The following is a 71,307-nucleotide window of genomic DNA, read 5'->3' as shown; positions in this document are numbered from 1 at the left end:
TGGGCTATATGGGCTATGGCAACTACTACTACACAGCTGTTAACCTCGCGTAGATTCATAATTCATACTCCTTATACGTTCCGTAACAATAGTTGTCGGGTTCATAGAACCCGGTTGCTTCGGGGACCGACTTCCACGCTAAGGCTCGGTCCAAGAGTTTAAAACGATAGACCCGAAGGACGGTCCAGTCACCGACCGGAAGGTCTGGCCGAAGGGGAACAACGTCCGCTCGTCGGCTACTTCGGTTCACCTCTTCGACCGGAGCGTTCGCTTCGACTCCAGCCGCCTCCGGACGGCATCTCCGATCAGAAGGCCGGGTCCAAAACACTACTTCCGACTCCAATCCCGCGTCTCTGATCCGGGTTCACAGGAACCCTGCTCACCGCTCTTCTCCGACCGACACACTCAGAGCCAACGGGAGCCATCCGACCGGGGACGCCCGCTCCGTGGGAACCAGAAGACGTGGAGAAAAGCAAGGTAAGGCTCACAAGTCAAAACCACTGTACCAGGGACCATACCCTGCACGGAACAGAACTCTGCAACCATCCTGACACCAACAGTATTGTAGCCCCTGACATCTCCCTCTACAGTATTGTAGGGGCCTCTAAAACTCTCATACGGTAAGGCCCCCCACGTGCCTCTGGACACCGATAGCGGTATGAGCGTCAGGATTTATCGTACCGGGTGAATATAGCGAGACTTCTCACATGCCTCTAGGCATCAAACAGTATTTGCAGGTACCGACATCTACCATCCCTGAAAAAGGCAGCACGACCTCCCGCGTGCATTTGACATTTTACAGTGACATCAACAGTGTTGTAGGCGCCTACTATTATCTTATACCCGTCGGCGTGGGCAACAAGGCTCGGTAGGTATGGGCAACAAGGCTCGGTAGCATACGTACCCTCACCCTCTCACTTGTAAAGCCATCCCCCTTTATCTATAAAAGGGGACGCGCCCCCTCCAACAAAGGGAGAGCCCTTCTTAAAGATAGCAAGCACCGATCAAGTTCACTAGCTCACGACCACAGAACCGCCGGGTTCGGACTCTAAGCACACACTTGAACACTTACTCATAGCGCAGCTCCCGTCGCTCCCGGCCCTTCCGACTGGAGCCGACCGGACCTCCTGTACACCCCTTCTTCCTCCTCGTTAACCCCACAGCAAACTTCGAGCACCTGGGCTCAGGAATAAAGTCACTAACCGACCCAAACTAGACGTAGGGCACGTTGCCTGAACTAGTATAAATCCTATGTCATTGAGTGCTAGACCACCTCCGATCACAACGTACGGCAAAACTACAAATATTCACTAGTTGGTCACTTTCTGCACTGATAGTTGGCGCCGTCCGTGGGGAAGACGTTGTACGTTCAACACTTTTTGGTCATCGGATGGCCCACTTTTCTGCCACCCTCGCCGTGGCGGGCTCGGGCGATACGATTCGCTTCGGCTCGCTGGAGTTTCCCGCACTCTCACCCACTGGGATGCGGGTTCCACCCGTCTTTGAGCCATCCCAGGCCTTCCTCTTCGGAAGCCTGGACTTCGTCGCCGACCGGCTCGACGTGCTACACCTCCGCGAGGAGGCTCACGTCCCGGCACCCGTCGGAGGAGCGCCCTCCATCAACTTCGGGACGCATGGCTTCGACGACACAGCATCTGTGCTTCTTTCCGAGCAAACTCTTTGCTCAAAACCCGCTGTAAGTAATGTACACGCTGTTATTTACTTACTATTCTCTATCTTCTGCCGATTATCTAGAGAACCCCGTTGTCCCTGACGCAACCGCCGTACGACCAGTACCCCTACGGCCTCGCGTCTTCCACGGACACATACGCCCGAGGGCTCCGAAGGATGCCAGCGCCGCCCCCTCTCGCATTCGAATTTGTGGGAATGGCGAGCTATGCTCCCACCTATTTCCTCGACCCCATGGATGACGATGGCGAGAGTGACGGCTCCAGCATCGGCGACATGGCGCCTAGCCACCGTCCATCCTGGGAGTGCGCCGTGGCGGACGCTCCGGGACACCCATCGGTGGAAGCAGAGTCCTCACAGACTCGCACCTCACCGTGCTCTCGTATGGAGATCCCCAAGCTCACACGAGAGCATGGCGAGGCACTACAACAACAGTGGCTGCACCTGGCACGCCCAGCGCACCACACTGCGCCCCGCGCACATAGACCGGCGAGCGGTGCCCGGGGGCGCACTCGTCGGGTCTGGCACAACACCATGGACAAGGGGGCCGATCCCTCACAGTTCGCTCGAGCCGGTCAGAACATCGCCACCGCGGCAATGCTTCTACGCGGCCTGTCCGAGCCAAATGACCCTCGTGAACAGGCGATCCACCGGAACCTTCGGGTACTAGTGGAGACCACCGCCATTCAACAAGTGGAGTGCTCCATATTGCGACACTGACTCGCGTCCTCACTCTCCGCCAGGGGAACGAGGACATGGCAGATGGGTCGCTCTACCCGATCACCGCTACAATCATCGAGTGCGGCACAGGAGGCCGCACTAGCACCTCGTCTTGACTCAGCGACTGCTCCGCACCAACCGCATGTATTCGCGTGGCTCGGACCGAACCGAGACACACGCAGCAGCGACCGGAGTCCCAGCCCTGATGGCTTGAGACCGTGGACCTTTGTCCAAAACTCCCAACAAACGCCGCTCCCACCGCGCTCCGACGGAGGCTGGGGCAAGGGTAAGGCCAAGCGCCGGGATTAGGACAAAGGCCCCTCCACGCAGAGGGGGAAAAAGAACAGAAAGAATCGCCGCCGACCGGCCAACTCCGTGTTGGTCGCCACGGCTGATCATGCGAGCACGCAGCCCTAGCAGGGCCCTTCCCGCCACTTCCATGAGCTCATGGAGAGCCCATGCACCAACCATGACTACCCCGTAAAACACCTCTACAAGGACTGCCAGCTCCTCAAGCACCTTCTATGGTAGACCAGCAGGCCGAAGGAAGAAAAAGGTAAGGAAGCAGCAACCAAGAAAGGGGAGTAGCGGGCCAGGATCCGGACGACTAAAGGAAAAAGTGGTCCAACCGGACGCGTGCCGATCGAAGGACGACAATGACGCCCATCTCTCCGAATGACTGGAACAGCTATGTCATTTTTTTCCTAAAGCTTCAATCTTACCATTGTTTACTTAGTATATGCTCCTGTAAAAGCACCCCGACCCGAACACTTTTCGGCCTGAGGCGCTCGGGGGCTCCACTAGGGTACACTACTATCATTATGCTTAATGACTACCTCCCTGTTTTGTTTACATATGGTGAAATTCCTTCCTACCCAACCAACGGGATAGTTTGTTCCTTAGTTTTGCTTTACGTAGCTTTGCTTTAAAAACATTCCAATCAATCGCACCCCGCCTTTCCCTACGGTTACGAGCAGCCGAGCCTCGTGGGCCGCGCCCTGGGCTCCCAACATCACGGCCTACGGGACAAATGGGCAGGTACGAGAAAGAAAGAATAAAAAACAAAATTATGCTAAGGGAAAACTGAGGAACGAAAGGGAACAGGCTCCCCCGAACGGAGCAATTCCATCACAGAAAACAAAACCGACGGTAGTCATTAAGCACACAGTAATGTTTACATGGGGGCTCCTCCACAAACTTAAACTTCTACCTTCACTAAATTACTTATATTTTGCAAGCTATTGGACCGGCCCGATGACATCTGCTATCGGAGCGACCGACAAAGGCGCGGGCTGCTCACTCCTCGGCGGCACAACATTTGGCTCGGTCGGGGCCGGGGCGACATTCACCTCTGACCTAGGCTCCGCGCCGTCTGTAGACAGGGCAGCGTCCTCCCCATGCATGCTTCTGGCCATGTCTTCACGACAGAGGTCCATCACCCACTGGGCAGAGACTTGCTCTGCCACCGACCTTGCGCGCGGTAGCAAGCTCTCCCCGATCGATTGGATGTCCTCCATGCTCAAGCCTTCGGCATACCCACTGTAGATGGCAGCGAAGTCTAGGTTTGGATGGTGCGTTGCCACCGAAGTCAGCACCCCTAACGCTCCGTAGAACAGCCCGCTCCTGATAAGGTCCCGAACCGCATCTGGGACCTCCGCCAGCTAGACCGCAGGAGCGCTAGTGCTGGGCACCGACCCGAAGACGTCCGAGATGACAAGCTGGGCAACGTTGCGGATTCGGTCAAGATCCCCATCGAGAGCACATCGCTCTTCATGGGACCTGGCCAGTTCCTCCGTATTCCGGCTGAGGGTCGCCTTGATCGTCTCTAGGTTCCACTCCAGCATCTTCACCTTTCCACCCAGCTCTGAGAGAAGAGCGACAAGCTCAGAAACAGGCTGAAGGAAAAAAACCAACAACGAAGAACAGAAAAGGCATATACCGACGCGGAAGTTCTCAAGGATGGAGAGATCCTCTGCCTGTCGGGCCGCCTGCTCGCGCAGCCGGGCACTCGCGTCCTCTGTCCCCATCACCCAGCCTCGAAGCGCGAGCACCTCCTGGTCCACCTCCGACCAAGCCCTCCGCTCCGCCTCCAGGGCCTTCCGTGCCAACTCCAGGGCGTTCTACGCCGACACCAAAGTGGCCCGCTCCGGCTCAAGGGCCGCCAAGGACTCTCGCAACGCCATCTCGGTGTTCGCTAGGGATGTTGGCAACCCCGCCTCGGTCTCCACCTAACAGGCCTTCGTTGCCTTGAGCCCTCGCTCAACGGCAGTCGCCCACTCAGCTGCACGTTGCCCCTCTGATCAGGTCATGAAGGAGTCTTCCTTCAAAAGCCCCCTCATGGCAGCGTACTACCAAGAGGTGCGCAAGCTCGAGGATAAATTCTAGGAGATCAAACTGCATCACGTCCCTCGAAGGGACAACGATGCCGCCGATTACCTTGTAAAATTGGCCGCCAGGCGAGATCCATCCCCAAGTGGGGTCTTCATCAACGACGCCCACGAGCCATCCACCCATATCCTGGAAAGTCCAATTCAGACACACCCCGACGCCCAGCCAACGCTCGGGGGCTCCAACCCCGATGCCAAGCCAGCGCTCGATCAAACCGACTGGCGAGTACCGCTACTCGCCTACCTCCTCGAGGAGGTTCTCCCACCCGAAAGGACTGAAGCCCGACGGATCGCTCGATGTGCCAAGACCTTCATCGCACTCGGTGATGAACTCTACAAATGGAGTCCATCAGGGGTACTCATGAAGTGTATCCCCACCAAACCAGGGGGAAGCAGCTCTTCCTCGAGGTCCACGCCGGAATTTGTGGACATCACATGGCCCCAAGGTCGCTGGTCGAAAAAGCCTTTCGTCAAGGTTTTAACTGGCCCACCGCGCTACGAGATGCAGAGGAGGTCATCCATAGATGTGAAGGATGCTAGTTCTATGCTCGGCAAACACATCTACCGGCACAAGAACTCCAAACCATCCCCATCACCTGGCCATTCGCGGTCTGGGGCCTCGACATGGTGGGACCCCTCAAAAAGGGCCTAGGTGGTTTCACTCACCTACTCGTAGCAGTCGACAAATTCACCAAGTGGATAGAGGCCAAGCCCATCACAAACATCTACTCGGAAGAGGCGGACAAATTCTTCCTCGACATTATCTACCGATTTAGCGTTCCTAACTGTATCATCACTGACCACGGAACCAACTTCACTGGAAAGAAGTTCCTAGACTTCAGTGATGGATACGTGAAAGTGCATCTAGCCCTTTAGTGGGTTTTGGATGATTGAATGACAACGTGATTAAAGGACTAACCAGTTTGCTAAGTGTAGACAGGTAATAGATTATCTCACAGGTACTTAATGAAAGCCAAAATGATGTGTTGTTGTATAAACAATCTAGTTCAAGCATAAGACAACAATGCAAATGGAATTCATGTGAAGGCTTATTCATTGTGGGATTTCCATGTACTATGTGAAAGTAAGCTCGTGATTATTAGTTAATGAGACATGAGGGATTGCATATGGAATGGTCTCATATTTGAAGCTTGCTAAATTAAAATGAAAAAGATAACAATACATATGAATGGATGATTCAACACAAGATGTGACTTGATGCTTGAGATGGTGAAGATAGCAAGGAAAGGCTTCGAGGTACTAAGCAAGGGTGAAGGGCAAGCGATGGCTTGGCAACCGAAGAACCTAGCTAGGGTGAAGAAGAAAGTACTTGCATTTAGTTGAGGTACTAATCAAGCTAAGATGGTCATATTGATGTGAAGGATCAAATCTATAATGAAGTATTTGATGGAAGTGACTTGATACATTTGGGACTATTCAAATTTGATGAATGGAATCAAGTCATATGCTCAAGATGGCTATGCTCAAGTAAAAAGATCAACATCAACATGTTAGCACCCTTAGGTTCCTGCAGTTTGGATTGAAGATAGAAATCAAAAGGAGCAAGTTCAGGGCTGTTCCACTAAAGTTGTGAATACCGGACACGTCCGGTATTAGCCCCTGTGCCAAACTGAATTGTATTGTGTTCTAACTCTTTGGTTGCAGGTGTTTGGCTCCTAGATTCATTTAGTATCTTTTATATACTCTGTGGCTAACTTGTGAGGGGTGGTACTACTCTTTATTTGGAGTTTCCATTTTAGAAACTCCTTTTACTAATCATTTCCGCTATTAAAGGTGTTAATTTTCAGAAACGCCTATTCATCCCCCCTCTAGGCGGCATCCTAGGTCCTTTCAATTGGTATCAGAGACAAGTTCTCACCTAAAGCTTCACCGCCATGAGAAAAGGATGTCGACGCCTATCGAGTTGGAGCCGGTGCTTCTCCAAAATGATGGTTCAAACTTTCTAACTTGGTCAATACATGTACTCAATGCTTTTAGAGATATTAGTCCTCTTGTTGAGCATATTGTGGATGCAAGCATACCTCTTTCTATAGTTGATTGGGACAACTACAAAAATTTGTCAAAAGAGGAAGAGATATGCGTGCAACTCAATGCTCAAGCTATTAATATTATTTTGAGTACATTGAGTGTAGAGGTTCAAGATGAGGCAATCTTCAATGGACAACCACCTCCGAAGAGTGCTCATCTCATTTGGACTAGACATTTTGATTTATATGGAAAATCCAAATGTGATGATGCATTTGAGATCGAGTCAATGGAAAGTATGTCCATTGTGTCTTCATGCAGTGAAGAAGCCTCACAAGACCTCAAGAGTGCCAAGCTAGAGCAAGAAGTGCAAGCAGCGCATGACCTGCTGTCTGCCTGCATGTACCGGACGTGTCCGGTATGGCCGAAGCAGCAGACCAGCAAGCAGCTGTTTGCAATGATACTCAAGCCTGGTGGCAACCAAGTGATGAGTCAATCTCAGTATCTCATGATACTCATCACTTGTGTCTCATGGCCAAGAAAAGCAAGAAGAAGAGTAACAAGAAAGATCAAGAAAAGGAGAAGGCGCAAGTGGATGATCAAGATGAGAGTGTTGTTGAAGTTGAAGACAACTACAACCTTGATAATCTCAACCACAAAGACAAGTTCATCATCATGAAGATAGTTGAAAAGAATGATGAGCTTGAAGAAGAGATAGAGAAGCAAGAGCAATCGCTTCAAAATCAAGAAAAGTTTCTCATCTCCAAATTGCAAGAGCTAAAGGCAATAAATGAGAGGTATGAAAAATTGTCAATTGAGCATGCTTTAGTTACTAACTCCTCTTCTAGTGTTTCACAACTAGAGAAGGAAAACTTCGAGCTCAAGGCAAGGCTAGATGAACTATCAAGCAAGTATAATGTGCTACAAGCAAATTATGTTCATCTAAAGTGCTCTCATGAGGAAGTAGTAGAATCAAGCATTATGCTTGAGGTGGCTCATGAGGTTGTGATTACATCGGTAAAATTTTGTCAACCTCTCACACATCTGCTCACTAGTACACCATCTCAATTAAATATTTCTTATACTAATGAGTGTGCTCCTCAAGCAAGCCAATCTTCGATTGAGCTAAATCTTATATAAAACATAGAGCTCAAAGAAGAAGTGCATAGATTAAAGAAAGATGTGATTCGGTTGAAGGGTAAGGAGAAAGCACAACCTTCTCAAGATAACCGTGATAACATGGTGAAGAAGCTTGAGAAGGGTTCAAACCTTGCTTCCTCCAAAGCCCAACAAAAGAATCACATCTCAAGCAAGGCCAACACAACCAAGAGCAAGAAACATGGAAAAAGGATGTGCTATGGTTGTGGATTGTATGGACATGAGTGGGCTATGTGTCCACACAAGAGTTGGGGCGACAAGGTTGAAGCCGCCAATCAAAAGGCTTCTACCAAGGAGGCCAAGCAAATGAAGAGTCATGGACAAAGTGCTTGTCTCATGAGCAAGAAATTGGGGCATCCTACCAAGAAATGCCCAATATACAAAGAGGCAAGAAAGGAAGCCCAAGTCGCAACTAGAAGATGCTATGGGTGCAATGAGATGGGCCACAAAGTTGATAGATGTCCATACAAGCAAAGCAAGCATAGAGCACATAAAGACCGCATATGCTATGCTTGTAGAAGAAAGGGGCATCTAAGCTATGAATGTCCAAATGGTAAAACTCCTAAGCCAAACACATTTGTTTATAATGATATGCTTAGGAAGACCATAAATGGAGTTAGCGCTAGTAAGGTGATGTGCTCACCACAAACTAGTGCTAAAGCCATTTGGGTGCCTAAGCATTTGTTGACTAACTCAAAAGGACCCAACAAGAGTTGGGTACCAAAGTGTGCTTAGGTTAATGATGTAGGTACTTGGTGATGAGATGAAGGTCTCGAGGTGGTTGAGCAAGCAATTTGACAATATTCACTCAATCTATCAATCAATTCTTATCATAATCCCTTATATGGTTGACCCGAAGATAATTCAATAAACATATCATATATTTCATCCTCACCATTGGTAACAAGTACCTAAACCTTGTAGGATAGCCACTTTGTTCATTTCATGTTCTATAGTTCACAAATAGGTACATTTGTGAAATAATGAAAGTGGCTAATAAGATTCAATTAAAAAGAATTCTACTTTGCCATATGATGCTTTTAATGACTCTCTAGTAAAGCAATTCATTTGTTGAGATACAAGTATACAATAAATAATAGAGCCAAATGAAGAATAACAAGCAGTGAATTAATTGGTTCTGTCCTACACCTATCGGACGTGTCCGGTATTACTATCGGACATGTCCGGTATGGTCAGGGACAGAAAGTAAATGTTTCTGTTATGGGTATTCCGGACGTGTCTGGTTTTGTAGCAACCAGAACACATTTTGAATTACAACTGAGTCTTTGATCCATATACTTTCATATATCCTTAACTTACTCAGAAGCTTGTGATTCATCAATTCCTAAGTGGTTTGTGAGTATGTCTCATCGAAATCTAAATATGGCAAATTATTTGATTATCGTCAAAATGGAAAATTGGCTCCAAATTTCTTAATAGAATAAAAGTGCTTGTAGAAAGTCATTCAAATTACTTGAAGCACTTATTTAGGGGGAGCTAAATTTCTATTTTACACCATTGTGGACTAACAAATTTATCTAGCATTCTCTGTAGTTCTTTTGATGAAAATATATCTAGCATGATTATTTGGCAATTGAGGTCGACATAAAGATCATCATGCTATTTATCTTCTTAGTGGTATTCTTGTGGGCTCAAGGCAAAGGTATGTGTTTATATACATACATTGTAAGTGCATCTAAGGCCCTTTATATGTTAGAATGTGCATTTGTGTGACATAGGAGAGATATTTTTCAAAACCCATAACTAGCATGTGTAGGTGGTGTGAATTTGAAAAAAAACTATTTGAATCTTGGTCTTTGTGACCTAGCCTTGCCATATGTTGATTATAGCTCTCCTTGATTGTTTGATTGGCTAATCACACATGACATGGCTTTCTTAAGTCCACAATCTACTATCTCTCACTCTCTCTCCCTCAAGTAAGCGAAATCTTGTATATGACAAATATTTGGAAAAGAAAAAATCATTTTACGGCATTGGATAAGGAAAGTGATGATACTCGGCTTGGATCAAGATTATATACCTTTTGGACTAAGAAATAACAAAAAAGGGGATTGGAAGAGAGAAAACACATTTTGGAATAAATTGGGCCAGCCTGTGTATACCGAACGTGTCCGGTATGATACCGGACATGTCCGGTATGAGCGGGACTATAAAAACAGAGCGTACCCCTTCGGCCCAAACAGACTTGTCTCCTCTAAACCAACCAGCCGACGCCCTTCTTCCCACCTAGGGCGACCAAGGACTTCACCAAGAAGGAGAGAAGGAGATCGCATTGGAGAAGGCTTGCATCAAGATTGAAGGCCCGGAGACTTGGATTTCTCATCACCTTCTTGAAAGGACCTAGGATGTCGCCTAGAGGGGGTGAATAGGCGTTTCTGAAAAATCAACACCTTTAAAAGCGGAAACGATTAGTAATAGGAGTTTCCAAAATGGAAACTCCAAATCAGAGTAATACCACCCCTCACAAGTTAGCCACAAAGTATATAAAAGATACTAGATAAACCTAGGGAGCCAAACAGCGGCAACCAAAGAGTTGAATCAAAATGCACTCGTCAGTTAATGTCGGAAGTCCCGATAGTTTGGGTCAGAACTTCCGACGTGTCAGAAGTCCCGATGTTAGGGTCAGAACTTCCGACGTGTCAGAAGTTCCAACAGTTTGGGTCAGAACTTCCAACGCAAACTGTCAGCACTTCCGACCCCTACGGGAAATGAACTACAAGTGCTAAAATGAGCTTTGTGATGCCGATAACTTACAAACCCACTTCCTAGTGGTAAGGTAAGGTGTTGGGTCACTCTCTTGACATTGATAAGCCACCACTCCGTAGATCGAGGCCCAAACCCTAATGAATAGCTAGAGAGAGGAAGACAACCAAATACATGTAATTTCGAGCAAATCACAACAACAACAAGCACGCGGGAGACAAGAATTTATCCCGAGGTTCGGTAGCCCCACAAAGGAGCTCCTACGTCCTCGTTGTTGAGGTGACCACTTAGGTCGGAGTCTTTTCCACCTCCATTCCTCACTCAAGGATACCACAAAGGTCACTTGAGTTTCTTCACTAGAAAACAAGGGTAATACAAACTTCCCAAGGCTCTTCCACAAGATGGAAGCGCTTGGGCGACGCCTAGCCGGCTAGGGGAAAATCCCCAAGAGTAACAAATGCAAATCAAACCGGCTTGACGAAGAAATCAAGTGCTCAAGCTTGCTCAAAGTGTTTTTCTCACTCAATCCACTCTCCAATCACTCAAATCCTTTGGGAATCAAAGTTGGAAGCAAAGGAGTGAAGAGAGGGGAGCCTAGAATGCTTGGGGGCTGTTTTGGCCGAGTGTTCGTTGCAATGAAATGAGTGGGCAACGGTTAGAATGGAGAAGACGGGTATTTATACTCCAAGTGAAAATCTAACCGTTCAGATCTACGTCGGGAGTTCCGACGCAGATCTCGGGACTTCCGACGTATGAAGAAAACACTGTTCACGCGAGGTCAAAAGTCCATGGGTGCAAGTCAGTGTCGGAACTTCCGACAAACGTCGGGACTTCCGACGGTCGGGACTTCCGACGATCATCGGGACTTCCGACGTGCACAGTTGATCAAACAGTCAGCACCACTGATGCCGGGACTCCCGGCCTGGGTCAAGTCAGTGTCAGAACTCCCGACAAACGTTGGGACTTCCGACGGTCGGGACTTCCGACGATCGTCGGGACTTCCGACGGGCACAGACAGCAGGTCAGTAGAACCATCGATGCCGGGACTTCCGGCTTGGGTCGGGACTTCCGACTGTCGGGAGTTCCGACTCACGTCGGGACTTCCGACGTCCACAGTCACCGCGCAGGCTATGACTGGGAGTCAGCACTTCCAGCAAGAGTCATGACTTCCGACTGTCGGGAGTTCCGGCTTACGTCGGGACTTCCGACACCGACAGTCACAGAAAATTATTCTATGTGCTCGTGAAGTGCTAGAGTGTCTCTCTTTGAATTTAATTATTATGCTTGAGCACTCTATCTTCCTCAGACCACCTAAACTTGCATCCCTCTTAATAGTACGGCATACCTATTAACTCAAGATCAAAAGAAAAACGAGATTAAACCTTTTGAGTTGATCTTCTTTAAAATTTATGCCGTGTCTTTCAATCTTCATCAAGTGAGGGTGCCAACATGTCAATATTGATCTTGTCACTTGAGCATAGCCATCTTGAGCACGTGACTTGATTCCATTCATCAAATATGAATAACTCCAAATGCATCAAGCCACTTTAATCAACTTGTCCAATATAGATTTGATCCTCCACATCAATATGATCATCATAGCTTGATTAGTACCTCAACTAAATGCAAATACTTTCTTCTTCACCCTAGCTAGGTTCTTCGGCCGCCAAGCCGTCGCTTGCCCTTCACCCTTGCTTAGTACCTCGAAGCCTTTCCTTGCTATCTTCACCATCTCAAGCCATCAAGTCACATCTTGTGTTGAATCATCCATTCATTTGTATTGTTATCCTTTTTTTTATATTTCAATTTAGCAAGCTTCACTTAAGAGACCATTCCATATGCAATCCCTCATGTCTCATTAATTAATCCTAACGAGCTTGCTTTCACATAGTACATGGAATCCCACAATAGATAAGCCTTTGTATGAGTTTTATTTGCATTGTTGTCTTGTGCTTGAACTAGATTGTTTATACAACAACACATCATTTTGGCTTTTCATTAAGTATCTGTGAGATAACCTATTACCTGTTCACACTTAGCAAACGGGTTAGACCTTTAATCATGTTGTCATTCAATCATCCAAAACCCACTAAAGGGCTAGATGCACTTTCAATCTCCCCCTTTTTGGTGATTGATGACAACTTGATTAAAGCTTACAAAATGATATAAACATTTAAACTTTTGGGTTCAACGATTTATGAGAGGCTCCCCCTTAATATGTGTTTATGATTAGAATTCACAAAATGACCTCAAATGTCAATTGCACATATTAAAACATATAGGAGACTCCCCCTAAATCATTGCATCCGTGGGGTGCATGTGTGTGTGACAAAGTAAAACCGTGATGCATATGACAAGATATATCACACAAGAATAAATATAAAGGCATCACATCAAGTATTTTCATTCTAGCATGTAGAGTCCTTATGAAAATAAATATAACACATGTATGTCACACATAGCACTCATTACACAAATTTCTCAAGTCATATCTCTCCCCTTGTCATAGCTACTCTCCCCTTTCATAACTAGACACAAGGTTGCACTCCTGAAGCTTTAAACATATCCCCTTAAGCTTTAATCATATCTCTCCCCCTTTGTCATCTATCGCCAAAAAGGGTCACACAAAGCACAAAGGGTGCTTAAGGTTTAAACTTTGTACCAATCTCTCCCCCTTTGTATTAAACTCTCCCCCTTTGTCATGGCGTGGGTCATATTACTTGTCACTCCCCTTTTGTCATCTTAAAGAGGTTGTACTTGTCACTTGTTAGCAATTCAAAATAGATCAAGTACATGGGTTTACTAGCTCATGAACAAACTCATACACTAACCACTAGATCATATAATCATTCAGGCAATAGTGGTAGTCTATGAATCTAAAAATTTTCATTTGTAGTGCATGATCCTATAAGCATATACTATATGCACTAACCGCATACTAGTAAGGGATGAAAAATGATCATGCACAATACAATGATACCTTTGCTATGTTGGAGAGGAAGATAGTCATATAGATTTCAATTCATTTCTCCAGTAGCACCATGAAGTCCAATTATAAGCTTGGTGAAGACCAATAGATACCAATTCTTTGAATTCCTATTCTTCACCCATATGAATTGAGAATCACTAATAATCAAGTGCACTTTTCTTGTTGTGGTTGACTTGCTTCTTCTTTGATCATTGCTTGCTTGAGAGAACTAAAAGATGCACCACTTGTAATACCACTTGAAATTTCATGATACCACTTGAAATTTTATGACTTGTTCTCTTTTGGGTGTTGCTTGCTTTTTAGACCAATCTCTTGATTTTCTTCAACCAAGTACCTCAAATGTCCCTTTTAGATTACCACTTAGATTTTAGCCATCCAAGCCTAGAGCGAAGTGACCTCTCTCCAAAGAACCATCCTTGATACTCACTTGAAATAACTTGAAAGAAAATCATTTGATCCACTTGAAAGATTTTGTTTGATTGATCCATATTGTTGGACTTAATTTGATGAATAACTTTAAATCATTCTTTAAGTCCTTTTCTTTCTACTTGTTTAAGTCCTTTTCTTTCTATCAAAAGATCTCCAATTATCACTAGAATTTAAACTCCATCTTCATCTTGATCTTGGTCTTGATCTCTAGCTTGAGTACCAAATGTGTACTAGATACACTCTTCAAATAAATTGTCTTGTACTCATCATTTGTCATGCTTCTATCTCAAACCAAAACCAAAACGTAGGTACCTCAATCACTTATAGATATGATTCTAATTTGCGGACCTTTGAATCTAAGCGACTTTTGATCAATTCGATAATTGTCACTTTCCTGGCAGATTCTGTACTCTTCAAAGAATAAATCATATCTCCCAAAGTACATATCCAAAAACCACGAAATTTGGTGAAGATGTGACACACTAAGTCTTCTAGTAGCTGTAAAAATTTGAGCTTCTTTGGACTTCTATATTGCTACCAGATTTCATATCTTTCCACACAGATACATGCTGAAAACTGCTGCACTATAGCTGACAAGATCTACTCCAAATCCAAAGTATCACTTATCTAAATCTTATGAAATTTGCACAGCAACTAATACCATAAGTGTAGAGCATGCAGACCAAATTTCAAGCCAATACAAATAGATTTGATTACTCAAACATGTCTATGATCACTGCTAGCTCAGATTTTCAATATTGGACAGATTTCAATAATTGAGCCATTTTTCTCCAAATTGAACCAAACTTGAAATCAATTTGTTTGAATACTCTCACAAGACATATGTCCATTCAAACCACTTACTAGAAGAAATCTTATGAACATATCCAATCAAACCAACTTCAAACTTGATTACTTAAGCATTTAATCCATTCAAACATCTCATAGCAAGCAACATATGCATATATATCCAATTCAATTAACTCATATGCACCCAAATAAACTTTGATCAACAAGAGATATACCTTGATAGCTTATGATCATCTTTGCAAGCTTCAACTCCACTTATTTGCATGCCTTCAAATATATCAATAAATTCCCACAACTTGAATATGACACTTGTATGTTGATAGCATATGGACTTCACTCAATTTTGACTTGGCATTGGGATAGAATTGCACTAGGCTTCAATACTTGACTCAACATAAGATGAACAATAATAATTCCATTGAATCAAGTCTCCAATGCCATGGTACCTACAAATGATCATCCACTTTTCGATGGTACCCAAACTAGTTTGGGTCCTCTCATGTTATACGCAACATACTTAGGCATAGCCTTAGTATGAATAGCGGAATTTTTTGCAATACTAACCAATAAGGTACCATAACAAACCTTCCTAGGCATAATATTTGCATCAATTGAAATAGGCTTAGGATTCTCACTTAGGGGACATGAATTAGCCAAGAATTGATTTTATCTTTTTCGAATATTTGGCAAATTTATGATTTTCAAAACTTGAGAGAGATTTTAGAGGGACATAGAGATTTTTATGTACTTGAGAGAACCATGTCACATGTGATCAGGCAAATAATCAACCAAGGGTAGCAATAATCACAATATGACATGACTAGGTCACAAAGACCCAAAAACCATATGATTTTCAAAAATCACATTACCTACACATGCTAGTTAGGGATTTTGAAAACATCTATCCTATATCACACAAATGCACACACTAGCATATAAAGGGCCTTAGATGCACTTACAATGCATGTATGTAAATACATACCTTTGCCTTGAGCCCACAATATCACCACTGAGATAATAAATGGCATGACAACATCATGTTGACCTCACTTGTCAAATAACCATACCATATATGAAATCAACTTTCATCTAAAGGACTACAAATAATGCTAGATAAATTTATTAGTCCACAATGGTGCAAAATAGAAACCGAGCTCCCCCTAAATAAGTACCACAAGTAATTTGAATGACTTTGAACAAGCACTTTATTCTTTTAAGAATTTGGGAGTCAATTTTCTATTTTGACCAACACAAAGTAATTTGCCATATTTAAATTTCGTTGAGACATACTCACAACCCACTTAGGTTTGATAGATCACAAGCTTCTGAGCAAATTAAGGATATATGAAATCATATGGATCAAACCTCAATTGCATTCCAATTAGTGCTCTGGTTCCTGCCATACCAGACACGTCCGGTAGACATACCGGACACGTCCGGCATGTGAAGAACATAAACACTTTTCCTTTCTGCCCTAGCCATACCGGACACGTCCGGTAGGTGCAGGACAGAAACAATTGAAGCGCTGCTTGTAATTCTTCGTTTTAGCTCTAGTACTTCTTGTATGCCTGCATCTGAACAAATGCATTGCTCTACTAGAGAGTCATTAAAAGTATCACATGGCAAACATGATAATTATTAAATGAAACTAATTAGCCACTTCCAATTATTTCACAAATATGCTTATTTGTGAGCCATTGACCACTAAACACAAAGTGGCTATCCTATAAGATTTTTAGGTACTTGTTACCAATGGTAGAGATGAAGTAAACGATATGGTCATTGATTTATCTTTGGGTCAACCTTATATGAGATTATGATAAGAATTGATTGATAGATTGAGTGAATATTTTCAATTTGCTTGCTCAACCACCCCGAAGCTTTCATCTCACCACCAAGTACCTACATTATCAACCTAAGCACATTTTGGTACCCAACTCTTGTTGGGTCCTTTTGAGTTAGTCAACAAGTGCTTAGGCATCCAAATGGCCTTAGTACTAGTTTGTGGTGAACACATCACCTTGCTAGTGCTAACTCCATTTGTGGTCTTCCTAAGCATATCATTATAAACAAATGTGTTCGGCTTAGGAGCATTACCATTTGGGCATTCATAGCTTAGATGCCCCTTTCTTCCACAAGCATAGCATATGCGACCTTTGTTTGCTCTATGCTTGTTTTGCTTGTATGGACATCCATCAACCTTGTGGCCCATCTCATTGCATCCATAGCATCTTCTTGTTGCAACTTGGGCTTCCTTTCTTGCCTCCTTGTACATTGGGCATTTCTTGGTTGGATGCCCCAATTTCTTGCTCATGAGACAAGTGCTTTGTCCATCACTTTTCTTTTGGTTGGCCAACTTGTTTGAGGCCTTTTGTTCGGCCGCTTCACACTTGTTGGCCCAACTCTTGTGTGGACACATGACCCACTCATGTCCATTTAATCCACAACCATAGCATAACCTTTTTCCATGTTTCTTGCTCTTGGTTGTGTTGGCCTTGCTTGAGATGTGATTCTTTTGTTGGGTTTTGGAGGAAGCACGGTTTGAACCCTTCTCAAGCTTCTTCACCATGTTAACACGGTTATCTTGAGAAGGTTGTGCTCTCTCCTTACCCTTCAATCGAATCACATCATTTCTTAGCCTTTCCACTTCTTCCTTAAGCTCTATATTTTCTATAAATTTTTGCTCAATCGAAGATTGGCTTGCTTGAGAAGCACACTCATTAGCACAAGAAATATTCAATTGAGATTGTGTACAAGTGAGTGTGTGAGTGGGAGGTTGAGATGATTTTACCGTTGTAATCACAACCTCATGAGCCACCTCAAGCATGATGCTTGATTCTACTAATTCTTCATGTGAGCACTTGAGATGAACATAGTTTGCTTGTAGCACATTATATTTGCTTGAGAGTTCATCTAATTTTGCCTTGAGCTCAAAGTTTTCCTTCTCTAGTTGTGAAACACTAGAAGAGGATTTAGTAACTAAAGCATGCTCAATTGATAATTTCTCATACCTCTCATTTATGGCCTTTAGCTCTTGCAATTTGGAGATGAGAAACTTTTCTTGATTTTGAAGTGATTGCTCTTGTTTCTCATTCTCTTCCTCTAGCTCATCATTCTTCTCAACTAGCTTCATGAGAATGAGCTTGTCTTTGTTGCTTAGATGATCAAGAGTGTAGCTATCTTCAATTTCAATATCACTCTCTTCTTGATCATCTACTCGTGCTATCTCCTTGGCTTGATCTTTCTTGCTAGCCTTCTTCTTGCTTTTCTTGGCCATGAGACACAAGTGATGAGTATCATGAGATACTGAGGTTGACTCATCACTTGGCCACCACCGGGCTTGAGCCTCTTGCTCCGGCTCAGCGCTCTTGAGGTCTTGTGAGGCTTCTTCGCTGCATGAAGACATAATGGACATATTTTCCATTGACTCGACCTCAAGTGCATCATCGCATTTGGATTTTCCATATAACTCAACGAGTTTGATCCAAATGAGATGAGCACTCTCTGGAGGTGGTTGTCCATTGAATATTGCCTCATCTTGAACCTCTGCACTCAATGTACTCAAAATGATATTAATAGCTTGAGCATTGAGTTGCACGCATATCTCTTCCTCTTTTGATAAATTCTTATAGTTGCTCCAATCAACTATAGGAAGAGGTATGCTTGCAAACACAATATGCTCAACAAGAGGACTAATATCTCTAAAAGCATTGAGTACATGAATTGACCAAGGTAGAAAGTTTGAACCATTATTTTGGAGAAGCACCGGCTCCAACTCGATAGGCGTCGACATCCTTTTCTCATGGCGGTGAAGCTTTAGGTGAGAACCTCGCTCTGATACCAATTGAAAAGACCTAGGATGTCGCCTAGAGGGGGGTAAATAGGCGTTTCTGAAAAATCAACACCTTTAAAAGCGGAAACGATTAGTAATAGGAGTTTCCAAAATGGAAACTCCAAATCAGAGTAATACCACCCCTCATAAGTTAGCCACAAAGTATATAAAAGATACTAGATAAACCTAGGGAGCCAAACAGCGGCAACCAAAGAGTTGAATCAAAATGCACTCGTCAGTTAATGTCGGAAGTCCCGACAGTTTGGGTCAGAACTTCCGACGTGTCAGAAGTCCCGACGTTAGGGTCAGAACTTCCGACGTGTCAGAAGTTCCAACAGTTTGGGTTAGAACTTCCAACGCAAACTGTCAGCACTTCCGACCCCTACGGGAAATGAAATACAAGTGCTAAAATGAGCTTTGTGATGCCGATAACTTACAAACCCACTTCCTAGTGGTAAGGTAAGGTGTTGGGTCACTCTCTTGACGTTGATAAGCCACCACTCCGTAGATCGAGGCCCAAACCCTAATGAATAGCTAGAGAGAGGAAGACAACCAAATACATGTAATTTCGAGCAAATCACAACAACAACAAGCACGCGGGAGACAAGAATTTATCCCGAGGTTCGGTAGCCCCACAAAGGAGCTCCTACGTCCTCGTTGTTGAGGTGACCACTTAGGTCGGAGTCTTTTCCACCTCCTTTCCTCACTCAAGGATACCACAAAGGTCACTTGAGTTTCTTCACTAGAAAACAAGGGTAATACAAACTTCCCAAGGCTCTTCCACAAGATGGAAGCGCTTGGGCGACGCCTAGCCGGCTAGGGGAAAATCCCCAAGAGTAACAAATGCAAATCAAACCGGCTTGACGAAGAAATCAAGTGCTCAAGCTTGCTCAAAGTGTTTTTCTCACTCAATCCACTCTCCAATCACTCAAATCCTTTGGGAATCAAAGTTGGAAGCAAAGGAGTGAAGAGAGGGGAGCCTAGAATGCTTGGGGGCTGTTTTGGCCGAGTGTTCGTTGCAATGAAATGAGTGGGCAACGGTTAGAATGGAGGAGACGGGTATTTATACTCCAAGTGAAAATCTAACCGTTCAGATCTACGTCGGGAGTTCCGACGCAGATCTCGGGACTTCCGACGTATGAAGAAAACACTGTTCACGCGAGGTCAAAAGTCCATGGGTGCAAGTCAGTGTCGGAACTTCCGACAAACGTCGGGACTTCCGACGGTCGGGACTTCCGACGATCATCGGGACTTCCGACGTGCACAGTTGATCAAACAGTCAGCACCACTGATGCCGGGACTCCCGGCCTGGGTCAAGTCAGTGTCGGAACTCCCGACAAACGTTGGGACTTCCGACGGTCGGGACTTCCGACGATCGTCGGGACTTCCGACGGGCACAGACAGCAGGTCAGTAGAACCATCGATGCCGGGACTTCCGGCTTGGGTCGGGACTTCCGACTGTCGGGAGTTCCAACTCACGTCGGGACTTTCGACGTCCACAGTCACCGCGCAGGCTATGACTGGGAGTCAGCACTTCCGGCAAGAGTCATGACTTCCGACTGTCGGGAGTTCCGGCTTACGTTGGGACTTCCGACACCGACAGTCATAGAAAATTATTCTATGTGCTCGTGAAGTGCTATAGTGTCTCTCTTTGAATTTAATTATTATGCTTGAGCACTCTATCTTCCTCAGACCACCTAAACTTGCATCCCTCTTAATAGTACGGCATACCTATTAACTCAAGATCAAAAGAAAAACGAGATTAAACCTTTTGAGTTGATCTTCTTTAAAATTTATGCCGTGTCTTTCAATCTTCATCAAGTGAGGGTGCCAACATGTCAATATTGATCTTGTCACTTGAGCATAGCCATCTTGAGCACGTGACTTGATTCCATTCATCAAATATGAATAACTCCAAATGCATCAAGCCACTTTAATCAACTTGTCCAATATAGATTTGATCCTCCACATCAATATGATCATTATAGCTTGATTAGTACCTCAACTAAATGCAAATACTTTCTTCTTCACCCTAGCTAGGTTCTTCGGCCGCCAAGCCGTCGCTTGCCCTTCACCCTTGCTTAGTACCTCGAAGCCTTTCCTTGCTATCTTCACCATCTCAAGCCATCAAGTCACATCTTGTGTTGAATCATCCATTCATTTGTATTGTTATCCTTTTTTTATATTTCAATTTAGCAAGCTTCACTTAAGAGACCATTCCATATGCAATCCCTCATGTCTCATTAATTAATCCTAATAAGCTTGCTTTCACATAGTACATGGAATCCCACAATAGATAAGCCTTTGTATGAGTTTCATTTGCATTGTTGTCTTGTGCTTGAACTAGATTGTTTATACAACAACACATCATTTTGGCTTTTCATTAAGTATCTGTGAGATAACCTATTACCTGTTCACACTTAGCAAACGGGTTAGACCTTTAATCATGTTGTCATTCAATCATCCAAAACCCACTAAAGGGCTAGATGCACTTTCACTTCTTTTCTCTCCTCTCAAGGTACCCTAATCACGGACCTCGTCCGATCTACATGGTCAATGCATGATTTTGAAATTCCTTTGGTCAATATGCTGCATTGGTGATATAGAAGCAATGCCCAAAGTTTAGAATTGATCCGTGATGGTTTGAATCAAGGAACCCTAGTTAGGGTTGCTGGTCGCCCATACCGGATGTGTCCGGTATGCTACCGGACGTGTCCGGTATGGCCCAGCAGAGCAGACCCTCTACTTTCCTTTGATTCAATCCAGTCTTAGAATTGTATATTAGGCATAGTTTCTTCTGTATCTACGTTTTGCAAAGCTTGTGATAGTGGTGTGTCGAGGTGATTGTAAAACCATAGATAAAAGATTCTATGTCTAATCGCAATTTGTGAATAAACTATGGGCATGTATCTAAAATTCTATGGAAATCTTTGGATACAGGACAGCAGCCATGAGTGGACGACAGGAGCCGAGGTCCAAGCACAGGCATGATCCAGCACTTGAGAAGTACAAGAAGGCGAGACAGGATATGCATCCTGGATTCAAGCCAACCAGCAGGAGGTCTACCAGGGCTGCCTCTAGTGCAGCAGCTCAGTATGCAGAGGGGTCCAGGAGCTCTTCTTCTGACACAGACACTGATGAGTTTAGAGTGGAGTCTAGAGAAAAAAGAAAGAGGAAGAGCACTGACAGAGGATCAGATGGTGACAGCTCAGATGAGGAGCAAGAGATTGAGGAGGAGTTAGTTCCTCTAGCTCAGCACCAGCCTAGTCAGGGGATGCATTATGGTCTTCTTGAGACACGTCTGCCCAATGTGCCCTCCTATGTTCCTAGGGTTGACTACAGGGGAAAGGGTATGACTAGGAGAGCTAGAGATGAGCAAAGGGTTGATCTGAGAGGGTTACCTAAGGTTCAGTATGATCACCGCTTCCAGACAGCCTTTCACCTGGATTTCTACTCCAGTGTGATTCTCACCAGGAACCCAGTGATTGCCAAGTCTCAGTGGATTGACTGGCAATATATTAGAGAGTTGCAGAAGGCCTCAGTTGATCATGCCATTGTCGTCTGCCAGAGCATAGGAGTTTATGAGATCATGGAGTTCTAGCATGACTAGAACACAGAGGTAGTAGCTCAGTTCTATGCTACTCTGTTTGTTGAGGAGGATGAGAGGTGGATGCACTGGATGCTTGAGGGCCAGTGGTATAGTGTTGACTATGATGTTTTTGCCGCCCACCTTGGCTTCTCAGAGGATGATCTCCAGAGGGACAGGATCCACACCGAGCAGGTGTTACCTCCTGAGCAGCTCGCATATATGTATCCTCCTGGTGGTGAGAGAGGAGCAGTGGGGAAGGTTCTAGGTCTTCACCCTACTGGATAGGATGTTCAGGAAGAATATTGACTGCAAGGGTGGAGACAAGGGCAACATTGCTAATTACTCTAGGAACCTACTCCACAGGATGGCACCTGATGCTCGGCCCTTCAGCGTGTTTGATTTTATTTGGTCCGAGATCAGGAGTGTTGGAGAGAGGCCCCTCAAGGGCTATGGTTTTGCTCCTTATATTATGCATATGATTGAGCAGGTGACAGGGCACACATTCGAGTATGATAAGATTCACAAGGCCCTGAAGATTATTGCAGATCTGCCTAAGACAGGGTTACCTCCAGCAGGACCAGGAGGAGTAGCAGCAGCACCAGAGGCAGATGCACCTGGGAGTGGTGCACCAGCAGGAGCTTCACCTTCACCTCATGCTCCTTCACATTCTACTTCACGCCATGGTAGTCCTCCCTCGCCTATCCGCAGGCTTTTCAGCTCTATATTTGGGATGTGCCGAGACATCCAGACCAGGCAGCAGAAGGAGAGGGAGGCTAGGAGGAAGGATACTCGGACTTTGAAGCAAATTGCTTCTAGGCTTGAGCTTGATCCTCCTAGGTCTCCACTATCAGATGAGGCAGCTAGTGAGCAGGAGACTGAGGAGCAGTAGCAGGCCAAATATGACATAGAGTATGCTGAGTTCCTTCAGAGATAGTAGTAGCAGGCACCTGAGCACCCTGACACTCTACCACTTCAAGCTCATGTGCCTACTCACTCTCAGCCACATCCTAGTACTGCAGACGACTATGCTATAGATTGGTGGAGTGACCTGACAGGTGGTGGCGGCTACTACGGCTCTGGTGGCTATGACCCATCTGGTGCAGGTGGTTCTCGTCCAGCTGGTGTTACCCGCTCTGATGACGAAGATGCTGGGAGAGATGATGATGATGATGATGAGTGATCTTAGCTTTCCATAACAGCTTGTAGCCCCTTTGTCCTTAGTATGTCTTTGTTGGACCTTTGTGGTGATAGATGACAAAGGGGGAGAGATGATTAAAGCTTCAGGATAGTTTCATTTGCTTATCTTTGTACCTGAAGATATGTACTGCACGCTGTAGTTTGTTTTTGAGCTTCATTGATGTATCTTGGATATGAGATAGATTATATCTTGTGAGAGATGAGACTTATGCTTTATCTATGTATCTCTTGAGACATGATCTTTATCTATATATCAGTGGTTTCTGGACTTGAGAAAATTTGTAATGAGTGCTATGTGTGAATTACATGTGTCATATTTATTTTCATAAGGACTATGCATGCTAGAATGAAAATATTTGATGTGATGCCTTTATATTTATTCTTGTGTGATATATCTTGTCATATGCATCACGGTTTCTCTTTGTCACACACACATGCACCCCACAGATGCAATGATTTAGGGGGAGTCTCCTATATGTTTTAGTATGTGCAATTGACATTTGAGGTCATTTTGTGAATTTTAATCATAAGCACATATTAAGGGGGAGCCTCTCATAAATCATTGAACCCAAAAGTTTAAATGTTTATATCATTTTATAAGCTTTAATCAAGTTGTCATCAATCACCAAAAAGAGGGAGATTGAAAGTGCATCTAGCCCTTTAGTGGGTTTTGGATGATTGAATGACAATGTGATTAAAGGACTAACCCGTTTGCTAAGTGTGGACAGGTAATAGGTTATCTCACAGGTACTTAATGAAAGCCAAAATGATGTGTTGTTGTATAAACAATCTAGTTCAAGCACAAGATAACAATGCAAATGGAATTCATGTGAAGGCTTATTCATTGTGGGATTTCCATGTACTATGTGAAAGCAAGCTCATGATTATTAGTTAATGAGACATGAGGGATTGCATATGGAATGGTCTCATATTTGAAGCTTGCTAAATTAAAATGAAAAAGATAACAATACATATAAATGTATGATTCAACACAAGATGTGACTTGATGGCTTAAGATGGTGAAGATAGCAAGGAAAGGCTTCGAGGTACTAAGCAAGGGTGAAGGGCAAGCGACGGCTTGGCGGCCGAAGAACCTAGCTAGGGTGAAGAAGAAAGTACTTGTATTTAGTTGAGGTACTAATCAAGCTAAGATGGTCATATTGATGTGAAGGATCAAATCTATAATGAAGTATTTGATGGAAGTGACTTGATACATTTGGGATTATTCAAATTTGATGAATGGAATCAAGTCACATGCTCAAGATGGCTATGCTCAAGTGAAAAGATCAACATCAACATGTTAGCACCCTTACTTGATGAAGATTGGAAGGGACGGCATCAATTCAAAAGAAATCAACTCAAGTGGTATAAATTCATTTTTCCTTTGATCTTGAGTTTAATAGGTATGCCGTACTATTAAGAGGGATGCATCATGTTGATAGATAATGTTTCATAAGTGCTCAAGCCAACCCATGTGAGTTTTGAGTATTTGAGCGACAAAAGAGCTAACTGATTTCTTGCTGGTCTGGGACGTGTCCGGTATTCATACCGGACGTGTCCGGTATTTGTCCAGCAGCTGTAAAATTGTTGTTCTCGGGTTGGTTTGTTGGGAGTTCCGATGTAGGTCGGGAGTTCCGACGGTTAGGAGTCCTAGCATGGGTCGGGAGTTCCGACGTCTCGCACTTCAACTGACTTGGAGGGTTCACTGTCCTGGTCATACCGGACGTGTCCGGTATGAATGACCAGAGGCCAACGGCTAGTTTTCAAAAGTATTGAGGGTCGAGAGTTCCGACATAAGTCAGGAGTTCCGATGGTCGGGAGTTCCGGCCTACGTCGGGAGTTCCGACACCTCACTAAGTTCAACTCAGTTATATGGTTTTCAAAATTGCTGAGCGTCGGGAGTTCTGGCACCTCACAACTTCACTGTAACTTAGTTACCGTTGGGATAGTACAAGTCATACCGGACGTGTCTGGTATTGCAACGGCTATAAAACGGCTAGTTTTCCAAGGGGGCTATAAATACCCCCAAGCCTCCACCTTTGGAGGCTACGGATTCTATTGAGATAGACACATGTTTTTGAGCCTTGCCAACTCTCCTAAACCCTCTCTTAGTGAGTGTGTGATTCAAATTGCAAAATCAATTTGTGGGTTAAGAGAGAATTTGAAAAAAAGAGCAAGCCACCACTTGAGCACGTGTGCATATTATCAATCTCATGATTCACATTTGTTACTCTTGGACTCTTCGGTCCTAGACGGCTAGGCGTCGCCGGAGAGCAACCGAGAGATTGTGGTTGCTTCGGAAAGTTTGTAACGGTCGATTCCGCCGCCTCGGAATCATTTAGTGGAAGGAGGAAAAGGAGTTGGAAAAGACTTCGGCTAGAGTGACCTTCGTGGTACCCTCTAGGGCTGACCTTCGCTGGGTCGCCCGCAGCCCCCTCAACGGAGAGTAGGACTCGAACGAGTCCGAACTTCGGTAAAACAAATATCGTGTCTCAATTCATATTTCATTTGATATTTGTGTTGCTCTAGCTATTCTGCAGGTTCTCTGTGTATATTACTATCTCTAATAGGTTCCTGCAGTTTGGATTGAAGATAGAAATTAAAAGGAGCAAGTTCGGGGCTGTTCCACTGAAGTCGTGAATACCGGACACGTCCGGTATACATACCGGACACGTCCGGTATTAGCCCCTGCGCCAAACTGAATTGTATTGTGTTCTAACTCTTTGGTTGCAGGTGTTTGGCTCCTAGATTCATTTAGTATCTTTTATATACTCTGTGGCTAACTTGTGAGGGGTGGTACTACTCTTTATTTGGAGTTTCCATTTTGGAAACTCCCTTTACTAATCGTTTTCGCTTTTAAAGGTGTTAATTTTCAGAAACGTCTATTCACCCCCCCCCCCTCTCGGTGGCATCCTAGGTCCTTTCAATACGACATCAGGATCGACTGGGCCTCGGTCAGACATCCACAAACCACCGATTAGGTCGAGCGCGCCAATGGCATGGTCCTCCAAGGACTTAAGTCACGCATCTTCGATAGACTCAATAAATACGTCGGACGATGGGTGACAGAGGTCCCAGCAATCCTCTGGAGCCTAAGAACGACCCCGAACCGATCCACAGGGTTCACGCCTTTCTTCCTGGCTTACGGAGCTGAGGCAGTGCTGCCCTCCGACCTCGACCACGGCGCCCCAAGAGTGAAGGCTTTCAACTGCGACCAAGCCGTGGAGGCTCAGCAAGACGCAGTCGACCTGCTCGAGGAAGCCCGTGAGACGACTGTCATCCGCTCTGCTCGCTATCAGCAAACTCTCCGTAGGTACCATAAAAAAAAGATCAGGGGGAGAATCCTCGAAGTCGGTGACCTCGTACTCCGGAGGACCCAATCGACAAAGGAAAAATACAAACTCTCTCCATCATGGGAAGGACCCTATACGGTGACTGAAGTAATCCGACCGAGCACCTATCGACTAGAGGACGACAACGGCAACGCTCTCACCAACACTTGGAACATCGAACAGCTACGTCGTTTTCCCCCTAAAAATTTGTATTACCGCTTTTTTAGTCAACACTTACTCCTAAAAAGCACCCCAGCCCAAATAGTTTCAGCCCTGGCCGCTCAGGGGCTACATAAGGGCATAATACCGAATATTACCTCATAATACCGAATATTACCTCTGTTTTTATTGACACGTGGTAAACAAATTTATCCCCGAATGGAAGCACATTTCCTTTCCTTTAACTGTCCTACGTAACTTTGTTCTCACTCCTAACCGAACGCACCCCGCCATGACCTATGGCTATGAGCAGCCGAGCCCCACGGGCCATGCCCAAGCTCTTAAAAAAGTTGTAGCCTACGGAACTAACGAGCAGGTGCGAAAAAGAGACGACAAAAACAATAGCTATGCCAGGATAAAAACAAGGAATGGATAGTGATTCTATCACAGAGAACAGGACTGATGTGTTCATTAATACAAAAACTGTTCACACAGGGGCTCACCCACGAATGACGAGCGCGGGTCCCGATCGGACATTTCTGACTTAAGCTCTCTGAACCCCATCACTCAAGACATCAAGGCAAGCATGTGTTCATTAATACAAAAACTGTTCAGGGGCTCACCCACGAACGACGAGCGCGGGCCCTGGTCGAATATTTCCGACTAAAGCTCTCCGAATCCCATCACTCAAGCCATCAAGGTGAGCACTACCAACCCCTCTATTTCCTTACAATCATTTCATACGTCCATACGCGCATTCATTCCATACGCCCGAACCTCCCAGACGATTCAGGCCCTGAACCGCCCGGGGGCTCGGGAACTAAGCATCGCACATGCAGCGAAATGCATCACAACATTCCATGTTGCGTCACGAAGCGACGGTTGCCTCATTCGACATGAGCAACCAACAGAGCCAGAGGAGAAAAACGTAGATGAGCCCCGTGCAGCCCTCGCCCGGTCTGGCAGACCGGGTCATCTCAACCTTCTCGTTCGATCCTGAACCTCTCGCCAAACTCACAGAATCTCCATCGAGGGGAGGCCGTTAGGCCACTCGGATCGGTCTCCAGAATGACCCAGGCATCTACCGGGTTGTAGGTAAAGGAGTAGTGGAATGTCACAAGAGGGCTATGTCGACCCCGTCATGAACGACAGACCCGGATTCCACTCGATCACACCCGTTAGCGAACTCACCGAGCGCGTCACTCGAGCTTGAGCGATCGGGACAAGCGACAAAACTCAGCCCCTCCGGTTGTGAGAAACCGATGATGGGGTAACGCACACAAATCACATCGACCCCTACTAAGGCTCAACAAGGCTCGGGGGCTCAAGACAAAAAGCCTGGGACTACGACCCCAAACTCAACCCTTCCGACTACGCTAAAAAAACCTGGGTTTGCGACCCCGATCTTGCCCCATCTGGCTATGATTCTGACTACGCTCCAAAAAACCTGGGTTTGCGACCCCGATCCCGCCCTATCGGGTTACGCTTCCGACTGCGCTCCAAAAACCTAGGTTTGCGACCTCAATCTCGCCCCATCCGGCTACGCTTCCGACTGCGCTCCAAAAACCCAGGTCTGCGACCCCGATCTCGCCCCATGACTCTAACTCACCTGATCCCACGGCGCGCATCGACGCCAGGATCAGTGAGCTCTGTCTCGTCCAAATCCCTTGACTGACTCCCTTGCTCGATCCCATGGCATGCATCGACACTAGGATCAGTGAGCTCTGTCTCATCCAAAACTGACTCCCTCGCTCGATCCTACGGCGCGCATCGACGCTAGGATCAGTGAGCTCTGTCTCGTCCAAATCCTTTGACTGACTCCCTCGCTCGATCCCACGGCGCGCATCGATGCCAGGATTAGTGAGCCCTGTCTTGTCTAAAACTAACTGCCTCACCCAATCCCACGGCGTGCATCGACGCCAGGATCAGTGAGCCCTGTCTCGTTCAAAACTAACTGCCTCACCCGATCCCACGACGCGCATCGACGCCAGGATCAGTGAGCTCTATCTCGTCCAAAACTAACTGCCTCACCCGATCCAATGGCACGCATCGACACTAGGATTAGTGAGCTCTGTCTCGTCCAAATCTAACTGCCTCACCCAATCCCACGGCGCACATGACGCTAGGATCAGTGAGCTCTGTCTTGTCTAAAACTAACTGCCTCACCCGATCCCACGGCACGCATCGATGCTAGGATCAGTGAAGCTCTGTCTCATCCAAAACCCTTGACTGACTCCCTCGCTCAATCCACGGCGTGCACCGACGCCAGGATCCACGAGCTCCCTATCACCCAATCTCTCAAAACGACTAAAAAACCGCCTCGGCTGCACAACGACGCCTTGGTCGACAAAACTCCGTCTCAAACGAAAAAACTCCCCCACTGACAACACAGGAAACCCCCCAGACGGTTCTGCCCAAACCGCCCGGGGGCTCAGGGGCTACACCCGCGAGTACGCTCGTGCGCACCCACCGGCAAGACAAAAATCTCCTGGACGATTCTACCCGAATCACCCAGGGGCTCGGGGGCTCCTGTCGGGTTCATAAAACCTGGGGTCCCTCGGGGACCGGCTTCCATGCCAAGGCTCGGCCCAAGAGTCTAAAACGATAGGCAGGAAGGGCGGCCCAGTCACCGACCGGAAGGTCTGGCCGAAGGGGAACAGCGCTCGCTCATTGGCTACTTCGGCCCACCTCTCCGACCGGAGCATTCGCTTCGACTCCAGCCGCCTCCGGACGGCCTCTCTAATCAGAAGGCCTGGCCCAAAACACTACTTCCGACTCCAACCCCGCGTCTCCGACCCGGGTTCGCAGGAACCCTGCTCACCGCTCTTCTCTGACTGGCACACTCAGAACCAACTGGAGCCATTTGACCAGGGACACCCGCTCGATGGGAACTAGAAGACGTGCAGAGAAAAGCAAGGCAAGGCTCACAAGTCAAAACCACTGTACCAGGGACCATACCCTGCACGGAACATAACTCTGCAGCCACCCTGACACAAACAGTATTATAGCCCCCGACATCTCCCTCTACAGTATTGTAGGGCCCGCTAAAACTCCTATACGGTAAGGCCCCCCACGTGCCTCTAGGCATCGATAGCGGTATGGGCGCCAGGATTTATCGTACCGGGTGAACATAGCGAGACTCCTCACATGCCTCTAGGCATCAAACAGTATTTGCAGGTACCGACGTCTACCATCCCTGAAAAAGGTAGCACGACCTCCCACGTGCATCTAACATTCTATAGTGACGTCAACAGTATTGTAGGCACCTACCATTATCTTGTACCCGCCGGCGTGGGCAACAAGGCTCGGTAGGCGTGGGCAACAAGGCTCGGTAGCATACGTACCCTCACCCTCTCACTTGTAAAGCCATCCCCCTTTATCTATAAAAGGGGACGCGCCCCCTCCAACAAAGGGAGAGCCCTTCTTAAAGATAGCAAGCACCGATCAAGTTCACTAGCTCACGACCACAGAACCGCCGGGTTTGGACTCCAAGCACACACTTGAACACTTACTCATAGCGCAACTCCCGTCGCTCCCGGCCCTTCCGACTGGAGCCGACCGGACCTCCTGTACACCCCTTCTTCCTCCTTCTCGTTAACCCCACAGCAAACTTCGAGCACCTGGGCTCAGGAATAAAGTCACTAACCGACCCAAACTGGACGTAGGGTACGTTGCCTGAACCAGTATAAATCCTATGTCATTGAGTGCTAGGCCACCTCCGATCACAACGTACGGTAAAACTATAAATATTCACTAGTTGGTCACTTTCTGCACCGACAATAGTATTCCAACTTTTTATAGTTATCTCAAATTACTTGTTATTCTCATTTCAATGTATCCTTCTATTTCTTCAATACGTCTCTATCTCTCTCTTTTTTAATATATCTCTATCTCTATCCTCCTCCTTTTCGTTCTGTATGTATCACAACTTTTTCACTCCTTTCTCCCTCCAATCTAACTTATAAGGCATTTCAGATACATCAATAGTCAAACTTTATAATATTTGAACAACAATTTTTAATTATTATAACAAAAAAATTGATACTACTCCCTCCGTTCCTTAATATAAGCCATATAGATTTTTAAAGAAAATTCCAAAATATAGGTACGTATCAGCTCCCACGCCGATTAGTTTAGAAACCTTCCCACCGTATATAGCACATGCCCCAACCAATCCCTTAAATTTAGGAAACAGTCTGATTGGGAGAGAGAAGATGGCCTGATTTTTCTTTTTTTCCTCGGTCTCACATTCTTCCCCAAGCCGTGCGTTAATATTGGTACTAAAAACTATATGGCTTATATTAAGGAACGGAGGGAGTATTAGATTTGTAATAACAAATATACTATCCAATAGTCATAAGCCAATAACTATAAACAATATAATAAAAAATAAAATAAATAAATGATCAATATAGTTTTGTGAGACATGCAAGTTTAACTAATGGTCAATAAATAAAGCTTTGTATGAAAAGAAAGAAAGTTAATGGAGGACAATATGCCATTTGGTGAGAATGCCATAAATACTAATGAGGGAATGATGTGGGAATGACATGAATAGTTTGCATGTTGAGATAGAAAACCAGCCAAATTATTTTTTATAAGATATAACATATCTATCTATAGATAGATATGTTATGTTGGTAGTTCCAGATGGATGAAAGTGCGTTAAATTGGTTAAGCATGTGTGTACGGGGATGGTTTTGCAACAAACCCACACAGGTGTGTTACATGTTTTTACATTTGCAACAAAATTCATCAAGGGACAAACACAAAAACCAAGTAATTAATGGGGGTGGGTTTTCCAATTTCCCCCATTATAGGGCCTGTCGAAGTGAGTTTCTAAGGTAACACTCCAATTCCCCTAGTATTTTTCCCTTTGCAAAAATTCCAACAGAGCCATGCATTTGCCATTAAGATTAGACTGTCTTCAACAACAGTAGCTCAAAATATAAGACATATTCGTCTTTTCGGTAGCGCTACGTCAATACCTATTTTTTCTCTTCTCCAACAATAAGACCCAAAAGACAACATTTTTTTGCAAATGGATCTCCAGAAGAGAGGATACTCAAATTTAGTTTATGTCTCTTCTGACATCTAAAATGGGTCTTATATATGCCTCTCCTGACACCTAAAATGAGTCTTCCATATAGATACTCTGTTAGATACTATAAATATTGTGTTAGACACCATTTTATGTTTGGGTTCCACAACGGGTCTCCTGGGTTCCACAACGGGTCTCCTTCTAGAGACAGATCTGACTGCAACCCTACAAAGTCCATAAAATAAATACATATTACACAGAAGTCCACTAGATACCAGATACCACAGCATTTCTAGTCAATGTCCAGGTAGCACTGGAGTACACATGCCACGCTCCAGAAATTCGCCACTCCATGATTATCACACAAAGTCCTACCACAGCAGTGTCTTATTACACCACCAAGTCTCGAGTTTATGTACACAGGGAGCTTCCTCTACACCTGGAGGACGCCACCACCACCAGGCAAACGCCCCCATTCACGAGAACCATCGGCGCCAAGCCACCAACAAGCTTAGTACGCATGGTTGGCCATCAGCGCTCTCCCGGCACGGTGTGGGTGGAGGGCGCAGGCGCAGTGGACTGACGTGAGGCTGAGGCAGCCACTGATGATGAGGGAGTGCCTCTCGGGGCAGGTGTGCAGTGCCGGGAAGGAGTCGCAGACGGCCTGCACCGCTGGGGGTGTCAGGGCGGTGCACTGGCTGATATTGAGGTTCGCGAGCCCGTCTTTCACTGCATCCCACCTCCCACGCTTGCTCTTCACGCGGCTGTTTGCGAGGGAGTACATGGCACGGTCCGTGATGTTCTGGCAGTAGTAGAGGCCCAACGAGCGCAGGTGCGGACATCCGTTGGCAAGAGCAACCACACTCTCATCTGCAATGAAGAGTTGAAAAGATGACTATGGTGCTCAAAGCTCACTATAAGCTACAAGAACAGACCCTTGTGGTGCTCAGTCTAAGAGTCTGAAATAATGACAGCAAACACTGATATCTAGTGAAGAACAAACAAGATATCTAGTGAAGAACAAACAAGTTTACTCTTGTATACAGTGATCAACTGCCCCAGTTACCACCGAGGCTATAAGCAAGCACGCTGTATTGATATGCTCAGTTACCACCGAGGCTATAAGCAAGCATGCTGATATTGATATGCTCGCTCTATTATATTTGCATATGTGCAGGTGTAACGACTGTAATACACTGTATGTGGACACCCCACGCACCCCATCAGATTTCTTCAGATAAAACTGCATCTCATTAGTCAGGGCTGATCTTTCAGAAAGAATGTGCTGGGCACATATGATGGCTTGATATAGTAGTCTAATGGAGCACTGTGATCGAAACAAAAGGCATACTCTACCTATCAAATGACTGAAGTAACAAACATGGGGGCAAGTTGAAGATAGGATGTGCTAGGTTTCAGTGCCATCTAAACTTAACTGACTGCGGTCCAACAAGCACAAAAGAAAACTAAGTTGCTAAAGAATCAGATCAAATACCTGTTATAAGAACACAACCACACAAGTCTACAGCTCTGAGATCAGGACATCCTGACGCTAAGCTGGTCACTCCCTTATCTGTAACAACATCACACCAGCCTAGGTTCAAAGATTGCAGCTGCCCACAGTTCAGAGCAATAGCCTGCATCATAATTATAGAAACTACGTAGATGTTCATACTAGAAACATGTTTAGCAAAACTTGATATGACGAAAAGTACCTGCAAAGCTCTGTCAGTAGCAGCCTTCACACATCCACACAAGTTCAGGCACTTCAGGTTTTTACAGCGGCAAGTAAGGTAAATCAAGGCAGTATCACTGAAATTGGAACATCCACTAATGTTCAGTCTTGTAAGCCGTGGGCATCCATGGGCCAATGCATACAAGGAGCGGTCACTAAGTCTGAAGCTTCTACTGAGGTCTAACTCACGTAGATCATGACAGTAGTTGGCAACAACCTCTACTGCACTGTCTTCAAGCTGAGGTTTGTTTTGCCGAAGAGTGAGAACTTGCAACTTTGTAAACTTGTGGGCAAGAGATATCATTAAATTATTCATGCTCTGTTTGCACCTGCAAGTGATATAATTTTCAGCTTAGCCAGTGCATTGTTTAAAAGCTATGCATATAACCAAATATAATTCGGCACAAGCAGAGGGGTTGGCTGTTAGGAAAAAGCAGGAAGAAATATGTCATCCTCAGACCCAAAAGTAGGATGAAAATAGTATTAACTATGATAAATCATCCAGGGGTAAACTTGATTTCAATCCATTGCATTGGGCCACCAGGTAAGTAATTGATGCAGCGATTTTGTTTAAAGACAACTAAAAGTTCTTCATGTAATTTGGTATAGATGCATCTTATGTGCATGCTAAAGCTATGGTGATAGATGAAGCCATTCATTGACTTAGTTTTCTCCACTCACCACATATTATTACTTAAATCAAGGATACCAACTTTGTGGCTTGGCAACTTAGACAAATCAAGGACCGCAGACCATAAGGTTTTCTTCTAAGGAAAGCAAATGGAAAGTCAATGAGCAGGTCTAGTTGCGTTTCGAAGTTTCTTATGAGACAAGCATATGAATATCCATAGCGTACACAATGGCAAGTTACATTACATAGACCTAAAGCAATATCAGATGAGCCTATTCTAAACTCATATAATAGAACTGAAAATATTCAGGTTGCTTCCAGAGGTAAAAATAATTTAAAAATAACGGATAAGGTGGGGAGTTCTCTTTAACTGAAAGAGCAATGTACAACACAACATGGTAAACAAAACAAACGAATTCCCTTAACACTTCCCCTGAAACACATTGCTAACTTGGCTAATTGGTCGCAGCCACCATGTAGGAAGGATGAGATCATCAGTGCAAAATGGGACCATTTCAGCACACGGGGTTATAGCCTTATAGGTGATTTTCATTTACAGAAGAAATGATTGGATAATAAGAAAAATGATCTGCAGGGAACTGAGTACAACATATTGGGAAGGATTCAGATGGAATATTGCAAAATCATCATATTTTTGAGGAATCCAACAACTAGTGCACAGCCTTTTCGATCATTATGGCAAAGTCATAACACTCTGCAAAATTGACTAAAGAGGTGCAGTGAAGGAGAGAAACTTGCTCACCATGTAAGGGAAAGATTAGTGGCCCCCCATCCCAGCGCGTCACGCCAGCCTGTGCAAACACCAGATGCCACAATGACCATCCTATCATCGCCAACAGTCGATATTATCCTCACCAGGAGCTCCATCGGAAGGTCCTTCCATCCAGATAATGTTGGCACTGGACCACCACTTCCAGCCTGCCCCTTCTCGCTGATAGAGGTCACCATGAGGCTCCTAAACCATGCATCCAGTTCACCATTCGGCCTCCCGCTGACCATTTTCAATGGTTATAATTAAGAGCACCAAGCTATTTCTGCAATGACATGCCAAATTACATAAGACAACAGATCTGGAAGAAGCCTTGGGGTATACCAACTTTGCCCGAGAACGGTAGATAAATCTAGAAGGTCTAGGCATAGTTCTTTTTTAGTGCAGGGCCGCGCATAAAGAAAGCTACAACCTCGTATGAAAAAAGTAGTCCAAATGGCAACAGCAGGAATGAGCCCACAACCGTGTCGACCAGGCATATCTTGTGATGAACCCAAAATACCCGTATTCAGACAAAACTTGATCTGAGAACCGCATAAAGGACTCCCAAAATACTACTACAGATGGAGATAATTTCCAGAGAAGGAAAAAAAACTCAGGGTATTCTAAACAGGCAAGGCAACCTGACGAAGAATGTGTCGAACACACTAGCGTATCGGTGATTTGCAGCTGAAGAACTGCATCAAACATGTTCGAGGGGAAGTACTAACTAGGCAGCCGCAAGCACGAGGCGAGGGGGACATGGGGAGCTTTCTCAGGGTAGGAGCCCCCGGTCCCTCGTGCTTCCGGACGGCCGCAAACAACAAAGCAGGTGAGCGGCACTTGCGAGTTCCAACGCCAAATCAGAACTAGTAGAAAAAATATGCAGGAATCGAGGGCCCGGGGAACCAACCAACGCAAGGGGCCGGCGAGCCGGTAAGGCCTCCGGAAAGCCAGAAAATCTGGGGAAACGATCTAGGACGGAGCCGACACCATGGGGGCAACCGCCAACCGGGCGGCTAAGCGCCGCGCCCTAAGAGCGGAGAGGACGACCCGGTGATGACTTGCGCAGGCCAACACTGGCTAGTGGCTACAACTACGACCTTCGTGCTCCCAACGGACGATTGCGCCTCCCGGCGATTCGATCTCGGCGCCAAAACAATGGGAGAATCGAACGGGAAAAAGATCCCCAAATGGATGGAGAGAGAAGGAGAGAGGGAGAGGGAGAGGGACAGGGAGAGAGCGCTTACCCAGTACAAACTCGAGAGATGTCCAGCCGAGGCTGAACTGATGGGCAGGGGCCTGGGGGCTGGCCAGGCCGACTAGGTACAGAGTCGCAAACGCGCCCTTAGAGCCTGTTTGGAGGGGCTTATTCTGGCTCCGTCTCCGACACGGTAGCACGAAGTCATTTTAGATTTCGAGTCAGAAAATGAACTGAGGAGAGGAGAAGCCGAGCCATGATTTTAAGCTTCTCCAACTTTGTGCTACAGTGTCGGAGCCGGACGAAACCCCTGCAAACGGGCTCTTAAAGAGCAACGCTTGTGGTTGCCCCCCGGCGCAGGCTGAGCCGATTGATGTTGGACGGGGACGGAGGAGGCTGATGCCGTGCGGTGGTGTGTGTGGGTGTGGGTGTGGGTGTGGCGGGCTGCGCGTGTGGGGCTACGTGGCCCAGGCCGGCCTTGCGCTCATGGGCTGCAGGCTCCCGTGTTTGCGGCCTTGGCTCGCGAGCGAGCCCGGTTTCCTGGAGTCAAATACGACGCCACCGTCTGCCCCTGGAGAAACGCCGCTAGGGTTCGTTTCTGGCGAGCTCGGCTGCTCGCAGGCAATTTCGGGCGGCGGTTAGCCTCTCAGCCCGGCTGCCTCTTCGATGACAAACACAGCCTCGCTTGAACCGGGCTCACTGGGTATACATGCGCAAACAAGACCTGTTGCACCACTTAGGGCAGGCCTGCCTGTCGATGTTTCACCACCGATAGCCTGCCACGGGGGTACCCGGGGCAGTATTGTTCGGGCTTCGGCGTATGCAGAACTCGACGGTAAACGCAAGAGACAGTCGATTTATCCTGGTTCAGGCCCTCGATCGTAGATCGAGTAATAACCCTACGTCCAGTCGACGTTAGCCTTTTGCGTTGGATTGATTGTGATATGTTGTGTTGTATAATTGTCGTCTTCTTCTCTCAGGAGCCCTGCCCTCCTTTATATAGTCAGGAGGCCAGAGTCCTAGTCGGTTTACAATGAGATTTCCTAGTAGGATTACTTAATAGTTCTACTACTAAGATTACATGGGAAGAATCCTAATTGAACTAGATCTTCTCTCTCCCTTGCGGGGTATCCTGTGGGTCCTGCATCGACACTGCCCAGGCCTGGACCAGTTGGGCTGCCCAGGCCGACCAGGTACAGGGTCACAAACGCGCCCTTAGAGCCCGTTTGGAGGGGCTTCTTCCGGCTCCGTCTCCGACACTGTAGCACGGAGCCGTTTTAGATTTCGAATCAGAAAATGAACTGAGGAGAGGAGAAGCCGAGCCACGATTTTAAGCTTCTCCAACTCTGTGCTACAGTATCGGAGCCGGAGCCGGACGAAACCCTGCAAACGGGCTCTTAAAGAGCGACGCTTGTGGCCGCCCCCCGGCGCAGGCTGACCCGATTGATGTTGGACGGGGACGGAGGAGGCTGATGCCGTGCGGTGGTGAGTGTGGGTGTGGGTGTGGCGGGCTGCGCGTGTGGGGCTGCGGCTGGCTGTGGGGTTCGGGGGCTTTCTCCTCGCTGGGGGCAGGAGCGGGACGCGCACGGCAGTCGTAAGGATTTGGGGGCGGATCAGGATGGGCGGGCCGCGGGTTTTATCGCGCGATTCGCGATCGCGAAGCCTCCCCTCGCCAGGCAATCGCGCCACGGGGCTCGTGGTTCGCGCACACTACGCCGGGTCTCGTGGTCCACCGTTTCGGGACGTTCTGGTTCGGTGAGGGTGCTTTACTGCGATCCTGCTCTGCTCGTCCTCGAGCTTGTGTGCCGTGTCACGTCACGTAACAAATGGTGTCTCGTCTCGCCCTCTCGACGCGACGCGACGCGGATGGCTTCCACTTTCCAGTCAGCCTTGCCGTCGGCCCGTCACCGCACCAGGATTGGGAAAGGAACCGATTAGCTCTGGCTCGTGGGCTACAAATACTCCACGTCTGCTCGACAGTCGCCCAGCACACACAACAGATCTTGCGCTAATCCGGACGTTTCTCTCTCGCGCGCGCGCGCCGCGTCTCGCGTCCGCTGTCCCTGTCAGGCTGCGCCGGCACTTCTGTTGACGAATGCAAAATGTTTCCTCCCGTCCCGTGTCGCCTTGCTCTTGCCCAGCTGCCCTGCTCGCTCTAGAGTGGGGGCATCGCGCTCGGCACGGTTCGGATCCAACCGGTTGTGTCCCGGGCGGGCGCTGCCAGTCCCATCCGGCGCCGGGGAATCAAGGTGGAACAGCGGAGGCTCATGCGCAACAGACGACTGACGTGACGCGACGCGACGTCGCTGCTTTTGTGGTGTCGAGGGCAAAAGAAAAGGGACGTGCAACCCACGGCCGCCGCAAGAGGTAAAAAATCAGCAGCGTTCGGCTTATACGATTGTATACGATTATAGATTATAAGCTAAAATAATATTTTTTTATATTAAACCAGCTAAACTAGCCAGCAATAAATAATCTACAATCGTTTACGACGAAATGAACATGCCGTATGTGGTTCGTATTGCGTCGTCGTGAGGCGGCTGGGGCGGGGGCCGGACGACGCGGGCGCTCGCTCCGCTGTACCGCCGCCGAGACGACCTCGAAAGCGACACGCCTCACGGGCTTTATCCGGTGAAGGAAGGCAGAGAGAGGCCCACGAGATGAGAACGGGGATAACGACACGAACAAAGGGAGGAAGGAAGGGAAATCACGCTTTACGGCTGAGCCGTCGTCGGGAGCACTCGTCTCGTATTGACTCGCTCGTCGTTGAAGCCGTCGGGACCCACGTCATGTGCTGGTCTGATCGGCCCCCCTATATTGTGTGATGAACTTTGAAGAAGACGAAAATCTACCATAATAATAAACTTTATTCCTATATACCAAAACGTCCTTTACTGTTCGCGGTATGGCGCTCGGTTTTCTTCCCCCCCTCCCCCTGTCCGCCCTTATGGGGTGAATTTTGGTCGTCGTCCCCTGAATGTTCGATACATATAGTATTAAATATAGGCTAATTATAAAACTAATTGTACAGCTTGCGACTAATTTACAAGACAAATCTTTTAAGCCTAATTAGTTTATGATTTAACAATGTAGTGCTACAGTAAACATATACTAATGATAAATTAATTAAGCTTATTAAATTTATCTTGTGAAGTACCGACGGATTCTGTAATTTGTTTTTTTATTCAGAAATACTATACAATACACGTGTGTTTTAGAAAAAAAAAGCACATGAATTTTTAGTCGCCGGATCATTGCCTCGGTTATCTACGTCCGTCAGATCTGCAAGCCAGTAAACGCGAACGCTAGAGAGAGACGATGCGCGTGGTCGTGTCAGGGGCCTGGTCGCGTCCGTGAGAGAGAGGACGTGAACGCGAACACGAATCGCTCTGTAATATGTCAGGTGTCAGGTGGCCCCATGACGCGACCCATGATGAACGGACAACAATGAAACCAATCGCTCTGTAATTTATCATTTCATAGAAAAAAATTGTTTTCTATGATATGTAATTTGTGATCTGTGATCTTTTAATTGTCTGAAGGTAGAAAAAGACTAGAGGTAGAAGAAAAATAGAGATTGTTGGATCTTAATCTTATGGTGCAAAAAAAAAATTCATGTATTGAAATTATATAAAATACTCCCTCCATCCCAAATTGTAAGTCATTCCAAGAATCTTGGAGAGTCAAACTTTTTCAAGTTTGACTAAAATTATAGAGAGAAACACAAAAATTGATGACATCAAATAGGTATAATATGAAAATATAACTAATGAAGAATCTAATGATACTTACTTGGTATGATAAATATTATTATTTTGTTATATAAATTTGATCAAACTTGAAAAACTTTGACTCTCCAAGATTCTTGGAATGACTTACAATTTGAGATGGAGGGAGTATATGGTTATGCAGTAGACCCATTCTTTTTATACCCTCACGTGACGCCTCCTCCCACCGAACCAAACATTCCCTTCCTGCCCGTCCGTCACCCACGAGGCCGCGACTTCCCGAACTCTCCAGTCTCCCACCCACACGACACCTTCTACGACCCTCGCGAGACGCGCCGGCCCTCTCCGCCGCACCCACCTGCCCTACACGCCGCGTGGAGCCCCTCGCCAGGCCGCCCTGCAGGGCTGCCACCTCGCTCCCTTCCCCCTCTCCGACGTCGCCGCGCCGCAGAAGCCGCGATGCCACGGCTCGGCTTCGCGACGAGCTCCGCCTCTCCCCGAGACGTGCGCTCCACCCTTCCCTCTTTCCGGATCTGGCCGCGCCATCACGGGACCTCCGGCGTGGCCAAACCCTAGCGGCGCAGCCCGGCGCCATCACGCCTGCGCCGGCTACCCTGTCGCCTCCCCGGGCCACCGAGCTATTGTTGGCTTCACGGCGGACGCCTGCAACGGGCGCGGCAGGTAAGGACGCCCTTCGTTTTGGGCCTGGCCTGCCCCTGCTCGCGTCGATTCTATTTCTGATATCTCATGTGTATGAATCTTCGTAATCCGTTCCTCTTGCTGCTGCAGAAAAAGGTTGGTGCCGCCACAGCCACCCCGGTACCTCACTATGAATCTTAACATAGCATTTTATTTTAGGTCTGATTAATTGCCATGACTCCATATTATTTTACAGTGGATTTTGGGTCAATTCTATTTACAAAATTGCAGAACATTCTGTGTTATGTGACTTTCTTATGTAGTACTCACCTTCAAGCATCATTTAGTGGGTCAGTGGTCATGTAAATATTTTGGGTGCTGACTTCAAAGGCACTTTGTGGCGGGTTTGTTGTGATGAGTGCCAGATTTTGGTCCACGTCCAATGTGACCTGACATGCAACAACATGGAACCTATTTCCTTGCCTTTATATGATGACATTTTGATGTCCTTATTGCTTGATATCTATATGCAATTATTTTATGACTACCTTTTGCTAACTTGCCATTGTGTCATAGGATTTGGAAAATGCTGATTATTTCTGTCCGGGCTGTAAAGCAAACGCACAACAGTTCCACCAACTGAAAAAATGAATACTTCCAACAGTTCAGAGTAAGTCATTTGGTGCTCCCTAACGTATGGATTGGAAGCTACTTTAGTCAATAAGCGGTTCCATATGTAATATACGTTCTCGCCCGGTAATAGTTGATGTACATTTTCAGATTAAGAGGATACCCTTCCATGTGTGGATGCTTGACGGTTCTCTCCTTCCTCTCTGCTCAAGTTAATAGCTCCAAAACCTGTTTCCTTTGCCCAGGCTGTTGGGGTTCAATGTATGCATGTTTTTTCAGCTTTCCCAAATTGAACTGCAAATCTTTGCCCTACACATTTGTGTGCTAATAATGATTTCTACAGATTCATGGAGCAGGTGTGGTACAGTTGCAGCCTGCAGTGTGGCTGCTGGGGGTTCAACGTACGCATTCTTTTGGCTTCTCTGTTCTGCTGTGCTCTTATGAGGTTTTGAATTTAAGAGGTGTGGATGCTTTACAGCTTCGACTGAATGTTTATGTATATATGAGAAGAGAAGAAAGGTAAAAACAGAGAACTTCAGAGAAATCACCTCTGTTGTTGATTTATTCTTTGATATTGGATCACTACAAATTACTTCTATGATATGTTTTACCTCCTTATCTAATTCTGCCCTTTTTGCATGCCTTTGTTTTGTTAAATAAAAAGAATGGCTAGATGTTGGTCAAATAAATGTTCTAACAACCTTTACCACATCCTTTCCAATCAATGCCATGTCTTCCTTTTGCCCAGGCGTTCAAATTTGCATGTAACCAGTGCAAAATATACGTAAGACTCCTCTAAATGGCTCTGTTTGTTCAGACAAGAGGTTGTTGGTCATGTTGAATCTATTCAAACTGGAACCTATTTAGTTCAGTCTATTTAGTTTTGTAGATTTAGTTTGCCACCACATTGATTCCATTGCTACAGTTCCATTTACCTCTTTTTGGCGTGATGGATCACTTGATTACGCACGTTTGCATAGTACAAAGTTACAAATATTAACTTTTGGTGCAGTTCATTACAGAGTGCTCTGACTTAAACCTCCTTAGGAATTTCACAGTCTTCTATTTTCTGACTATATTTCATACTTAGTTGGTACTAGACATGCTAACTGAATGTTGTGCAGCTACAACCACATCGCTTACAGGTATCTTGCTATGTTCAACACGAAACACCTTCATTTGCAAACTGTTAGACACCAGAGGTAGCAGTTTGTATTCAGTTAATGTATAGCATAAATATGTAGCAATATTGGTTGGAACAGCTCTATTGTCATCGATTATTAACTGGGATACTACAAAAATCATTACGAAGGAGTTGTTACCCCTTTCAGAACAAGATGCAGCCTTTCATTTCCTCTTTTTCCCTCCTTCCACTTTATACACAATATTTTTACATTCATGGACATGCATCGGTCAGGGTACAATTTTGAATTACAACATTCTAAATTCCAAAAGGCAAGGTCTATATGTTTACTACAGTTGTGTTCAGAGTTTCCTTAAGAGAGTAGTTGCACACATCTGGTCTACATCCTATGAATATCGTTAGGAGTTTCGTGCTGTACCTTTATTGCTTCACTCCAAACTCGAGAGCCTTATGCCCTTATGATCTTGCCCAGGTGCTGAGAAGGCCTGCACCATGCTACTCCCCAGATACTTGACATGTTCCCCGCACACGACCTTTGTTTTATATGTTTATTTGGACTTCCTCTCCTCTATGCTTCTTCAGTATATTTTTCCGCCTCTGATTCTTGCATGCATTTCATATGGGTTCATAGACCCCACCCCCACCCCCCCTCAAAAGTGAAAAGACTGTAATGAAGGGTTAAATTTGGTATCGCACTAATGTTAGATGCAGGCCACGATTCTTTTTTCCCACGACAAAAATATGTATACTCCTAAATAATCTATGCATTTTTTCCATTGGTCTACATGAGGTGTTCAGCACAGTAGACCCACGGCCAATATAAGTATATAGCTGTATATGTGTTCGTTCTTTCACATGAATGCACAAATTAGTCCTGATTTCCTAACATTGACCCATGCATACTTCCGTCGTATGCTATTCTTGGTAAATCTTTTTATTCCTCATCTGATGCTTGCAACATATATGTGTACAGCTCTTCTATAAGGACTATACTAGGGATTACTGATTCGTTTACACTAATTTCTTTCTGGTTGCAACAAAACTTAATAGATCTAATGCACCATTTGCCAACTGTTGTTTATGTTGTATTCGTACAATGTTGCTTCAAAATATTCATCCATTCCTACTAACTTAGATTTACACTATTTCTGATGTACATAACCAGCTACAGATTTTCTGACTCTGCCTGCTAATCTCATTCATTCATTGACATTCGTTCATTGACACAACTTTCTACCTATGGAATTTGTGATGACCAGAATACCGAGAAGGCGTAATATTCATTAGCTCCAATTAAGGCATATTGGCCTTCATAATTCTGGCCATGACGCTGCCAGCCAAATATTACTATGAATTCAGTTTTGGTGGTTGTAGTTGAATATATTTGAAATGGTACATGTTGTTTCTTGCTTCGGCTTCCGATCTCTGCAAGAACTACTGAATGGCCTCCTTATGTTTTACTGTTCTTTCTAATTCAGATGTTCAACACCTCTCATGTCTTTGTTCTTTGACTCTCTTTTATATGAAAGCATAATTTGTCGATATATGAAGCAACAACCATGCATGCTGAATTATTTCTCATGTTTACTTACTATACTTGCGATCACATAGACATCACTTTGGAAATAATGGAACAAAAATATTCTTATTTTCTATGGTATTGCGCGGCGGGACTGGCTAGCATGCCGTAATCCTTGGAGAATGCAACAAAGAAGCTTCAGTGTAAATATAAACAAACGACAAACACGGCGCTTTCACACGATGACGCGAGTCCCGGCCCACCCGCCCGCGCTCGCCGGTTCGTACGACGCATGCATGCTTGGTTTTGACCGGCGCATTTTCCACGATCCCTGGTCGCATTTTCCACGATCCCTGGTGTCTGCTTGCCTTGTCTGCATGAACGTACGTACGTTTGTAGGAGTACACCGACACCGCAGGGGGTGACCACTGACCCGCGACCGATCAAGCATGATCACGTTCCAATTGCCTCCATCCTCGTGCTTCTGTTGCACGGATGCACGATGTCCGTGAGATTTGATGGGGCCGCGGCGTGTGGAAGTAACAAGAGGAAATACACGTACCTGCTGCTCTGCTTGAAAAGAATGTGCAGAGGCGAGACGAGGCCACGAGAGCGTCAAGGCATCATCTATATATCTACTCTTATCAAAGCAGATTAGTTTGGCCATCAACCAGACGTTCCACAATAACAAAAAAAAAAAAAAAAAATTACAGCGTTGATTTGCCTCCTTCCTCCGATTCGTGTGTTCCTATGCTCCACGAAACCCTAGCCGCCTCTGCTCGACGAACCCAGCTGCGTCGCGAGCCGCGGACCGCGCAGCAACGGCCGATACGGATGCGGTTGGCCTCTCCCTCGCATGCAGCGCCCGCGGCTGGATCTGGCAGGGCCTCACCCTCTTCTCCTCCTCCGTCCCTGTCATCTCATCTCTTCATTTCCGTGCTCCTCCCAGGGGGAATCGTAAGGGGGCCGGAGTGGTACTCAGACGCGCGATGCCTCGGGAATACCTGGTTAGTTTAAGCCTATGAGAGCAGTTTTCAATTACACGTTTCTTTACTGCAGGTGTGGATGAGTTCCAGAATAAAAAAAAAGGTGAGTTCTTGTGAAACAAATATATCGAATTCTTTGATGAGTGATACTTTCATATGAACAAATACCTGCTAAGAAACTAACTCTTCCCCATAAATCATAGGTTTGGTTGGCTCATCGTAAGTGCCGGCGTTATTCACATCTTTGGTGTATTGATTTGAGTTTTGGAAAGAAAATGGGTTTCATTGGTTCATCCAAATTGTGGACTTTCTTGAGCTTTATACAAAATTTACTACTACACTAGCACAACCATGATTTTGATTACAAGCATTGGTACTGCATGTTGATCGATTTGTGAAATTTGAGTGATGCGTACGAACTGCCTTTGAGAAATGCACTTACATGTTGAGTTCAAAATTATGTACAATCATGTCAAACGGTTCAGGACAAAGTTGTATGGAATTCTTTTTACTTTTTTGGTCCAAAGAACCTATATCGGTTAATTCAATGCCTATTTGTTCTATCTCCACATCCATCTCCACATCCATCATGCTTGCTTCTGGCTTATAGTATGTAGCTCCAACTTTAAAATTTCATAAGATGCTCCCTTTCGCTGCTAAAAACATTGACACAGTTGTTTTCCAAAAATGATGCATGATGTACCCCTAATATCTTTGGACTTTGGCAGGTACAAGGTGGTCACTCAAGTGTTTCTTGTACTTTTACTGACACATAAGTAAGTTCCATGTACATTTTCCATCATAATATGCTTTGGGTTTTACCGTTTCATAAAAATGTGTCCCACGTTCACTGGCTTACTTAGCATTAGCACAACCTTTTAAAAAACTTATATGACCAATTTGGAGATTTTATGATTCAGTTATGATATTCTGTTATGTTCCAGTTTTCCTGTTCTTACCATGAATTAGATGTGGTTTCTAATTTGGGTGCATAAAAATGTGTCCCACTTTCACTGGCTTGTGGGCTGGGTGTAGGGATTCTAGCGTTTCCTGGATCTTGTAATATTTTTTTGTTTTGCAGCTCATCGGATGTCTACAGTGAGTCGACTGCGATTACTTTAGTATTTTGCCAAATTCATCGTTACTTTACTGCATGGCCTGGTCTGCAGTGCTATTTGCATGTGGTGCTGAATCGCCGTAGGACTTCCAAAAACATACAAGCATTAGGAATCCTATTTACGAATATATACTTCCATACAGGCTGGCAGTAAAAATAATGAGGTTTACAAATATATACTTCCATACAAGAACTGCATCATACTGAGAGTAGCAATAGTTATTGGATTGTACTGTCCAGAGCAAAAAAATGGAGTTATTCTACTGCCCACTATTCTTTTATTTCTATTAGCTTTTGGCCTCCACAACTTCTACAGAATCTTCTGTAATTGGATTGTCTTATAGATTCTACATAACATTGGACCCAGTACTTTTGTGTATCTAAAACATTCCTGTTGTCACCCTTTATTTATTTTTGTTTTTGGTGTTCTACTTGCAAAATTTAGTTCATGCATTTATGCCATCCACTTGGAGATTTTGTTTGATGAAAAAAAAAAACACCCTAAAATTTTACGATGACTCGATCCATGCCAGACAAAAAATGACGGATTTTGGGTTGTATTGCTGCCACCAAGGGCTAGAGGAATAAACAGAGCCCAGTAATTTTTCAGTTTCCTTTTCCTCTCTATTTTCTTTAAAGATGCTAGACTTCGCTTCCTCATTTTTTTTTGGCCACGGCAATTCCCTGCCATTGATTTCTTGTTATATTGTGTAGATCCATGTCATACAAAAAAATCATTGCCTTGTGTTATCCTGCTGCAATTTCTGTCAGAGGCTATGGGGATCTACACATGAAGGGTCAGATCAGTGGTGCTCGGGGGGATGCTGATAAAGATCAACTAAATACTACCATCGATGACAATGAAGAAGAGAACTTTGCTCTCTTTGTTGGGCTTCAAGAGAGGGTTCAACTGTTGCTGTGAGCTATAACAGGACACATACTTCTGTGGGATACGACTACAAAATCCTCCGGACAAGACAAGCAAAGTGATGTTTCATCTAAGCTACACCTGATCTGTTATTGTCTTGCACTGGTCTGCTGGGTCGGCAACACATACATTCTAAAAAAGGAGGGCATCTTTTTGTTTATGACGGTGATGATATGAGATCTGAAGAAGTTTTCACGGTTTGCCTATTTTTTTTTCTTTCTCGTTCCTACAATTCCTTTTTCTTTTGACTGCCATCTTAGGTTAACATTGAACTATTTTTTCTGCTTTACAAATTTGGTACAGTGAATTCGTAGCTCCGGTAGCTCAAACCATATAAGCATCTAGTACCTCTCTATCTTACCAAAACAGGGCCTAATAATAACCTCACTACGGCCGGTGGTTCACACAATGCATTGTCCTAGCCTCAATCAGACGACATGTGTGCAACGTAAATCCAGCCTCATCGGCCGTCATGTATACAACGTTGTTGTATACGTATGGTACGTTATTTGACCAATACATAGGTCTTGTTTGGTACAACCGTAGGGAGAAAAGCTTTCCTGAGAAGCTGCACAAATGAAGAAAAAACGTTAACAAAATAAGTTTGTCTGGCCTAATTTATCTTGCGATTTAGTACAAATGCATCCACTTGATTATTGTTAGCAAATGTACAGGTAGCAAATCAAGTGGATGCGTGGTACTATGTCTAAATACATAGATTTTATTATGCACTTAAATATATATTATGTCCAAATACGTAGAAAAAACAATGTATCTAAAAAAGCCAAAACGTCTTATAACTTAGAACAGAAGGAGTAATCTACAACAGGAATTCTAAACATCACCCGGGTGTTGTAGCACTCATAAACACACGATTTTCCTATGCCTCTGACGTGTAGGCCTACACCCAACTCCACTTAAAAAATCGACGTTCCTCCCCGACGCTCCGCCCTCACGGGTTCGCGACGGCGACGCATCTCTTCGACGCTCCTCCCTCCCTCCCTCTCCCCAGCGCTGGCGAGCCCCACCCGCGTCCCGGCGACCTCCAGGCGAGCCCCACCCACGCGCGAGCTTGCCGGCCATGGCGGATCCGTCGAGGTAGGACTTCTCCTCCTCCTCCTCCTCCTCCTCCTCCTCCTCCTCCTCCTTGTGGATCTGTGCCGATCGGAGACGAAGACGACGACGGCGGTGGTTAGGGTTCCGGCGAGCCTCTCCCCCAACCTTTGTCCTTGTCCTTCCATAGAAAAAAATTATTTCTTGTGATTTGTGATCTGTAATATGTGATTTGTGATTTATGCCAAGGAGTAACCAGGGGAGAGGCAAGCCGCGTGTCGGCGGCTGGGTGAGCGGCGGCGGTGGGGCGGAGCTGGGTGCGACCGGAGGTAGAAGAAGAGGTGGAGGCCGTTGGATCTTCATCGTACGGTCATAAAAAAAATCATGTGCTGAAACAGGGTGAAACACCCGAAAGCCAGGTAAACACACTCATCTACAAACATCAGTATATAATAACTATATATTATATCATCTAGACTGAACAGATGTAGGTTATGTGTAGATTTGTATTCAAATTAAAAGTTCTGCTTTTGAAGGATTTTACTGAAACATGGTCGAAGAAACTAGTCTACTAGAAGCAAGCGACCCGAAGCAAGCAATTGACCCCACGTCTCTGTTGACAGTGGTTGCTGCTGTCAAACGCCATCTCTCAGAAGTCTCGCGGGCGTAAGTGCATGAATAAATGCTTTGCGTGGCATCCCTGATTGCCACGCCAAAGAAGAGCCGTGCCTGCCCGTCCGGTGCCGTTGCTGTCCTAGTGCAGCTGTGGCCTTCCCTGCCGTTCAAGCTTCCTCTCAAGTCTCAAGTCTTGTTGGGTACGTGAACAAGCATATAAGCATTTCCTCTGATAGATTGGCGACCCGACCGGGGGCGGCACCGATGGTTGCGGCTACGGTGAACCAGCAGCTCTGGATCTGTCAAGTCTGACTCCCAATTTTATAGTGGCCCCAGCTTATGCAATGATCTCATTATTTAATTAATTAACTCAGACCTCATCCTCGAGGCCTATCCTGTCCAATTCATAACCCTGCTTTCCTGAACCTGCCTGCCGACTTCCCGGTGACAAACTGTATCAACTCGACGGTGATTATTTGTCACTTCAAAAGAAAAAGGTCGTTATTTGTACTACTAATCTGTTGCGATTTGCATGCAGAGATCAACATGACCAGCGTGTGATTCTGGACTGATTCTTATGACAGGTTATCGTATAATATGTGATGAACTCAAAGACCGGCTTAACAAAACCAAAGGCAGTCGCAAAAAAAAAGGCCAAGGGATAAGCTCCGTGTTTGCGTACGTGCCGAGTTAGTGCTCCGATAGGCATTGGCGCGTTGCGGATGGTGTTAATCTTTTTCTGGCCGTGGATCAGTGAAGCGCACGCTTGGCTCCAAAGCTTGGACGCAAGCAACCGGGCCCTTCATCGAGATCGAAAACGACCTGTTGCCGTTGCTCCTCGCCATCGCCATCTCAGGCATCAGCGTCAGGGTCACACGAAGCATGCGTTAGCGTTTGCCATGGTTATCTATCAGCTCACCGTGGAGAGTGGACATGGAGACGGAGGCCCTCTTCTCTGGATTCTGGGGATCCAGTATTTTGCAGCAGACAAGAGTTTGCCATGGTTATCTTGTCTGACAGCCAAGCCAACTAGCAACAACGTCCTGACAAGATCGTGCGTGAACAGGCAGCTGATTTTTTTTAATGATAAGATAATAATATTTATTATACCAACTAAGTATCATTCGGTTTTCTATTAATTATATATTTCATACCATATCTATTTAATGTCATAAATCTTTATAATTTTTTTTCTATAATTTTGGTCAAACTTGAGATGCTTTAACTCTTCAAGATTGTTGGAATGACTTGTAATTTGGGATAGAGGGAGTATTACGTTACATTGTTCTTGATTCGCGACTTCGGGGCTACTGGAACATGTGCCAGTATTGACGACGGAGATTGGAAACCTGCCGCTACCCAAGAATTCCCCTCTTCCACGATTGCGGCTGCTAGCTCTCGAGCTGTTGCTCGACCCTGACGAAAAACCCAGCTATTCCTCCGTTCCTTCCGTACTGACCAAGCGATCAGTATCCTCGCCGCAACGCTGACTGAAAATGGTGCCCGGTGCCAAGCCGGCACCTGGGGCAGATGGCCTGGGGCACAGTATTCTCCATTCATGCAACAGTAGCATTCAGCGCCGTCACATTCTCTCAAGATGCAAAAATTCACCGTGAACTTGCTCGCATCTAATGGCGCCGTGGAGTTCACGACCGCAGTAGCAGTGGTAGTAGGCAGTAGCATTACGAGACTTTTCCCCGTGTGCCATTATAAAATATCGTAATTCTCTGTGTGCCTCTGAAAAAATTCAGCGGTCTTCAGCGCCACTACTCCAACTTTTTCGTGTCATCCATGCCACTTCAGTCAGTTTGGGCACTAACGTCGTCAAACTGCAGGTGTGAAAAGACGAAAATACCCTTAAGTTCAAATATGTTATTAATTTTTTTTGAGCATCTTAACGACTTCAAATGAAAAAACTCAAAACTAGAAAGTTGTAGATCTCGTCGAGATCTATAATTTTCATATAAATTTTTTTTCATTTAATTTCGTAAAAAAAATAATATGATTTTTCTAAGATATATTAATCATATCAAATCATATTTTTTTACGGAATTAAATGAAAATAATTTTTATATGAAAATTATAGATCTCGACGAGATCTACAATTTTCTAGTTTTGAGTTTTTTTATTTGAAGTCGTTAAGATGCTCAAAAAAATTAATAACATATTTGAACTTAAGGGCATTTTCGTCTTTTCACACCTGCAGTTTGACGGCGTTAGCGTCCAAACTGACGGAAGTGGCATGAAGGACACGAAAAAGTTAAAGTAGTGACGCTGAAGACCGCTGAATTTTTTCAGGGACACACAAGAAATTACGATCTTTTATAATGGCACACAGGAAAAAGTCTCTAGCATTATTGCTTGGGTGCCTCCTCGTTGCACTCCCAACCTCAAGTAGCCGCCCTCGACGGCCTGCAAATCAAATTCATGGACAGATCATATGCGCATGTCACACAAATATGTCGATATCTGACTATCTGTACATGCATGGCATAAACTTATTACTCGGTGACATGCAAATTAAAGATTAGCACTACACACTTACATTGTGCAGGCGACGCAGAGAGCACGAGGAACAAGAACACGGCCGCCAGGGCGATGGGCGCTGAAGCTCCGATCCTGGCCGCCATATTGGATCCGATCTGATCCTTTGGGAAGCGACGTATTAAAATTATTTATTATATGTAAAGCTAAGCACTGGTTGCTTGGGGTCTTATAGGGCACATGGACGAGGTACCTTTTTTCGAATTAGGGATATTCCCCATTTCCATTACATTGAACGGAAATACAGCAGAGTATAAAACTTGTTCTAAGTAGCAAGCACGAGGTAACCTGATCATCATGATGTACAACTGTACAAGGCAGGTAGTAGGCGCACTATGCTGCGCCTGCAGTGGCCTAATACAGTTCTGTAAACTATTATGCGCAAGGATGATGCAAGTGACGGTTTGCCATCAGGCTGACTCTTGCAGTCGTGGCAACGCCTTCTTTGCTCTCATGTCTCACTGTCTTTTTTTCGCCATCGGGCCATTCTCCCGTATTTCATTAAGAGGGAAAAGTTTCTGAAAACAACTTGGTCGAGCCATCGAGTTTGACCAAAACCCGCACTCCTATCTACTGGATACAGCGTTAGAGATTACATTGCGGCAAAGTTTTGCGACTAAAACGGGCATACAACCGAGAGCGTCTCGAAGCCTGCCTGCACCCAGTCAACGGCCTCGCGAACCACCTTCAGATACAAATCCTGAACCCCAGATGCCATCCGCGAAAACGTCCTGTTGTTCCTCTCCTTCCATATGATCCAAGAGATGAGCAGCACCAGAGAATCGAAGGCCGGAGCACAGCAACCTCCAGTATCAGCCGCTGACGAAGCCACCACGACGCTAGATCCCCAGTGTTAGCAGGGGCAAGCGCCGTCAGCCCAACAGGTGCCAGAAGAGAGAACCAAAGCTCTCTGGTAAGGACGCAAGCATCATCGTCCTGCAGGCCATGTCTTTTGCGTCGTTCCACAGTCCATAGGCGGTGATGTAGTGCTAACCAGAAGAAGAACTTAACACGTGGAGGTGCCTTTGTCTTCCACAGCTCCTTGGCTCCCAATAGTGACGATGAGCCGGCGAAGAAAGCTCGGTACGTGGACGAGGCCGAGTACTTGCCGTCCGCGGTCAATCTCTAGACAAAGCGATCCTCCTACAACGGATCGAGGACGACGCCGCGTAGAATACCCCAGACCCGAAGGTACTGATAGAGGACCTGCGTGGTTGGCGCGCCCACGATGTCCCGCGCCCAACGGTTCTAGGAGACGCCATCTCTGATTGATCTCTTCTTTCCCGCTCCCGAGATGGCCGCATACAGGTTAGGGGCGTACTGACATAGGGGGCCAACAGAAGCCCAACTGTCAGTCCACAACCTAGCGGATGCCCCATCGCCGATGGTCACCGTCATGCTGATGGCGGCCATCGCAGCCACCGACTTCTCTGGCCTGGACGGCAGCCTTGACCAGCAAGTTTCCTGAGCCGTCCTGCTGAGCCACTCCCACCGCAACCTTATCGCGAAGCCAAAGAAATGAGTCCAGCACTACTGATTTAGGCGCTTTACCAAGTGCCTAATGCACTCGGCAAATACTACTTTGTCTTTGGCAAAGTCTTTGTCGATGGCAGCACTCGACAAAAAGCCTCCGGTAAAAAATCCGTCGGCAAAGAATTCTTTACCGAGCGTCTTTTATTGGGCAGCCGAGTGCAATCTCGACACTCGGCAAAGAAAAATAGCGGGTTCCGTTAGCACATGCTTTGCCGAGTGTCATGTCAGAGGCGCTCGGCAAAGATTTTTTAATTTTTTTTTCAAAATTTCTTTGCCGAGTGCCCTACCGGAAAGGCAGGGGCTGTTCGACAGGACTGAAAAATAAGCCAAAATAATGTTCCGGCTTATTATTATGAGAGGAAAATACTGTTCTGTCTGGACGTGAACAGTGTTTCTGTGAGTGAGCTGACCAGCCGGGCTCAGCCCAGCCAGCCAGCCGAACGAAGCCGCACTCGGCAAAGATTTTTTTTTAATAATTTCTTTGCCGAGTGCCCTACCAGGTAGGCGCTCGGCAAATATTTTTTATTTTTTTCGTAATTTCTTTGCCGAGTGCCCTGGCCCTGGCACTCGGCAAAGAGACTAATTTTTTTATTCTATATTCACAAACACAGCATATAAGAAATATATATAACATCTGTGGCATCACAAACACAATATAGCACATATATATCGCACACATCTCTTCACAAAGACAATACCACGTATATATTACATGTCGATCATACAATATGTCACGTTCGCGCCGTGGTCACCTAGATGAGTTGGCCTGCAGACCACTGGCCATGCCAGCTTGCATCTTTCGCTGGCCGTTGTAGTAGTGTCGAACCATAGGAACGCACGGGCGGCGCTTGTCGATCTAACCCAGGGCCCAATTGAACAAACAGCATGCAATGCTCATGTGGACTGGGATAGTTGACAGGGTCACCTTCGTAAGCAAGACACGTCCAGCCTGTATGAGCAGGTCTGCCTTCCATGTCGGGATCTTGGATGCGACCGAGTCGACGAGCGACTGCTCATCAGCACGCCTCAAACGACTTAGCGACAGTGGTACGCCAAGGTCTCACTGTCATAACAGGTTATGTAAGCACTAATGCACTATGATGTACCCACTGAACAAAGTATAACAGGTGACACATTATCGGGTATCGATATTAGAGATACCCAAAGTAAAGAAGTTAACATCCATGCTGACTTCTCCAGATGGCTTGAGACGTATTAAAAGGTCTCACTCGACCTTCAGGCCGCGGGCTCCGTCTTGCCCGACCCCTTGGGTACGGGCTCCGTCTCGTTCGATCCCTTGGGTGCGGGCTCCGTCTCGCCCGACCTCGAGGCCGCGGGCTTTGTCTCGTCTGACCTCGAGGATGCGGGTTCCGTCTCGTTCGACGGGGATCCATACCACCGCCAACCACTCCAGGTCCAAGCGTATGGGCTTAGGTCAAAACTCTGACACCAGGGAAGAGGCTAGCACGCCTCGATATAACCCGTGGCCATGACGGGTCATACCTAGGGATTCACATCAAGAACAGTGTCGGACGTGCCGGTGTTGTTCTGCCTAATCCTAGTACGGACGCTGATAGGCGCGTCAGTTTACCACGACGTCCGCCGGTACGGGGTGGAACGCCATGACCGGCAGTGATGCCTGCGCATGGCACCAGTGACGAACAGGACTGCGACATGGAGTCATCCCTGTTGACATCTACAGGATCAGCAGGACCCGCATGAAGGAGAAGAAGGACCCGACAACCTTGGAAGTCTTCTTCTCCTTTTCCACCTCTGTAACCCGCGCTTTTTCTTCGCCTATAAAAAAGGAAGCATGGCGCCCCACGCTAGAGGAAAAAAGGACATACGAGATCTAAACACAAGAGCACAACACGAGCACACAGCTGAGTGGCAAGCGAGCTCTCAGTACCCGTTCACTCCTTCCACCAGAGACTTAAGATCCTCTCCCTCTCTCCCCTGTTTATAACCCCTACTGTAAACCAAGTGCCGATAACACGAGCAGCAACAAATTGAACGTAGGGACGTTCCGCCCGAACTAGTATAAACCCTTATGTCCTCCGAGCACACCATCCGAGCGAAACGCGCAAATATAAATTTACTCGTCGGTGGTCCGAAAACACCGACAATTGGTGCGCCAAGTAGGGGCTTTTTACGTGTCTCGACGTCCACATCAGGCCTCAGATGGCTAGTCACGGCGTCAGCTGGGTCCCAGGCGCGCACGTGCGCTTCGGGAGCCTCGACTTCATCGTTACGATGGAGGGAGAGTTGACGCAGGTTCCCGCCATCGTCCAGCCTCTCCACTCTACTGGCCTCGACGTGATCGCCGAGGCGATTGAGGAGTTGCAGGTGCACGCACTGGAGGCCCACAGTGCCGGGAGCGACCAGCTCCTCGGCTTCGATTACGGGAGGCTAGAGCGCCAGCTCGTCGCCTTCCTAGGACCCCGACTGTCCTGGGAGGACCTGCGCTGCCTCACCTTCTCGTTCGCAAACGTCATGACGCAGCTTGCCAGAGGAGAACCGCTCTCCCCAGAATACCTCATCCAGAGTGCCCCGACAATGCTCCCATTCGGTCTGCGCCACGCCGCAGAGACCGTTGGCCACCTAGTGGCGCAGCGCACGCCCCTATCCCCTACGAACGACGAGTTCATGGGGATGACCGAATACGTCGTGGAATCTTTCCACGACCTTCTCACGGGATAATCGAAGTCGCCCTCCGATGGAAACCATGGGAACCCCTCGTGAGAATATTTCATGGTAGGTATCCCCGATGGATATGTCGAAAGCATCCATGAGGGATGGGCTATCCCAACAGATGACCTCGATTACGAGGTCGAGGGGGACATAGGGGCCCTACCTCGCCTGCGGGTAGAGCAGCTAAGGGCGTGGCACCAAGAGCTCGAAGAAGCACGACTCTAGCTCGAGCAGGAACGCGCGGAGCTCGAGCGAGAGATCAAGTGCCACGATGACGGTGGGCGTGCGCGCGCCGTGGCCCTCGACGTGAACCAAAGGATCATTGAGGACGATGAAGCCCTCCCACACTTCACCCGGGCAAGCCAAAAACATCGCTGCCATGGCGACCTTGCTCCAGGGGTTTCCGAGGCCTACGACGCTCGAGGATCGTCGGGCCCATCGTGAGATTCGGACGCTACTCGAGCGTGCGGCAGCACAGTAGGCCGAGAGCTCGCTGTCTCGATGACACGATCTCGGTGCCAGCCAGGGCGCACCCTCAGAGTGACCCAACAGGGACATGTCAGTCCACCAGGCGAAGCGATTCCGGTGCATGAGCATCTTGACCTCCATCGTGACGTGCGCGACACCCTAGATGCCCGCAGGCATGCCCATGGCAACAAGAGGGAGGAGTCTATCCACGGCTACCACCCTCATCGTGGTGGACGCTACGACAGCGGCGAGGACTGAAGCCCAAGCCCCGACTTGCCAGGACCTCAGACCTTTGGCCGACACATCCTTAATGTCATCTTCCCACTACGGTATCGACCGCCGACCAACATCCCAAAATACTTCAGGGAGACAAGCCCCGGACCGTAGCTCAAGGATTATCGGCTTGCTTGACAAGCTAGTGGAGCGGATAGTGATAATTTCATTATCTGCAACATTCCGTTGTTCCTGGCCGATTCGGCGCGAACATGGTTGGAACAACTTTTGCCCAACCGAATCCAAAGTTGGGCAGAACTAAAAGAGATCTTCGTGGGAAACTTATAGGGAATATACGCGTGTCTTGGGAACCCATGGGATCTCAAAAACTGTTGACAAAAGTCTAGGGAAACTCTTTGTGGGTACATCTGGCGCTTCTCTGGGCAGTGCAATGAGCTGTCCGATGTCACCGACGCCGACATCATAGGAGCTTTCCTGTCTGGGACCACCTACGAGTCTTGGTTCATAAGCTAGGACGTAAGGGCCCATGAACCACCAAGGAGCTCCTCAACATCGCCACCAGCCATGCCTCGGGCGAGGAGGCGGTTGGGGCGATTTTCGACCGCCCCAAGGGCAAGGCAAAGCGGGACGAGGACGCTAGTGAAGGCGCCTCCAACCGCCCCCCAACAAGAAAAAGAACAAGCAGCGGCGCGAGGGCTCGCTCGTGGCCACTGCCGACCATAAGGGGGTTTAGAAGCCCGCTGAGGGTACCTCAGACCACTTCGAGAAGCTGCTCGAAGGGCCATGCCTGAACCATGCTTTCCCCATCAAGCACCTATACAAGGACTACGTCCTTATGAAGCGGTTATTGTCTAGAGGCTCCAACAAGGGGGAGCATAGGAAGAAGCCCAAGCTGACCGTAAACAACGTCGAGGGGAACGATGGAGGATTTTTGACGTTGAATGGCTACCTCATGATCTTTGGAGGGTCGGCGACCTACGACTCCAAGCACCGCCAGAAGCTTGCACGCCATGAGGTCTATACGGCCGAGTTGGCCGCACCTTCCTTCCTCCGATGGTCGGAGTCCGCCATAACCTTTGATCGGACCGACCACCCGAAAAGCGTCCCACGACCGAGAAGATACTCGCTCATGGTCGACCCAATCATCGGCACAAAGTGGCTCACCAAGGTGCTGATGGATGGAGGCAGTGGCCTCAGCATCATGGACGTTGAAATGCTTGACGCCATGGGCATCGACCGATCGCGCATCTGGCCAACCGAGGCGCCTTTCCATGGCATCATGCCTGGAAAGTAGGCTGTGTCACTTGGGCAGATCAATCTGCACATGAACTTCGAAAATCCGACCAATTATAGGACAGAGACCCTTACCTTTGAGGTGGTCAGGTTCCACGGGACCTACCACGCCATCTAGGGACGTCCATGCTACACGAAGTTCATGTCCATTCCCAACTACACATATCTGAAGTTGAAGATGCCGGGTCCATGCGAGGTCATCACCATCGGCACCTTCTTCCAGTGCGCCTACGAGTGTGAGGCTGAGTGCTTCAAACACACCATGGCAATTGTCGCCTCCAAAGAGCTTGCGGCCATCAAGGAGGAGGTTGTCGAAAAAGCGCTCGACCCTAAGCGGTCGACCGAGTCTTTTGAGCCTGTAGAGGGCACCAAGGAGGTCCTCATAGACCCTAGCAGCTCTAAGGGCAAAGTGGTGCGCATCGGCACCACGCTTTCCTCCAAATAGAAAAGCGCGCTCACCGACTTCCTCCGTGCCAACAGAGACATCTTTGCGTGGAGACCCTCAGACATGCCAGGCATTTCGAGAGAAGTCACCGAGAATGCCTTGAAGATCAAGCCAGGCTCCAAGCTGGTGAAGCAGCGCCTGCGTCGCTTTAACGAGGAGAAACATAGGGCCATCGGCGATGAGATTGTGAAGCTTTTGGTGGTTGGGTTCATCAAGGAAGTATACCACCCCAGGTGGTTAGCCAATCCCATTCTTGTATGAAAGAAGAGTGGGAAATGGAGAAAGTGTGTTGACTTCACGGGTCTCAACAAAGTGTGTCCAAAGGATCCGTTTCCTTTGCCATGCATAGACCAAGTAGTCGACTTGACCGTAGGGTGCAAAACCCTTTGCTTCCTTGATGCGTACTCCGGGTACCATCAAATCATGATAAACAAGTCTGACCAGCTCATGACATCTTTCATCACCCCATTTGGATCATTCTGCTACGTCACAATGTTGTTCGTCCTAAAGAACGCGGGGGCTACGTACCTACGCTGCATGCTCAAGTGTTTTGGGGATCTCATCGAGCAGACCGTTGAGGCCTACATGGATGATATCGTGGTCAAGTCCAAACGGGCTAACCAGGTCAAAGCCGACCTAGAGCAGACCTTTGTGAAACTCCGAGCAAATGGCATCAAACTCAACCTCGAGAAATGTGTTTTCGGGGTCCTAAGGGGTATGCTACTGGGTTTTATCATCTCCGAGCACGACATCGAAGCCAACCCAGAGAAGATCTCAGCCATCACAAGGATGGGCCCGATTTAAAACTTAAAGAGGGTACAACAAGTTATAGGGTGCCTCGCCGCGCTCAGCTGTTTTATCTCACGCCTCAGCGAATGAGGTCTCCCCGTCTATCGGCTTCTGAAGAAGGCCGACCGCTTCGAATGGACATCTAAGGCCCAGGAGGCACTTGACAAGGTCAAGCATCTCCTAATGAAGGCCCTAACCCTGGACCCCTGATCGATGGGGAACCGCTTCTGCTCTAAATTGCGGCCACCACGCAAGTGGTCAGCGCCGCCCTAGTGGTAGTGCGACAAGAAGAGGGACACGCCCTCAAAGTGCAGTGTCCCGTGTACTTCATTATCCAGGTCTTGTCTGATTCCAAGACTCGCTACCCCCAAATCCAGAAACTCCTGTATGCCGTCGTTATCGCCAAGAGGAAGTTGCGTCACTACTTCGAGTCGCATCCGGTGATGGTCGTGACGTCCATCCCTCTCGGCGTGGTCATCCAAAACCGGGATGCCATAGGAAGAATCGTAAAGTGGGCACTCGAGCTGATGGGTCAAGGCATTTCATATGCCCCTCGGACGACCATCAAGTCCCAAGTGCTGGCTGGTTTCGTTGCAGGATGGACCGAGATCCAAATGCCGCTAGCAGTCGTTGACCAAGAGTACTAGACGATGTACTTCGATGGATCATTGATGAAGAAAGGCGCTGACGTGGGGCTGGCCTTTGTTTTGCCCCTCGGGGTATGCATGAGGTACATGGTTCACATTCGTTTCCCCTCCTCCAACAATATGGCCGAGTATGAGGCATTCATCAATGGTCTACGCATCACCATCGAGTTGGGTATCCAGCAGCTTGATGTCCGGGGCGACTCCTAGCTGGTCATCAACCAAGTCATGAAGGACTCAAGCTGCCACAAGTCCAAGATGGTTGCGTATTACCAAGAAGTCCGCCAGCTAGAGGACAAGTTCGACGGCCTCGAGCTCAATCATATCCCGAGGTGTCTCAATGAGGCAGCCGACACGCTGGTGAAAATGGTGTCCGGCCGAGAGCCGGTGTCGACGGATGTCTTTGCCAGTGATCAGTACAAGCCCTCGGTTCGCTATGAGGGGCTAGAACAGACCATTGTTGGGCCGCCTACCCTGGGCTCGGGGCTAACCAGCCGGTAGCTCCATCTGACCCCAAAGTCATAGAGTTTGATGAGGATCCAGCGACAGGGCCTGACCCTCTGGTCGACTGGAGGATGCCTTACCTCGACTACCTCCTCTGTGAGGCGCTGCCGACGGACAAAATGAAGGCTCAGCGGCTCACACGTCGCGCAAAGTCCATTGTCATTATTGAGGGCAAGCTCTACAGATGAAGCCACACTAGGATCCTATAGCGCTGCATCCCCATCGAACAAGGGAAGCAGTTGCTGAGTGATATCCATGGTGGGGTCTATAAGGCTTCTACTAGCCAACGGCAGTAGCTGACGCTGAACAGATTGTGTGCATCTATAAAGGGTGTCAATACTACGCTCGGTAGACCCACCTACCGGCCCAAGCAGTCCAAACAATCCCCATCACGTGGCCATTCACGATCTGGGACCTCAATCTGGTCGAACCTCTCAAGAGGGCGCCTGAGGGATATACGCAGTTGCTTGTCGCCATAAACAAGTTTACAAAGTGGATAGAAGCTCGACCGATCTCTGTGATCAAGTCCGAGCAAGTCGTGCTGTTCTTCCTTGACATCGTCCATCGCTTTAGAGTCCCAAACTCCATTAACACGGACAATGGCACGTAGTTCACCGGAAAGAAGTTCCTCCGATTCTATGATGAATACCACATCCGCATCGATTGGGTCACCGTGGTGCACCCCTACACGAACGGATAGGTCGAGCGTGCAAACGACATTGTCCTACAAGGCCTCAAGCCTAGAATCTTCAACCGGTTGAACAAGTTTGGCGGACAATGGGTCATGGAGCTTCCTGTGGTGCTATGGAGCCTGAGGACAACCCCCAGCCGGGCCACCAGCTACACGCCATTCTTCAGGTTCTGAGGCTATCCTCCCGACTGACCTCGATTATAGAGCGTCGAGGGTCACGACGTATGACGAATAGGGAGCCGAGGAGTCCCTTGAGGATGCCACGGACTAGCTAGATGAAGTGCACGATGTTGCCCTCCTTCACTCAGCCAAGTACTAGCAAGCGTTGCACCGGTACCACAGCCGTCAAGTGCAGGATTGGGCCTTCAACGTCGAGGACCTGGTACTTCGCCTCGTCCAGAGCAACAAGAACTGCCACAAGCTCTCTCCGCCGTGGGAGGGACCATACGTCGTCGTGGAGGTGCTCCGACCAGGCACCTATAAGCTCAAGACCATCAACGGTGAAGTCTTCATCAACGTCTGGAACATTGAACAACTACATCATTGTTACCCTTAATTTACGCAAGCTTTCTCTTATCGATTTAGCTATCAACTCCTCGATCTTTAGTGACACCTGACCCCAGCAACGGCAAGGGGTTGGGCCTCACTCGAGGGCTGATAAGAGCATATCTATCTGGTAGATATTCTCTATGATTGACCCTTCCTGTTGTTAAGACCGTAGAGCTCGAGGTGTGGGCGACAAACTCTGATCATGCTGGTAAGCAAGAGTGCCGTAGCCGCTGAACCTTGAGGCCGCTTCCCTCGCTACAGCTTCATTCACTGATTCGACCGCCATTTCTTCTCCTTGTCGTCCTTCTTCTTCTTCCTTAGTTCATACACGGCATGGTTCGCCGCCCTCATGGCCGCGTGCTCTGGCAGTGGCATGACAGAGTCCTAAAAGACTAACCTCGCCGGTAACTCGATGAAGCCCGTGTCTGACCACATCACGGAATGCCCCGGGATCAGGAACACGGCATCAGCCTCCCCCATGGACTCCTTGATGCGCTGCGTGACCTCGCTGTCGCGGAGCAGCCCCTGGGCGAGCGTCGTCCTGATGAGCTATGGGCCGAGCATCATCCCGTACAGCGGGAGGACGCACGCCGTCAGCGATGCCACCCTCCTTGCGTGATATCCCCGGATGACGCCAGTGCTGCGGAGGCCATGGGTCTTTAGGAACGCAATGGCCACGAGGAGGTCACGCATCCTCTTCTTCTTGACGAGTGGCCCACACGGCTATGATGACGGTACCTCTTCGACTAGGCACCTGGAGAATATCGGCAAGGGAGCGATGGGATCGTCCTTTAGGTAGAACCAATGCAAGTGCCACCCCTTATTGGATCTGGAGAGCTGACAGGGCATGTACCCGGCCGTCCGCTGCCTCCGAAGGTGGATGTCCGCGCATCCCATCGGCACCAGGGTCTCTCGGCCTCTCTCCTTCTTCTTGATCGAGGAGTCAGAGAAGAAATATCTCCACAGCTCGAAGTGGGGCTCGATCCCTAGGTAACCCTCGCACATCGCGATGAAGGCCATGATGTGCTAGATCATGTTGGGGTTCAAGTATTGTAGCTCGATCTTATAGTGGTGCAGCAGACCTCGGAAGAATGGGTGGGGAGGAACCACGAGTCTATGCTTGTGGAAGGGCGTGAAAGAGACAACATAGCCATCGGGCGGTGCCGGCGCATCCTCACGGCCGGGCACAAGACACTCCGCCGCATCAGCCCTCCCACGAAGAAGACCACGCTTGATGAGGCCCTCCATGCACGTATGGGTAACATCGGCGTAGACAGGCATGAGAACCGTCACAGGTAAGGAGGGATATGGAGCTGAAAATACTCCTACGGCTCATTTAGGCTCAGGAGTTCGAAGGTTGGCCCTCCGACGGGTTCACAGCCACTTCGGAGCACCCTTAGAGTGAGGGGTGGAAAAGGATGGGCCCACTAGTGGCCAGTACCCGGGCGCACGAGCGCCGTGGGCATCCCAGCCCACATTCGGGTCTTGGTTGGTTCACAGTCTATGGTTTTTCCTCGAAGAAAGGCAACGAGCCCTTGGGACCGGTCGAACGGACCCGAGAACTATATGAACTGGCCACTGAGAATCTGAAATCAGTCACCAACTGACCCATGCCGGACCCCCGCGAATGGGAAGCCGGGGCCCCACTCGAATTAGCCCATTAACAGCTCACCAAGCACCATGTTTCGTCCATTGAGGAAAAACGTGGCACGGCTTAGCCCCTCTGTTTTATTGAAAAAACGCTTGAGGGATGATGATCACAAAAACAAGCCGACCCTCGACTGGACCCCTGCTATGCGTGGGGGCTCGAGGGAAGTTGGACTTGTAAGGAGACCGAACGCGCGGTCGTAGTACGACGGTGGACCGATCGGATCCTAGGGACCAGAATCAAGAACAATCTTTCCGATCTCTCGAATCCTACGATTACATGCCCCTAGAAGACCGATCGCTACAAAAGGGAATCGTCGTCCTACCAGGACACGCCGCGGGCAACAAAAAGAAGGCCAAGGCCCTCAGAGACCTCTCGGCCGGAAAAGCCACCAAAAGAGTATTCTACTCCTCCGTAGGCTCGAGGGCTACTGTCGAGTATCGATATTAGGGATACCCAAAGTAAGGAAATTAGCGCCTATGCTAACTTTCCCGAATGGCTCGAGACGTATTAAAAGGTCTCGCTCGACCCTAAGGACGCGGTTTCCGTCTCACTCGACCTTAAGGCCGCGTGCTCCGTCTCACCCGACCTCTAGGCCGTGGGCTCTGTCTCGCTCGACCCCTTGGGTACGGGCTCCATCTTGCCCGACTCTAAGGACGTGGTTTTCGTCTCGTCCGACCCCTTGGGTGCGAGCTCCATCTCGCCCGACCTCAAGGCCGCGGGCTTCGTCTCGCCCGACTCCTTGGGTGCGGGCTCTGTCTCGTCCAAGATCGCGGGCTCTATCTCACCAGACCTCGAGGATGCGGGTTCTGTCTCGTTCGACGGGGACCCATACCGTCGCCAACCACTCCAAGTCCAAGCGTATGAACCTGGGTCAAAACTCTGACGCCAGAAAAGAGGCTGGCACGCCTCGATATAACCCATGACCATAACGAGCCATACCTGGGGATTCACATCAAGAACAGTGTCAAACATGATGTGCTATTCTGCCTAATCCTAGTACGAGCGCTGATAGGCGCGTCATTTCACCACGACGTCCGCCGGTACGGGGTGGAACTTCATGACCGGCAGATAACGCCTGCGCATGGCGCCAGTGATGAATAGGACCGCGACATAAAGCCATCCCTGATGACATCTACAGGATCAGTGGGATCCGCATGAAGGAGAAGAAGGACCCGACAACACTGGAAGCATTCTTCTCTCTCGTTCTTCTCCTTTTTCTCCTCTGTGACCCGTGTTTTTCCTCCGCCTATAAAAATAGAAGCAGGGCGCCCCACGCTAGAGGAAAAAAGGACATACGAGATCTGAACACAAGAGCACAATACAAGCACACGACTGAGTGCCCAGCGAGCTCTCGGTACCCGTTCAATCCTTCCACCAGAGACTTGGGATCTTCTCCCTCTCTCGTCTGTTTGTAACCCCTACTACAATCAAGTGTTGGTAACACGAGCAGCAGCAGACTGGACGTAGAGGCGTTCCACTCGAACTAGTATAAACCCTTGTGTGCTCCAAACACACCATCCGAGTCAGACACATAAATACAAATTTACTCGTCGATGGTCCGAAAACACTGACACACGTGTATCTAAAGATGTTAAGTGAAAATGTACACACTAATGCAATATGGCCCCATTCGGCTTACCCCATATTCGATTTGTTTAGCTTATTTTTCAGCTGGAACAATATTTTTCTCTCACAACGATTCAGCAAAAACTGTATTTTTCAACCAGTTTTAGCTAAGCGCGCGTTTAGTTTCAGGAAGTTGGAATTTGGGACTACTGTAGCACTTTCGTTTTTATTTAGCAATTAGTGTTCAAACATGGACTAATTAGGCTCAAAACGTTCGTCTCACAATTTCCCACCAAACTGTGCAATTGGTTTTTTTCATCTACATTTAATGCTTTATAAACGGACCGCAAACATTCGATGTGATAACTACGTTAGTACTTTTTGGGATTTTGATTGTAACTAAACACGGGCTAGATTTTATACCAGCTAACGGGGCCTCCGCTGCATACCCATAGGCCCAACGCAGACGCAGACATGGCTCTGACACAGGCCTGCCCAGCCCAGCATCGGGAACCCCAACAAAACAATAAACAAACTGATTCTACTGTGAATCCGCAGTAAAAATAAACACCAAAAAAATGATAGTAACAAGCGACAGGAAAAGGGGAGCGGGAACGAGGATCAAGCGAATGCTTGGTGCCAGCAATGGAGCACAGCAGAGGCCTCTCTTGTTCCCTCTCGACAGCCAGCCAGGCAGCAGCCTCTGCCCTCTGGACTCATCATAACAAACACCTCGAAACCAAATCGAAATCAGAAGGCCAACAACAAACGGTGATCGAATAGCAGCCAGAAAGAAGGTGGAGGGCCGTGGTGTACCCCGGAACCGAAGGCAGCCTTGTGAATCCAACGAGAGGGCCGGGAGGAGGAAGGCGTGGTTGCTGCCTGGCTTGCTGCTTCCCCAGCACTCAATTTCTCTATCTACTAGAAGAACTCGGCGTGCGAGCTTAGGAGGGGGGAGAAGCTTTATATGTGTATAGGGAAAGATGAATGAATTGAAATGTTGCAGTGTAGGAAGCCTTCAGCAGTGAGCGGCGTTAGCTAGAATTGTCATTGAGGTGGCACAATGAAAATGGAGACACGGAGAAATGAGGGAGAAAAGAAGGATATATATATAGTTGATGATACATATATTGTTGTTTTGGGAATAGATGACACGATCACACGAACTCATATGTGCGCCTTTTTATCATATTGTTGTATGCATGGACTAGAATATGCGACAGAATTGAAATGTGCAGAGCTCGGATGGAAGCACAACGAGGAGCCTCCTCGCCCACGCGACGCCTTGAGAAATAACATGGATGGACGACGCAGGCTTCTTGCCTCACTGCCCTTTGGAGATTCCTGCGCGAAGCATGTGTCCCGATCGAGTTGCGAAAAGCGCGACCGACGCGCGCGGCCATAACTGCGGAATCACTCCACTCCACTGCATGTCTGCATCTGGATGGAGCAAGCAGCCTGGGTCCAGAAATCACTCGCCCCCCATCCTCCTCCCTTCCATAGTCGTGCAATCAGGAGACGTCGTGCTGTGCTACTGTCCCAAGAATTTACCATGGACACGACACCGGGCCTTTGTCCGTGTTCGGTGTTCCCGTGCCCACTCCGGGCCTCCTGCCAGACTCTCCGCACACGGACTACTGGTGCGCTCCACTCCGATGGGACTGTTCAGTAGGAAAACACGCACCGTCGCGTCGCGTCCACTGTCCACAGCGAACATCGCCGCCGCGGGCGCCCATACCGTCGGACGGCCGGACGCCTGTCGTGACCATGACCATAGCGGCATAGCATAGCTTCTGCGTGCCGTGCAGTTAGACTGACTTCAACCAAGAGCACCAAAAAAATCAGGACACATTCCCCGATTTACATGTGTACGGTGAAAAGATTCGTGACCCACAAACTCCTTTCTTCAACCGTCGGGCGCAACAGCGTCCTCTTCCCTTCCTCCTCTCGCGAGCGCCGCCGCCTCTTCCCTTCCTCCTCTCGTAGGCCTGAGCGGGCGCGATGGAGCCAGAGGCAAGAGATTCCGTCTCCTCCTCCCATCGTCGTCTTCTCCAGGGCGCCGCGCCATGGGTGCGGGCCCGAGGAAGCCACGGGCGCCGCCACTGTCTGCAAGTCGCGGCCGCGGGCGCCGCCGCCACTTTACCTGCAGGCCGCGGGCGCAGGCGCCGCCGCCGCTGGCGAGCAGGCCGCGGCGAGCAAGCCACGGGCGCGGACCATGGGCGGGCATGCGGTGTTCTACTTTCCCAGATCCACCTCCGTGAGCTCACCGCCACCGCGGGGCCCGCGCACCCGGCGGCCATCGCCAAGTCATCCTCCACCATCAATGCGGTCGCCACGGAGCTGCTCGAGCTATCGCGGGACTTCTCCGACCTCCAGCTTCAACTCTGACATCTCCGAGGAGCTCGAGCGGCTCGCTGCTGCTGCGAGGGCAGCGAGCGGCCCTTGCCAGCGGCGCTGCTCCACCGCAGGCGGACCTCGCCGGCGGGAACCTCCCTCCCCTGCCCCACGTCGCCTGTCCCTGCTCCCACCGACCTCCATCGGCGACCGCAGCCCCTCCCTTGCCCGATGCCGCCTACCCCTGCTCCCTCCGATGGCGGTCGGGCGGATCTGGACTCCATGACGACAGTCGCGCCTCCACCGACCTCCATCGGCCCCGTCCTTGTGCCGGGCCCCGGCGTCGGTCGCTCCTCCCTCTCTCTCTCTGTGTTTTGCGTCGTCGAGAACGACGACGCTTTTTTGCCTCCCGACATCGCTGCTACACAAAATGGCTGGCTTAAATGCGTCCTCCGTTGGAGCGTGATTTTGGGACATAAAACACCGTGCAAGATGCATTTTACGTTTGGGTCCGCTTTTGCGTGCGTCGTTGGAGACAGTCTTAGACTGATCAGAAACCTAGTTGGGCACCCAAATCTAAAAGGCAACATATCAGTTATAAACCAACCAACCTGTGCAAACTTAGAAACTAACAATCAGGACCACTAGATGTTGATCCAATGGATGGGGTGAAAGGGCTTAAGCGCAAAAAAGACCGGCGGGTGGGGGGCTTAAGCATAAAAAAATCCAACCTCTCACCCCATCCATTGGATCAGTATCTAGTGATCCTGATTGGTAGTTTCCAAGTTTACACAGGTTGGTGGGTTTGCACCTGATACGTTGCCAATCTAAAATTGGTAACAAGAGATCTAAAATCAATCTCCAACAGAGTACCTATACATGAGACCTATTTTGGCTTGTTTGAGAGGCATAATACAAATATGGGCATCCTCTCTCCTGAAAACCCATTTGCAGAAAGGATTCTCTTTTGGGTCTGGTTGTTGGAGAAGATGCTGAATAGGAATTGAACCTTTTGCCTGTAGCGCTACCAAAAGGATGAATGAGTCTTGTATTTTGGGTGTTGTTGGAGATAGCCTTAGGCCGCCGCATCTCCCCCTACACTCCTACAGTAAGGTTTACCGCGACAGAAGAAACTGACCACGTCACCCGAAATCTTCCGGCCTCCGAAAATCCCTGTCCACAAACTTGGGATAATTGACTTTTTACCATCGTAACGGATGGCACCTCCTCAAATAGCAGCTTTAGGTTTGGCGCTACGCTTTTAGCAGCAGAGAGAAAAATGATACATATTTACCACTTTTGCTCGCGTGGCACGCCAGCTCCACTGTCCAGCTCAGATCCGAGTCAGCAGCCCCATGCGAAAAGTCAATCATGCCCCTCCCCTCATTGCCATAGATTAAAGGATGGTGGCTCATGATAGCTGTAGACAGAGATATGCATACTTGTTGTCGGGTACCATAAAAAGGGGTCCCCTAAGCAGGGACCAAAAAATCGCTTAGACCTTGTAAATATCGAAGCCAAGAGACAACCACCGGCAGACCCCCACCTTATCCGAGGCCCGGCTAGATCACCCGGCCCACCTCGGACAGTATCCCGACTCACCCAAAGCGGGCTCGGCCCAAAATGAAACCGTGAGGCCTCGGACGAGGTACCGATTCTCCAACTCGCTCGAGGCCCCGCCCGTAAGGCCTCGAACGAGGTACCGATTCTCCGCCTCGCCCGAGGCCCCGCACGTAAGGCCTCGGACGAGGTACCGATTCTCCGACTCGCCCGAGGCCCCGCCCGTAAGGCCTCAGACGAGGTACCGATTCTCGTAAGGCCCAAAATGAAACCGTGAGGCCTACCGATTCTCTGACTCGCTCGAGGCCCCGCATGTAAGGCCTCGGACGAGGTACCGATTCTCTGCCTCGCCCGAGGCCCCGCACGTACGGCCTTGGACAAGGTACCGATTCTCCGCCTCGCCCGAGGCCCCGCCCGTAAGGCCTCGAACGAGGTACCGATTCTCCGACTCGCCCGAGGCCCTGCCCGTAAGGCCTCGGACGAGGTACCAATTCTCCGCCTCGCCCGAGACCCCGCCCGTAAGGCCTCGGACGAGGTATCAATTCTTCGCCTTGCCCGAGGCCCCGCCCGTAAGGCCTCGGACGAGGTACCGATTCTCCGACTCGACCGAGGCCACGCTCGTAAGGCCTTGGACGAGGTACCGATTCTCCGCCTCGCTCGAGGCCGGCTCGGCAACAACCCCGTCACCTCCGCCTTGATTGACTTCTCTGACAGGAAATCACGTCCAACTAACGCGTTCAACCACTCCCACAACATCAGCCGAACGACGGCTCGATACAGCGGAGTGGCCGACGAGACATAAGTCACATCGACGCCATGCCATCCAGGACAGGATGGGGCAGGGGTTACCGGCCGCTGTGCTCGGCACTGTGCCCACGACTGACACCCATGCTACACTGTGCTGCCTAACCCCTGCTCCGAGGACAACATGGCGTGGAGAGTCATGTCCGGGTCCCTGTAGCCTCGGAATCGACGTACAAAGACCAACTGCTCCCTCCGAGCCTCGGCGATCCGCTTCGGGGTCTTGGTAGCCTTGGGACTCGCGCCCATCGAGCCCCTCACAATGGTTCCGCCTCTGCACCGACTAGGCCTCGGTTCTCTATGTTGTCATCATACAGCGACCGGCACATCATCCGCAGTACGCACCATATCCTGCGCCAAGACCGCAGGTGCACCCACGTCGCACAGGATCAGGCGTGACCGGCGCGTTGCTCCTGTGCACCGAAGACAAGGCCACTCCACCGACCATGCCACCACAATGACGAGCTACAGGGCTCGAACATGCCGCCTCTGCTCACAAAACGCCACGTAGCAAACCCATGTAATGCCCCCATGCCTCCCTTCGACTATAAAAGGGAGTGACCGGGTCCGCTTCTAGGGACTCTAGGAGACTCACAGAAGCTCAGGGACACACATGCGCCAGCAACGCGCAACGCTCTATAACACACCCACTTCCTCACTACAAGAGATCAACATCTCAAGTAACCCATGCCGCTCCACGCAGAGACCTGGGACTAGCTCCCTCTCTCGCCCAGCTTGTAAGCCCCTACTACAAGCACCTCGGTGCAAGGAATACAAGATCACTCTCTCAGAGTGGACGTAGGGCACCTATTGCCTGAACCAGTATAAACCTTGGTCTCTTTGCATCACCATCCGGGATTAGGGGCACGTAGTACACTTTTACTAGTCGGTTGAGGGCCCACCGGTCCAAAACATCGGTAGTTGGCGTGCCAGATAGGGGCCATACTGCGTGTCAGCTTAGTCATCTCAACAAGTTCCGGATGGCAGACCCCGTGCGACCACTGCGTCTCGGCACGGTGATCTGGTTCGGGAGCCTAGAGTTCATGTCTCTAGGATGTGAGTACGATATGGTACTCCTCACACCCAGAGCCCCACCTACCGATGATGACATCACACACCAGCAGCCCAGGCGCAGACGGCGCCCGAGCCGCCGCTCTCGTCACGCTCGCCAGGCACGACGCGAGCGGGACCACCCCGACACCACGCGAGCTCAGGGCGATGCACCGCGCTCCACCGGTATCCCATGCCCGGCTATTGGTACAGAGTCCCTGGTTGGGGACCTATCTAGCTTAAGCCTGGGCAAGGGAAAGACACCGGTGGCGCGCAGCGATGCCCCGTCATCAAGCTCTGCCCCGCCACCTCCTAAGGAATCGACTCCGGCGGAGCAGAGCCAGGCGACGACCCCATCCCCGTACCCCTTTGGGTTGAGCAATGCCGCCGCCGCCTACGCTTCCGCCTATGCTTCCGCTAACGCAGAGCCACCAGGACGCCACCAACGTTTTGCCCTCAACCTCATCGCAACAACCTCAACCCACACCCACGCTGACTCCTCGGAGGAGGACGAGGCGTGGGCCAGAGCGGACTTCTTCGGGTTTCATGACCCTGAAGCCATGCGCCACTTCATGGCTGCGAGCGACTACTGCTTCGGCTACTCCGACTCCGATGACGAAGGCACTTACGATCCCACCCGTGAGTGCTTCAACATCGAGCTCGGGATGCCGAGCGCGAGCGATGAGGACGAAGGGGTAGGCAGTCGCTTCCCACCCCACGAGGGGCAGGCGACCCCGCACCACCATGCGTCGAGCCTCTGGCAACGTGAAACGGGAACCTCGCCCCTGAGGAACTTCGATGCCTAGACCTAGAGCAGCTCCGTGAGCTTTAGGCCAAGGTCAAACAAGACCGACTCCTTCTGCAGCAGCTCCGAGACACTCTCGAGCAAGAGCAGCGGGGTCGTGGTGATGGCGGAGCAGCCCGGCGGAGGGCTCGCGACGTCAACCGCCACATCAACAACGACGAAGGGGGGGGGCGAGCAACCCCTTATCTTCAATGGCGCCAGCCAGAACGTCACGGCAGCGGCGATGCTACTCCGAACGATGCCCGAGCCCTCTACCTCGGAGGGGCGACGGGTCCACAGCGAGCTCCGAGACCTCCTCGAGACCGCTTCGGTATAGCAGGCCAAAAGTTCCGCTCTCGACGGCGCGAAGGCGCCTCGGAACTACCCATGGCACAACCTCGGCAGGATAGAGAGGCCTCGGTTCGTCCTGAGCCTCCTC

The 71,307-nt window shown here is 48.2% G+C and overlaps 2 protein-coding genes across 28 annotated transcripts; one reads left to right on the top strand and one right to left on the bottom strand.

The window, feature by feature from the left end:
* Positions 1–32,164: 32,164 nt before the first annotated feature.
* Positions 32,165–36,541, bottom strand: LOC136512984 (F-box protein SKP2A-like). 3 transcript variants are annotated; one of them, XM_066506984.1, is made up of 5 exons: positions 36,428–36,541; positions 35,172–35,463; positions 33,758–34,106; positions 33,538–33,679; positions 32,165–32,912 (listed from the first exon to the last, which is right to left on the bottom strand). In XM_066506984.1, the coding sequence occupies exons 2-5, from the start codon at positions 35,426–35,428 to the stop codon at positions 32,554–32,556; spliced, it is 1,107 nt and encodes a 368-aa protein (XP_066363081.1). In that variant the 5' UTR covers positions 35,429–35,463; positions 36,428–36,541; the 3' UTR covers positions 32,165–32,553. The 3 variants fall into 3 exon arrangements, with proteins under 3 accessions (XP_066363081.1, XP_066363079.1, XP_066363080.1); XM_066506982.1 differs by having other exon boundaries at positions 33,538–34,106; XM_066506983.1 differs by lacking the exon at positions 36,428–36,541 and adding an exon at positions 36,091–36,417 and having other exon boundaries at positions 33,538–34,106.
* Positions 36,542–40,350: 3,809 nt separating this feature from the next.
* Positions 40,351–49,813, top strand: LOC136511905 (uncharacterized). Of its 25 annotated transcripts, none has more exons than XR_010772916.1 (10): positions 40,351–40,787; positions 40,896–40,925; positions 41,322–41,415; positions 41,526–41,636; positions 41,719–41,894; positions 43,779–45,127; positions 45,228–45,243; positions 45,753–48,541; positions 48,659–49,234; positions 49,322–49,813. XR_010772916.1 is itself a non-coding variant. In XM_066505926.1 (10 exons), the coding sequence occupies exons 3-7, from the start codon at positions 41,393–41,395 to the stop codon at positions 47,061–47,063; spliced, it is 516 nt and encodes a 171-aa protein (XP_066362023.1). In that variant the 5' UTR covers positions 40,351–40,787; positions 40,896–40,925; positions 41,322–41,392; the 3' UTR covers positions 47,064–47,266; positions 47,969–48,541; positions 48,659–49,234; positions 49,322–49,813. The 25 variants fall into 25 exon arrangements, 9 of the variants coding, with proteins under 9 accessions (XP_066362023.1, XP_066362022.1, XP_066362021.1 ...); XR_010772915.1 differs by having other exon boundaries at positions 43,685–45,127; XR_010772911.1 differs by lacking the exon at positions 45,228–45,243 and having other exon boundaries at positions 41,719–44,877; positions 44,988–45,045; positions 45,753–45,800; positions 46,106–48,541.
* Positions 49,814–71,307: the final 21,494 nt, after the last annotated feature.

The sequence above is a fragment of the Miscanthus floridulus genome, chromosome 16 (genome assembly GCF_019320115.1).
Source record: "Miscanthus floridulus cultivar M001 chromosome 16, ASM1932011v1, whole genome shotgun sequence".
Taxonomy (NCBI): domain Eukaryota; kingdom Viridiplantae; phylum Streptophyta; class Magnoliopsida; order Poales; family Poaceae; genus Miscanthus; species Miscanthus floridulus.
Note: the sequence above shows the minus strand (reverse complement) of the source record. Positions and strands in the feature narration are given on the sequence as shown.

What these genes read in the sequence shown, in the direction of transcription:
- LOC136512984 (XM_066506982.1), bottom strand. Translation starts at nt 35,428, where the DNA reads ATGGTCAGCGGGAGGCCGAATGGTGAACTGGATGCATGGTTTAGGAGC. An exon ending in ACTAATCTTTCCCTTACATG is followed by an intron (nt 34,107 to 35,171) that starts GTGAGCAAGTTT and finishes TATCACTTGCAG; the next exon opens with GTGCAAACAGAGCATGAATA. An exon ending in TGGTTGTGTTCTTATAACAG is followed by an intron (nt 32,913 to 33,537) that starts GTATTTGATCTG and finishes TCTTCATTGCAG; the next exon opens with ATGAGAGTGTGGTTGCTCTT.
- LOC136511905 (XM_066505926.1), top strand. Translation starts at nt 41,393, where the DNA reads ATGAATACTTCCAACAGTTCAGA. An exon ending in TCTCCTTCCTCTCTGCTCAA is followed by an intron (nt 41,587 to 41,718) that starts GTTAATAGCTCC and finishes TGATTTCTACAG; the next exon opens with ATTCATGGAGCAGGTGTGGT. An exon ending in TATATGAGAAGAGAAGAAAG is followed by an intron (nt 41,895 to 45,752) that starts GTAAAAACAGAG and finishes GGACTTTGGCAG; the next exon opens with GTACAAGGTGGTCACTCAAG.